Source organism: Pelophylax lessonae (genome assembly GCF_965119305.1).
Source record: "Pelophylax lessonae genome assembly, chromosome: 3".
NCBI lineage: Eukaryota > Metazoa > Chordata > Amphibia > Anura > Ranidae > Pelophylax > Pelophylax lessonae.
In genome coordinates this window covers 70,746,831-70,818,919 of record NC_138770.1, presented here as the reverse complement: position 1 = coordinate 70,818,919, position 72,089 = coordinate 70,746,831, and the positions used below count along the sequence as shown (strand labels likewise).

Sequence of the window (72,089 nt, the reverse complement as noted above, 5' to 3'; positions counted from 1 at the left end):
TCAGGAACAACACACAGAAGTTGTAGACCAAACATTAATGAGTCCTTACAGAAGCCTGCTTAAATAGCACACTTGTCGCCAGCATTAGTGATGGGTGCGTGCATTGATGTGTGAGTGCACATGGGCATGCGCCTGTGCGCTCTCTCTACCCCACAACTATGAACATCTGCCCGGCCAGTTGCTGGTCTGTGAAAATCCATCTACACTATGGGCATGCCATCCCTGACATAGTTACATAGTTAGTAAGGTTGAAAAAAGAGTCCAACCAAAAAAAAAAAAAAACAGTATTAAAAAACCCAACCATACCATCCCATATACACAATCCTATAACCGGAGTTGATCCAGAGGAAGGCAAAAAAACCCCAGCAAAGCATGATCCAATTTGCTACAGCAGGGGAAAAAAATCCTTTCTGATACCCCGAGAGGCAGTTGGATATTCCCGGGATTAACTTTGCCTAACAAAATGTTAGTACCCACTTATATTAAGTACACCCAGGAAAGAATCCAGGCCTTTTTTAAAGAAATCTAGTGAGCTAGCCAGAACCACCTCTGAAGGGAGTCTATTTCACATTTTCATAGCTCTTACGGTGAAGAAACCTTTCTGTATTTGGAGACAAAATCTGTTTTCCTCTAGATGTAAAGAGTGCTCCCTTGTCCTCTGTGTTGACCTTAAAGTGACCAACTCAACACCAAGTTCACTTTATGGACCCCTTATGTATTTATACATGTTGATCATATCACCCTTTAATCTCCTTTTCTCAGGAGAGAATAAATTCAGTTCCTCTAATCTTTTCTCATAGCTGAGCTCCTCCATGCCTGTTTGGTTGCCCTTCTCTGCACTTTCTCCAATTCCCCAATATCTTTTTTAAGAACTGGTGCCCAAAACTTAACTGCATATTCCAGATGAGGTCTTACTAATGATTTGTACAGGGGCAAAATTATAACTCTCTCTCTGGAGTCCATGCCTCTCTTAATACAAGAAAGGACTTTGCTTGCTTTGGAAACCGCAGCTTGGCATTCAATGCTATTATTAAGCTTATGATCTACCAGAACACCCAGATCCATCTCCGCTATGGATTCCCCCAGTTCTACTCCACCTAGTATGTATGATGCATGCATATTCTTAGCCCCCAAGTGCATAACTTTACATTTATCAACATTAAACCTCATTTGCCACATAGTTGCCCAATTAGAACAGTGCATTGAGGTCAGCTTGTAAGTTGGAAACATCCTGTAAAGAAGTTTTTCCACTGCAAAGCTTGGTGTCATCTGCAAAGACTGAAATGGTACTTTTAATCCCATACCCTATATCATTTATAAAGATATTAAAAAGTAAGAGTCCCAACACTGAACCTTGGGGTACCCCACTGATAACCTTAGACCATTCAGAGTAAGAATCATTAACCACTACTCTCTGAGGTAGTGCCCAACAGCCTCCAGATGCCCAACTGGTTCCTCTTCTGTGGGTGGCTGTAAAAGAAAGCACAAATCAAGTCCATGGCATGCAGTCTATGTACAGGTTCCCAGGAATTGATCAAATACTTTGTCTGATCCCTTCTCCTCTGCAATCTAAGATAGCCTCAATCTCAAATTCCCCATCCACATTAATAATTACAGGCGCAGGAGTTTCTGATCTAAGATCAGGGAATGGATCTGGCACTGCAGGCTTCAGTAAGGATACATGGAACACTAAGTGGACTCTAAGGGACTCTGGTAAGGTTAACTCATGAGAAACATCATTCATTTTTCTTCTTACCGGAAATTATCCTAAAAAACGTTGGTGCCAGCTTCTTCGAAGGACACGTCATCTTCAAGTTTATTGTGGCAAACCATACTTGGTCCCCTGGCTGTAAGACCCGCTCCTCCATTCTTTTCTTGACAAACACCCTCTTGTTGTCTTCTTGTGCCTTTGTGACAGTTCCTGTAACAACATGTTATTGCAAGAGAAAAAATCCAGAGTACTCTGGACGACTGGAAAATGATTTTGAGACAAGATCCGGTAAGATGGTAGGGTGAAATCCACTATTAGCAAAGAATTTGGTCTGCTCAGTGGCAGAATGACTGTTTGCCTACATTGTAGCCAAGTATGGTCTTGGCCACTGTGCTGCAGCTCAGTTTCAGGGTCTTGGCAAACTTCCTATAGCATCTTTATGTAAAGCAACAATTCTTTTTTTTCGGTTCCTCAGAGAGTTCTTTGCCATGAGGCAGGGCCACTGTTAGAAATCACAGGGCCCCATACAACCTACCTGAATAGGCCACACCAGAAATATCAATTCGCTAAAATGCCATGGTCCAAATGGTATGCTTTGCAGCAATGGCAGAAATTATAGCCTCACTACTGTTGCCTCATGACACCTGCTTGTTTTTAACTTTTTTTTTAAAATGCTGAATGGCAATTTTACATTGCGAGACCCCATTGCAACTGTGAGCCAATTATTTGACTTCAAGGTGTAGAGCGACCCCATTGATCTCAATGGGGAGTTTGGCAGGTGCTACTGCCTGTCAAACTCTGCAGCCTGAACTAAAAATGCCACAGCTATGAAGTAAAGCATCACAGCCATGGCAAGTATATAGTCCTGTCTGACTATATGATAGCTGGCTTCTTTCGAAGGGGCATGACCAAAAAAGGTCTGCCGATCAGTCCTCTCAGCCAATGGCCCGAGAACACTGACCAGAGTGTTTTGATGGGTGGATGGTCCCCATGTCACAACACAATTGAACAGGAGGGGAAATTGCTGTACTAACATTGGGTTGTTAGTACAGCGGCTCTGACCTGAGGTGTCAGGTTTTTTTTGTTCAGCCCGTGGGGTTGAACGAAAAAAAAAAAAAAAAACAGCAGTATATACTAGGCATTAGGCAGCAATTACACTTGTGTGAGGTTTCCTGAATGTGTGAAAATGTGTACGGGTAACGGACATTTTGCAGTGCATTTTGGAAATGCGCAAAGTGCTTGTAGTGCCATTAAATGTTAATGGCACCCCAAATGCAATTAGCAGACCTTCATTTTGTCATGTGGCAAAGCTGCATGCGTTAATAGGTTCTAGAGCTTCTATGATGTGTTTGTCACACATATGGCAGCCCATTCACGTGAATGGGCTACCTATGTACGAAAAGCAAGAAAAACAAAAAAATTAAAAAAAACGCAAGCAGGAAGGCGTGTTCCTGCTATGTGAAATATAAAGTGGGCCTTAGGAGTGGTATATAGAAAAGGCTGGGCAGAGATGTCAGCTGGAGAGAGAGATGTGTCTACTGGCTTCCAGCTCCAGCACTGTGGTAGCAGCTACCTGCAGTTCTAGGCTGGGTCCTTATTCACCCCTCTCAAAATTCCTGACGTTTCTGTCCCTTCTTTCCAGCAGGAGCCCCCCCCCAAGACCCCCACACACATTCACCCCCCCCCCCCCCCCAGCAGAAGCATTGATGCATCCAAACCCTGGAGGTCACAGTGAAACAGAGCAGTGAGAGCACGATCTGGAGGGAGGGGGAGCAAGCTTCCTGCTCATTCATTACCAATGACAGGAGATAACACTGTCGACTACAGGCCAGGGTGAGATGGGGGGGGGGTTCAGAGAACCCACAGAGACACAGACAGAGACTCTGCACTGTCTCCTACTTCAAATTGGGACACTTTGCCAGTATGTAGAACCAATCCCCCTGCCGAGCTGCTGGAGGAAGAAAGCTGGCAGCGTTGCAAAGGGATCCACAGGAGTCACAAGGCAGTACAGCTGGCTCTCCTCTCCTACAGGTGCCCGGGCACCTATTCTGAAGTGACAGAGCTTGGGCCCGGTACAGGAGGGCTGGTTGTACTGCCCCATCAGCGGCTCTGCCATGAGGTGCTATGTGAAACTTCCAGTGACCAGTATAGGAGAGTGAGAGCGATAACACCAAATTTAACACACCTGCTCCCCATTCATACCTGAGACATTGTAACATTAACGAGTCACAGTACATCGGAGAGGGAAAATGGCTAATTGGGCCCAATTTGGACATTTTCACTTAGGGGTGTACTCACTTTTGTTGCCAGTGGTTTAGACATTAATGACTGTGTGTTGAGTTATTTTGAGGGGACATCAAATCTGCCCTGTTATCCAAGCTGTACACTCACTAATTTACATTGTAGCAAAGTGTAATTTCTCCAGTGTTGTCACAAGAAAAGCTATAATAAAATATTTACAAAAAAGGTGAGGGGTGTACTCACTTTTGTGAGATACTGTATATGTTATACTCATATTTAACATCCTGGGTGGCATTGTTGGGATGATGCCAGTTTTTCATATTACTTTAATTCCATCTTCAACATGCAGTATTAGGTGTGTCATCAATAAAAAAATAATACTGACTAGGACCCAGGAAACATCAGAAAGGTTTAATATTAGGGAGACGGAGGGGGGGGGGGGGCTAGAATTAGAGGATTTAAGAAGGGGTAAAAGATGGGAAACAAAGGCTTCAAAATCCCCTAAATGTACCTCCAAACTGATGGTAGTGATGTGTGGGTGTATTAAATTCATAGAATCCACATACAGTTATTAATTTGTTGTGAGTGTCAGTGAGTATGCTATAGAGTTTTAATTGATATGGAACAGGTCAATACACTATTTAACCTCCCTGGCGGTCTGATTATGTCAGAATTTTTGTGCTAAAAGTGGTACATTTTTTGCATGGAAATATGTTGTTTTATATTTTAGGCCTGTAATTCTTAGGAATAACCCACTTAAATCTGTCCAAACAACAGTCTAGTAGACATCCCGGGTATGATAAAGTTTAAAATACGAAATCATAAATTATAATATAATAATAATACATTTTATTCAATAATATAATCAAACCAAAAACACTGAAATATGTACAAACAAGGGGTGTGATATTACTAGTCACTGTAATAAAGGTTCATTAAACATCTCGGGTATGAAATATTTTGAAGCATGGGACCGCACAAAGTCTGACGTCACAATCGGGACAATAGTATCTGGTTTATTTTCTTATTTTTCTTCCACTGTCATCTCTTTTCGAGCAGCAAACCCCACACTGCCGACTTTTTCTCAGTTGGGGGGATGTAGTCCATAAAGTGACGACCAGTCAAGCGTTTCGGGTTGACAACGCCAACAGCACGACGTCCAGATCTGTTCATAGCCATTCTTGGTGTTTGGTGACTCTGAAAGATTTGTTCGGCAACTTTCCAAATAAAGTCCGCATGAATCACAGGCTTGTCACTCTTTTTTTTTTAGCAGAACGTATGCATTTCACAAGCATTGTTTAAGAAGATGTCTGAAGATCTTCTTATAGTATTTTTTTTTCGCTGCTTCCTCATAGCTGGGTAGAATGTCATTACATGGTCGGCTCTGTCAACACCTCCCATGGTGTTGTTGTAGTCTATCACTACTTGTGGTTTAATGACTTCTTTCCCACCTTTCATGTGTTCCATAACAGTTGAGGTGTTATGCACTGTACTCATTAGGCACGCATCTTTCTTGTCCTTCCATCGCAGTGCCATAATTTTGCCTTTCTGCCAGGCAACCATTTCTTCTGTCTTGAGCTTCTTTTTGCCAACCATTGGCGGCATGTCACACCGGTTAGCCCTTACGGTTCCGTAGGCATCAGTTTTGTTGTGCAGTAGAACCTCATAAAGTTCAGGAGACGTAAAAAAGTTGTCCTTTGTTACACAATAGCCCTGATTTAACAATGGCTCAATCAGTGAAAGAACAGAAGAGGTTGCCATTCCATAATTGCTGTATTTTTCATCAAATTTTGTTCCTTTTCCAGTGTATATCACTGAATTCCAAATGTAGCCAGTTGATGATTCCCACAGCATATAGGATTTTACGCCAAATCGCGCCCTCTTTGATGCAATGTATTGCACCCAGCTGAGCCTTCCCTTGTAGGCCATTAGACTTTCATCTATGCTGATGTCTCTTTCTGGCACATAGCTCCATTGGAAATTATGAAGAATCATTTGATATACTTCCCAATTTTTTTTTAGTTTTGGTGCAGGATGGGTAGTTTCATCAAATTCTTCATTATTTTCAAAGTGCAGATATTTCATTATGAGGGAAAATCGGTATTCTGACATGACTCATGACCAAAGAATGGAGTGGCGAATAATGAATTGACTGTCCAATACCACTTCTGCAGGGGTTTCCCCACCACTCCCTGAAGAATAATTTGGCCCAGAAATTTCCAAAGGTCATCTTTGGTCATTGGTTCCCACTTTCTGCATCTTGCAGACCTCCGATGCGTAGCGCATTGTTGGTCTTTGTACCGGTTGGTCTCGATAACAATCTTTTCAATAACCTCATCGGTCAAAAATAATTACAGGTATGCCAAGGAGTTGTCATGGTCGACATCAACTTTTATACCAGGTGCTCCTGTAAATGGGAATCTTGGGGGCGCTGCCTGATCTGTACCGCAGTCAGTAGAGCACCAAGCCCACACATCGATGAGCTCAGTCGAATAATCGTCGCTGTCGTCATCACTTTCCGTACCTGATGCCAAATTTTCCTACAAATCGCTATCGCTTAGCTCTTCAAGTAACTCCGTTTTGCTGTCGCTGTTTTCCAGTTCGCCTAAAAGCGCTTTTGCGCAAAAAGAACGCTTCTTGGACGCCATGGTCTTTCTAAATTTTCCAGGCACAAAGAACTGGAAAAGCACAGGCAGGGCACTGGAAAAGTCAGTAGTTGAATTTCTGAGGTAAATGGCTTGACACAATGTAATCCGTTAGGAAAACAACTTTGTATCAAGTCATTTATTTTATTTAATTTTTGAATTCGCCGCTGGTTCCACCCCCCTGCGTCGCAATGCTCGCAGGAAAGGGAACTGGAAGATAGGTGTCGGCATCGGCCGAGCATAGAGCGGGAAGAGAGTGTGAGGATGGCTGCAGGATGGCTAGGGAGGACGGTGGGGGATCACAGGGGAATGTGAGTATGATTCTGGGGTATTCCCAAGTGTGGCTCGGGGTTACCGCTTTTGGTACACTACATTAACCCCGAGCCACACTCTGGAATACTGCTAGGGAGGTTAAAAAAGAACTTCAATCACTCCTCCTATTTTTTATTTTTTACCTTTGCAGTGTTGTCCTGGATTTGGATACTCATCTGCTTAGTGGATCCAGCATTGTACAGTTGCTGTATCATGTGCTGCACTCCAGGTCCTCCCTAATTAATGGAAGCCAATTGCCTCTTCCACGTTTAGGTAGCTAGCCTCTAATGATGTCCAAAGCTCCAACCACCAGCTGCTGTGAATAGCTACTCCTGTGACATGGAATCCCAGGAGGATGAGGAAGCAAGTACATGTCATTCTCACCTAAGTTAAAAAAAAATTAAAATTGCAGAGGGTAGAGGCAGTGCACAAAACCTTAGATGATCTGGGGGTTGAAGGTCTACTTTAATTCCTGTAAATTGTGCAGGAGCACAACCCAAAAGTCTCTCAGGAGAATTTTTTCAAAGGAATTAGCCTTTTTCCTAATTCCTTTGAAAATGTTATGTGTAATGAAACGCGTTAGGATTTGTCAAGAGTGCCGAATTGTATTGAATGCTTCTTACCATCTGACCCATTGTAAGTGCATTACTTTCTTTGCTTTAATAAACCATTTAAACGGTATCACGCTATGGTGTCTTTTCGATTTATCCCAAGTACACCTTTCTGAGTGGGGATTTCCAGATATCCATACGTGTACCATCCTTGAGTGACCTTCCTATATCCACCATTTGGAGGAGAATTCGTGAAAGCCTCTGCCATCTGTTCCAAGGAGATCATCACTTTTAGCCTGCATGACCCAATTACTGTAAGGTACTTTGGGTCCACGCCATCTGGTGAGCGAATTATATTCTCTTTTTGGTGAGGGATTTATCACAAGTATTCACTCTTCTATGTGGGACTGGTCACCTTCTTTTTTTGTCTAATTTTGAATATTGGACTTTATTTTTGCATTTCAGTGTGTATCTCATTGTACTCACTTTATCATTTAAGCGCTGCACAATTTATGTTATATCCCTTAAAGGAGGTAGTGAGATAAAGTATAAAAAAGGGGGTAGCTGCAGCTCCGGGTTCAGCCTTACCCAAAACTGAATAGATTGTACAGAGAGAGAAAAAATAGACAATGAAGCTACGCTTATCCAGTAAGTAAACAAACAACCGTTGGTAAATAGATATAAAGTGCTTGCAGTACAAAGTAATATCAATGCCAAATAAATATATATAAAGTAACTTCAGTGAGAAAATTCCCAATAATGTGATAGTGAATTAGTGACCTCAATCAAAAACAAATCCAATATATCATGTGCCAGATCAAATAAATATATAAAATAAATAAAGTGTCATAAGAAATATTCTAAAGAAATGGATCACAGCATAAAAGGGGGGGGGGGGCGATTGTGGTGTCCTAAAAATGCTCCAAATGGAATGTAGACAAGAGAGTGGTGTAGTATTTTAAAAAACATTTATTTAAAATAATAGTGGCAACTTAGAGTTGGGTAGAAGACAATCGGTGTAGGGACGCTGTGGCTCTGTGTCCCAAGCCGCCTGTATCACTGCACTTCCGGGTTTGCTTAACGTCTCAACGCGTATCGTCACGGTCACGTGACTTCTTCAGGAGATCTCACTGAAGTTACTTTATATATATTTATTTGGCACTGATAGCACTGTATGATTAGGTGAAGCTGCTATAAGTAGGGTTCTAAGGCTGACAAATAGGTTTTTTGGGGGGTCTGTACGCCCTGACATTTTAGCACTTCAAGAAATGAGATAGGCAGTCAGAAAGTAAAAGCTGTGTAAATTCCAGTATATACACCATCGTTTGTAGACGCTATAACTTTTGCGCAAACCAGGTAATTTACACTTATTGACATTTTGTTTTTTTTCAAAGACATGTAGCTAAATACATTTTGCCCTAAATGTATGACAAAAATTGAGTTTATTGGATATTTTTTTATAAGAAAAAGTGGAAAATTAGATTTTTTTCTCAAATTTTTTGGTCTTTTTTCGTTTATATCACAAAAAATACAAATACCAACAAAGGAAAGTTCTATTTGTGGGAAAAAAAGGAAATACATTTTGTTTGGGTAAATCATTGCATGACCGCGCATTTACCAGTAAGGCCCCTTTCACACACTCCGTCCGTCGGATGGAGTCTGTTTTTCTCAGCGGGGGATCGATCCACTGATCCCCCGCTGAGCAGGAGGATGACAGCTGTGTCTCTGTGTGTCAGTTCCCCATGCATCTCTATGGGGGAAATCAGATTTGACGGATCGGATTGGATGTCAGCGGACATGTCTCCGCTGACATCCGATGCCCCACAGGGATGCTAGGGGGACGGTTCAGATCCGCCAAAAAAAACGGACAGGCGGATCTGAACGGTCCATCTGTGTGAAAGAGCCCTTAAAGTCATGCAGTGCCAAATTGCAAAAAATGGCCTGGTCATTAACCTTCTTAGCGGTATTCCCAAGCGTGGCTCGGGGTTAAATTTCATAGCCAAAAGCGGTAACCCCGAGCCACACTCGGGGTACCGCCAGAAGCATCGCTGGATCCTGAAAGCAGGGTTACTTACCTTGTCACCGGGATCCAGCAATGTATCCCGGCGGTGTCTGGCGGCGGTTCTTCCTCCTGATCCTTTCCGTGCCCCGGCTTCCGTCTCCTGCGACGTAATGTTCGCAGGGGGGTGGAACCGGTGGCAAATTCAAATGTAAAACACACCGAACACAAACACACTGATACAATTCAAAATAAAATAAATTCACATTAGATTGCCCCCCCCCCCCCCGTGCCCTTTCCTGCAGTTTTACGGTACTTTTATATATATATATATATATATATATATATACGTATATATATATATATATATATATATATATATATATTGTGAGGGGATTAGCTCGGTGGCGGGTGTGGATGACCCCTTGGGGGGGTTAGTTACACAGGGAGATAGCCGAGAAGTGGTTGCAAACAACATTGTATGGTTTTATTCTTGCAATTTTCTTCACACAAGTGCAAGCATCAAAAACATCAAAAATAAAATAAACATAAAATAAATACTTGCCACTGTGGGCGGCTACCTTCTCACACACAGGAACCTACCTAAGGAGTCTGTCCCCAACCTACTGTTGGGCAGACTTTGCTGATCCTACAGCAGACCATCAATAGTCCATTTATTTTCTCTTCACACAGAAAACATCCATTTGTTTTCACATAGAAAACAATCCAATTTCTCACCTTGAGAAGTCTTCACTCTTTTTACCCTCCTCAGCGCACATCGCTTCAGGAGGTATTCCTCTCCCATGCTCACACAGCTTCAGGAGGCACTCATCTGACTGTCCTCCTCTATTCACACAGCGTCAGGAGGCAGCAATCAATAGACTTCCTCTGGACAAATTATAGAGGCCTTAATTTCCTCATTCTGAATAGCTGAAGGTTTTTCAACTTCCTTAAACCCTCCTGGCTACCTTTGCAGCCGACACCCAATAGTAATTGGTGAATTGTCTAAACCAAGCAGACATGTATCTCCTGTCTTGCAAACATAAAATATAAAACTGTAATTTTTTTTTTTTTGAAGAAGAAGAATCACAACAAGTGGGACACAATCATGAAGTGGAACGAAATTTATTGGGTATTTCAAACTTTTTTAACAAATAAAAAACTGAAAAATTGGACGTGCAAAATTATTCAGCCCCCTTAAGTTGATACTTTGTAGTGCCACCTTTTGCTGCGATTACAGCTGTAAGTTGCTTGGGATATATCTCTATCAGTTTTGCACATCGAGAGACTGAAATTTTTGCCCATTCCTCCTTGCAAAACAGCTCGAGCTCAGTGAGGTTGGATGGAGAACGTTTGTGAACAGCAGTTTTCAGTTCTTTCCACAGATTCTCGATTGGATTCAGGTCTGGACTTTGACTTGGCCATTCTAACACCTGGATATGTTTATTTGTGAACCATTCCATTGTAGATTTTGCTTTATGTTTTGGATCATTGTCTTGTTGAAAGACAAATCTCCGTCCCAGTCTCAGGTCTTTTGCAGACTCCATCAGGTTTTCTTCCAGAATGGTCCTGTATTTGGCTCCATCCATCTTCCCATCAATTTTAACTATCTTCCCTGTCCCTGTTGAAGAAAAGCAGGCCCAAACCATGATGCTGCCACCACCATGTTTGACAGTGGGGATGGTGTGTTCAGGGTGATGAGCTGTGTTGCTTTTACGCCAAACATAACATTTTGCATTGTTGCCAAAAAGTTTGATTTTGGTTTCATCTGACCAGAGCACCTTCTTCCACATGTTTGGTGTGTCTCCCAGGTGGCTTGTGGCAAACTTTAAACAACACTTTTTATGGATATCTTTAAGAAATGGCTTTCTTCTTGCCACTCTTCCATAAAGTCCAGATTAGTGCAGTATACGACTGATTGTTGTCCTATGGACAGAGTCTCCCACCTCAGCTGTAGATCTCTGCAGTTCATCCAGAGGGATCATGGGCCTCTTGGCTGCATCTCTGATCAGTCTTCTCCTTGTATGAGCTGAAAGTTTAGAGGGATGGCCAGGTCTTCCTAGATTTGTAGTGGTCTGATACTCCTTCCATTTCAATATTATCGCTTTCACAGTGCTCCTTGGGATGTTTAAAGCTTGGGAAATCTTTTTCTATCCAAATCCAGCTTTAAACTTATCCACAAGAGTATCTCAGACCTGCCTGGTGTGTTCCTTGTTCTTCATGATGCTCTCTGCGCTTTAAACGGACCTCTGAGACTATCACAGTGCAGGTGCATTTATATGGAGACTTGATTACACACAGGTGGATTCTATTTATCATCATTAGTCATTTAGGTCAACATTGGATCATTCAGAGATCCTCACTAAACTTCTGGAGAGAGTTTGCTGCACTGAAAGTAAAGGGGCTGAATAATTTTGAACGCCCAATTTTTCAGTTTTTTTATTTGTTAACAAAGTTTGAAATATCCCAAAAATTTTGTTCCACTTCATGATTGTGTCCCACTTGTTGTTGATTCTTCAAAAAAAATTAAATTTTTACATCTTTATGTTTGAAGCCTGAAATGTGGCAAAAGGTCGAAAAAAGTTCAAGGGGGTTGAATACTTTCGCAAGGCACTATATATATATATATATATATATATATATATACATACATACTTTAACTTATTTATAGTTTTTTATTATATTATAATTTATGATTTTGTGTTTCAAACTTTATCGTACCCAAGATGTTATAAAGAAGAACGCACAGTAAAAAAAAAATCATATGTAAATAGTTGGTTTGGGCTGCTCATTCTTAAGAATTACATGCAAAATAATGGTACCGCTTTCAGCACCTAAAATCCGAAAGAATCATACCGCCAGGGAGGTTAAAGGGATTAAACCTTCCAGTCCAGAAGTGTTTAAACCTTATTTGCCATGAGGTTGCCCACCCAAATATATTATTGAGGTCTTCTTGTAAGGTTACTATATCTTATTGGTGGGGCTGGTGAGTTGCTTCTGTAGAGATTTACTAACCGCTGCTAAAGGGCCTAAGCCCTTAAGGAACTGACCATACTGCAATCTAATAGCCTTATTGCTGCCTGCAGGTTTGACTGGGATTATCCTCATGTGCACCAACAGCACAACTGGGCCCCAATGCTAGCTGACTAATGAGCAGTGTTAATTTTGTTGACTAAAATATTTTTGTCTACTAAATTAACACTATTTTTGCTGACTAAAATTAGACTAAAACAATTTAGATGGTTAAAATATGATTAGAACTAAAATTGCATTTTAGTCAAATGACTGTGACTAAAACAAAATCGAATATTGACATCAAAATTAACAATGCACTACCACATAAGAATAAGTAGTGGGCATCTACTAAGCTGCTGAAAGAAAAATAGATTAATAAAAAGGCTTTTCTTATTTTTTTTTCTAATATTTATTGTTGGTAATATATTATGGTAATATATGCAATAGCATTACAACCAACAGAGTTCACAGTTTTATTTATTTTATTTTTTTTTTCCAAATTACAAAATTGCGCTTCTGTTTGTAAAAAATAATATTTGTTTGTTTATGAAACTTGGTTTTATTTATAAAGACGTTATATATCACAATGGCTAGATCCGTGTCTGTAGTGCATGTTCAAACCTTAATACCATAAATAATAACATGTTGTTAGTAGTGTTGAGCTAACCTGGACTGTATTGTTCATGTTCGTTCGGGTACTGTCTGTTGTTCGGTAACGTTATTTGACGTTTTGGTGCGGTTTTAATGGCACGCTTTCAACAGGTGCAAGGCAGCCAATCAGCAAGCGTTTAACCACTTTGCCACTGAGTACCGTAGTACTACTGCGGCAAAGTGGCTCGTTATCGTCTGACGACGTAGACCTACGTCGTCAGACACTCCCCCTTGTAGGGCTGCTCTGCCCCGACCGTCGGGGATCTAGTGTGGAGATCCACCTGTCTGTGTAAACACAAGCGGGCGGATCTCCCAAGTGACAGGGAGTGACAGATCGGAGTGTTCAGCATAGCTGAACACTCCGATCTGTCTCTGGCTCACACAGTCACCTCCCCCCCCCCCACACGTTAGTAAGCACCAGGCATACATTAACCCCTCCCTCTCCAAAAAAATTAACCCCTTCCCTGCCAGTGTCATTTTTACAGTAGCAGTGCATATATATAGCACTGACTACTGCAGTAATGTCACTGGTACCCCCAAAAGTGTCAAAAATGTCAGTCAAGGGTCCGATCTGTCCGCCGCAATGTCGCAGTCCCGCAAAAAAAATCGCAGATCGCCACCATTACACGTTAAAAAAAAAAACACCAAAAATGACAGAAATCTTTCCCTTTGTTAGTAAACACAATAACTTTTGCGCAAACCAATCAAAATACGCTTATTGTGAATTTTTTTACCAAACATAGGTAGCAGAAAACAAATTGGCCAAAAATTAAAAGAAAATTTGATTTTTACATTTTTTTGGGGGGAATTTCATATAAAAAAATGTGAAAAATATTGTTGTTTTTTCAAAATTTACGCTCTTTTTTTGTTTATAGCGCAAAAAGTAAAAATCGCACAGGTGATCAAATACCACCAAAAGAAAGCTCTGTTTGTGGGAAAAAAAGAATGTAAATTTCGTTTGGGTATGGCGTTGCATGACCGCGCAATTGTTAGTTAAAGTTGCACAGCGCCGAATCTCAAAAAGTGGCCCAGACGTAAGACAGCAAAATGCTCTAGTGGTAAAGTGGTTAACTAGTGTGCCCTAGAAGTCATCACAGCCATGTCTACTAATGGCATGGCTGTGATAGGCCAGTGCAGCATGTGACCCAGACTCTATATAAGCTGGAGTCACACAGTGCCGCGCGTCACTCTGCTACAACTACTGTAGGGAGAGGTTCCTGACTGCTGCTGCTGAGGGAGAGATAGGAGTTTACTATAGGGCGAGACTGGAGAGATTGCTTGTAGGGAAAGCATAGGAGGAACAATCTTCTTTATCATACAGCGATCTACATTGATTTGATTTTGTGGGGTGCAGGGAACGATGTTTTTGCCCGGAGGAAGAGATAGGAGTTTACTGTAGGGCCAGGCTGGAGAGATTGCTTGTAGGGAAAGCATAGGATAGGAACAATCTGCTTTAATCAGACAGCGATCTACATTGATTGTATTGTGTGGGGGTGCAGTGAACGATCTTTATGCCCTGACCTGAGCCAAGGGAGGAGGAGAAAGGAGAAACAAAAAAATGTTATCAGTCTGTTAGGCATGCGGTGCTGCACATTTCATGCAACCTCAGTGCATATGTGTGTGCTTAATCTGCATTTAAAAAAGAAAAAACATTTTTTCCTTCATTGTTAACTTTAAAGACTGTATGTCAGACAGACATTGTTTTTCTAACCTGCTCTTCAAAAAGCACCAATGTGAGGGGAAAATAATTATTTTACAGTATATAGGGTAAAAAAAATATTTTTCAGTTTTTCATTCATACATTACAGTGCGATATACCCATTGCATACTGTTGTATTGCACATTGCAATAAAAAAATGATTTAGGGGACAAAAAAAGTTGATTGCGGCCCTGTCTGCATATGTTACAGTGACATACACCCATTGCATACTGTTGTATTGCACCTTGCAATAAAAAAAAAACTATTTAGGGACAAAAAAAGTTGATTGCCGCCCTGTCTGCATATGTTACAGTGAGATACACCCATTGCATACTGTTGTATTTTGCCTTGCAATAAAAAAACTATTTAGGGAACCAAAAAAGTTGATTGTGGCCCTGTCTGCATATGTTACAGTGACACACACCCATTGCATACTGTTGTATTGCGCCTTGCAAAAAAAAAACTATTTAGGGGACAAAAAAAGTTGATTGCGGCCCTGTCTGCATATGTTACAGTGAGATACACCCATTGCATACTGTTGTTTCGCGCCTTTCAATAAAAAAAACTATTTAGGGGACAAAAGTTTATTGCGGCCCTGTCTGCATATGTTACAGTAAGATACACACATTGCATACTGTTGTATTGCGCCTTTCAATAAAAAAACTATTTAGGGAACCAAAAAAGTTGATTGCGGCCCTGTCTGCATATGTTACATTGACATACACCCATTGCATACTGTTGTATTGTGCGTTGCAATATAAAAACTATTTAGGAAACCAAAAAAGTTGATTGCGGCCCTGTTTGCATATGTTACAGTGACATACACCCATTGCATACTGTTGTATTGCGCCTTGCAATAAAAAAACTATTTAGGGGACAAAAGAGTTTATTGTGGCCCTGTCTGCATATGTTACAGTGAGATACACCCATTGCATACTGTTGTATTGTGCCTTGCAATAAAAAAAACTATTTAGGGGACAAAAAAAGTTGATTGCGGCCCTGTCTGCATATGTTACAGTGAGATACACCCATTGTATACTGTTGTATTGCGCCTTGCAATAAAAAAAAAAAAACATTTAGGGGCAAAAAGAGTTTATTGCATCCCTGTCCGCATGTTACAGTGAGATACACCAATTGCATACTGTTGTATTGTGCCTTGCAATAAAAACCCATTTCGGGGAAGATCCAAAATTCGACAAATATGAGGAAAAGGTCAAATAAGGGATGTGGCCTGGGTCGTGGTGTTGCTGGTGGAGCTCCTGTTGCAAGGAGAGGACGTGGTCGATCTGTGCCAGCTACACGCACAGGTGAAACACCTTCCTCAGCTGCGAGTAGGCGACAGAACCTGCAGCAGTATTTGGCAGGGCCTAATGTGCCTCTACAAATGTTGAGGCCAGAAAAAGTACAGGCAAGAGTAGATTGGGTTGCTGATGGTGCCTCCAGTTCCTTCACATTGTCTCCCACCCAGTCTTCTGCTGAAAGGTCAGAGTTGGCACCTGCAGCCAATGTCCATCAATCTGTCACTGCACCCCCTTGCAAATCAGCCAAGCAGTCTGAGCCCCAATTCATGCAGCAATCTCTTCTTCTTTTTGATGACTCTGTTAGCATGGTTTCCCAGGGCCATCCACCTAGCCCTGCCCCAGAAGTGGAAGAGATTGAGGGCACCGATGCCCAACCACTTATGTTTCCAGATGAGTACATGGGAGGACCATCGCAGCACTTCTCAGATGATGACGAAACACAGGTGCCAACTGCTGCGGAATTCCGAATTGTGGAGACCGACAAGAGTTGCAGGGGTGAAGACTGGGTGGAAGACGATGTGGAGGAGGATGAGGTCCTCGACCCCACATGGAATGAACATCATGCAGGTGACCTGAGTAGTTTGGAGGAAGAGATGGTGGTCGCACAGAGCCACCAGCACAGCAGAAGAGGGAGCAGGGTGCAAAAGCGGAGCGGCCGTGCCCTAGACACTACGCCTGCTACTGCCCAATGCAGCAAGGGATTGAGCACACCAAAGCCAGTTCACAGGAGTTCCCTAGCGTGGCAGTTTGTCAGGGATACCACATGCAGGCATCCAGCAAGAGTGATCAGATCAGTTGGCTGCACCAAGGAATCAGGACCCAGATGGATAAAGATGTAAATAAGTTTATTAAGCAAAATGACACACTCCAATACCAACACCAGTGACCATAAACAAGTAAACAAAATATAAATGATAACAGTACAAAACCCCAATAGAACCTAACAAACTATATACAAAGGGATGGAGCAAACAATTGCAGGACAGGACAGGAACAGGAGACAAGGAAAGCAGGGAGCCAGGTAAAGGAAGCAGGATGCAGGGAACAGGACTCAGGATCAGGATACAGGTTTCAGGATACAGGTTTCAGGATACAGGTTTCAGGATACAGGTTCAGACAGGGACACGGCTAGCAGAGAAAATACTGAAGCACTGAGCCTCAGTGAAGGGCGGGCTTATATTCCCTCAGCAGTCCTCCTCAGGTGCAGCTTAATTAAAAGAACAGTCCAGCTGCTGGGAGACACCCGCTGGTGGGCCCTGGAACTGCGCCCCTCAGTTCCAGGAACAACAGTGCCACCAGCAGGTGACCCACGTAATGACACAGATCCTGACAGTTCCCCCCCTTTAAGGAGCGGCCTCCGGACGCTCCATTGTGCTTCTACCCCGAAAGTCCAAAAAGGTCTCCCCTCCATGTCTGCGGGTCTTCTAGCACTCTCTAGGCCAAAGTCCTTTAACTTGCCGGAAGGCGTGCCACCAGAGTCCAGCAATTGATCATGCGCCCCACCACCAGGGTCTGGAAGCCATCTTGGCACCCCACAGGTCAAGTTCCTGAAGAGGCGTAACATTAGGGATACACCTGCCCTCATTGCAACACATGTCCCAACACTGGGACTGAAGGCAAGCTGGACATCAAGCAGGGGAGCGCCAGCGGCATGCAGGATATCCGGCAGTGGCAAACCAGGCTGGGCAACAGACAGTGGCACATCAAACAGGGCGGCAGACCGTGGCTCAGCAGGCACTGGATCAGCAAACACTGGGTCAGCAGGCACCGGAACAGCAAGCACTGGGTCAGCGGGCACTGGAACAGCAAGCACTGGGTCAGCAGGCAAAGGATCAGCAGGCACAAGATCAGCAGGCACAGGATCAGCAGGCACAGGATCAGCAGGCACAGGATCAGCAGGCACAGTAGTGGTCACCAGAACAGCGGGCACGGGATCAGCTGGCACCGGATCAGCGGGCTGAGTAAGAGACATCGGATCAGCAGGCACCGGAACAGCAGGCACTGGGTCAGCGGGCACTGGAACAGCAAGCACTGGGTCAGCAGACTGGGTAGTGGTCACCAGAACAGCGGGCACCAGAACAGCGGGCACTGGATCAGCAGGCTCAGTAGGAGGCACCGGATCAGCGGGCACTGGACCAGCAGGCATCAGAACAGCAGGCACTGGATCAGCAGGCTCAGTAGGAGGCACCGGATCAGTGGGCACTGGATCAGCAGGCTCAGTAGAAGGCACCAGATCAGCGGGCAATGTAACAGCAGGCACTGGATCAGCAGGCTCAGTAGGAGGCACCGGATCAGTGGGCACTGGAACAACAGGCATCAGAACAGTGGGCACTGGATCAGCAGGCTCAGTAGAAGGCACCGGATCAAAGGGCACTGGATCAGCAGGCTCAGTAGGAGGCACTGGATCAGCGGGCACCGGAATAGAAGGCACTGGATCAGCGGGCTCAGTAGGAGGCACCAGATCAGCGGGCACTGGAACAGCAGGCATCAGAACAGTGGGCACTGGATCAGCAGGCTCAGTAGGAGGCACCGGATCAGTGGGCACTGGATCAGCGGGCACTGGAACAACAGGCATCAGAACAGCGAGCACTGGATCAGCAGGCTCAGTAGGAGGCACCGGATCAGTGGGCACTGGATCAACAGGCTCATTAAGAGGCACCAGATCAGCGGGCACTGGATCAGCAGGCTCAGTCGGAGGCACCAGACAAGCGGGCACTGTAACAGCAGGCATCAGAACAGTGGGCACTGGATCAGCAGGCTCAGTAGGAGGCACCGGATCAGTGGGCACTGGAACAACAGGCATCAGAACAGCGGGCACTGGATCAGCAGGCTCAGTAGAAGGTACCGGATCAGTGGGCACTGGGTCAGCAGGCTCAGTAGGAGGCACTGGATCAGCGGGCACCGGAACAGCAGGCACTGGATCAGCGGGCTCAGTAGAAGGCACCAGATCAGCGGGCACTGGAACAGCAGGCATCAGAACAGTGGGCACTGGATCAGCAGGCTCAGTAGGAGGCACCAGATCAGTGGGCACTGGATCAGCAGGCACTGGAACAACAGGCATCAGAACAGCGGGCACTGGATCAGCAGGCTCAGTAGGAGGCACCGGATCAGTGGGCACTGGATCAACAGGCTCAGTTAGAGGCACCAGATCAGCGGGCACTGGATCAGCAGGCATCAGAACAGCAGGCACTTGACCAGCAGGCTCAGTAGGAGGCACCAGATCAGCGGGCACTGTAACAGCAGGCATCAGAACAGTGGGCACTGGATCAGCAGGCTCAGTAGGAGGCACCGGATCAGTGGGCACTGGATCAGCGGGCACTGGAACAACAGGCATCAGAACAGCGGGCACTGGATCAACAGGCTCAGTAGAAGGCAACAGATCAGTGGGCACTGGATCAGCAGGCTCAGTAGGAGGCACCGGATCAGCGGGCACCGGAACAGCAGGTACTGGATCAGCGGGCTCAGTAGGAGGCACCAGATCAGCGGGCACTGGAACAGCAGGCATCAGAACAGTGGGCATTGGATCAGCAGGCTCAGTAGGAGGCACCGGATCAGTGGGCACTGGATCAGCAGGCACTGGAACAACAGGCATCAGAACAGCGGGCACTAAATCAGCAGGCTCAGTAGGAGGCACCGGATCAGTGGGCACTGGATCAACAGGCTCAGTAGGAGGCACCAGATCAGCGGGCACTGGATCAGCAGGCTGGGTAACAGGTATAATTGTATGTGTTGGGAAAAATCTCCTTTTCTTTTTAGGTTTAGATACAGAAATCTTGCTAGTGGTTGCAGGGCTATGAATAGATTGTGAAGTAAATGGAAGTGAAATGGCAGTATTGGGAGATGGTGGAAAAGGAGAGACAGTTACAGAGGAGAATTTCTGAGAGGTTGCTAGGGGCAACAGAGTAGTAGAGGAAGTTTTCACAGAGTTAAATGCAGGAAAAGTGCAACTCGTTAAGCCAGGATATGAACAAGCAGTGGAAAGCAAACCATACCTAACTGCAGCTGTGGTTGCTACGGGTAACGGAGAGGAGAAACTTTGAGAAAACTGGTGTCCAGAGGCAGAAGTGGATTGGTGTGAGTTAGCTGATGCTAAATTGGAAAGATCTGACCAGGTTTGCAGTAAGGCCTGAACAAAACTCAATTTACAACCCCCTTGTCTGATTAGAGAATATACAGCATTCATGCAATCCAACAGGGCCTCTGGAGAATACACTGAATAATGTTCAATAAAATAGGGTTTATCATCTTCCAAGAGCCACACAAGAGATACCACCTGAGAGACACTAAAAGGAGGAGAATAATCATCACCACCCTTAGGGGTATTAGATAAAGCCAACTCTGCACAGAGCTGAATAAGTGGCTGAATCTCTTTGAACAAAACTCTGCCTTTGTCAACAAACGAGTGGGCCAGACGGATGCATTCCAACAACTGCTCGCTAGTGTAAGTTTTCAAAATTTGGCGACAATATTCCCTGTCTTCTATTACAAGCAAAGAAAAATAAAAGACCTCCTCTGACTGCATCTTGCAACAACCAGAAAATTCCTAATTCCCAGGTGCAACCGATCTGATCGTTAGTGGCTTCAGTATTCTGTCAGGGATACCACATGCAGGCATCCAGCAAGAGTGATCAGATCAGTTGGCTGCACCAAGGAATCAGGACCCAGATGGATAAAGATGTAAATAAGTTTATTAAGCAAAATGACACACTCCAATACCAACACCAGTGACCATAAACAAGTAAACAAAATATAAATGATAACAGTACAAAACCCCAATAGAACCTAACAAACTATATACAAAGGGATGGAGCAAACAATTGCAGGACAGGACAGGAACAGGAGACAAGGAAAGCAGGGAGCCAGGTAAAGGAAGCAGGATGCAGGGAACAGGACTCAGGATCAGGATACAGGTTTCAGGATACAGGTTTCAGGATACAGGTTCAGACAGGGACACGGCTAGCAGAGAAAATACTGAAGCACTGAGCCTCAGTGAAGGGCGGGCTTATATTCCCTCAGCAGTCCTCCTCAGGTGCAGCTTAATTAAAAGAACAGTCCAGCTGCTGGGAGACACCCGCTGGTGGGCCCTGGAACTGCGCCCCTCAGTTCCAGGAACAACAGTGCCACCAGCAGGTGACCCACGTAATGACACAGATCCTGACACAGTTCTTCAGACAATGTGATGATGACAGGACACGAGTGGTTTGCATGCTGTGCAATCAGAGCCTGAAGCGAGGCATAAACCTTCTCAACCTGAGCACAACCTGCATGACCAGGCTTCTAAGTGCAAAGCACGAGCTGCACTGGAGTGCACACCTCAAAAACCAAGAAAGGTCTCTGGCTCCTCCTGCTTCCTCTTCTGCTGCTGCAGTCTCTGCCTGTTCATCCACCTCTGTAGTGACAGTGGCACCTGCCACCCCGCAAACAGAGGATCCACCAGCAACACCACCACCTGGGTCACCAACAACCATCTCCACAATGTCCCATGGAAGCGTTCAGCTTTCTATCTCCCAAACACTGGAGTGGAAGAGGAAGTACCCCCTACCCACCCACGATCGCTGGCCCTGAATGCCAGCATTTCAAAATTCCTGGCCTTTAAATGCTGTCATTCTGGCTGGTGGAGAGGCAGAGTTTTAAGAGCCTTATGGCGGTGGCTGTCCCACAGTATGTCGTGCCCAGCCGCCACTACTTATCCAGGCAAGCCATCCTTTCCCTGCACAACCAAGTGGCTGACAAAATCAGGTGTGCACTGCGCAACGCCATCTGTGGCAAGGTCCACCTATCTACGGATACGTGGACCTGTAAGCACGGTCAGGGACGTTATATCTCCCTAACAGCACACTGGGTAAATGCAGTGGCGGCTGGGCCTAAGGCGGATAGCAGTTTGGCGCATGTCCTTCCACCACCGAGGATTGCAGGGCACTTCAGTTTGCCTCCTGTTCTTAACTCCTCCTACTCCCCTTCCTCATCCTCTACCGCCTCCTCTTCTGGTCAGCGTAACACCTTCACCACCAACTTCAGCACAGCCAGGGGTAAACGGCAGCAGGCAGTTTTAAAACTTGCCTGTTTGGGTGAAAAACCACACACCGTGCAGGAGTTGTGGAGGGGCATTGAACAGCAGACCGATGAGTGGTTGCTGCCAGTGAGCCTCAAGCCCGGCCTGGTGGTGTGCGATAACGGGCAAAATCTCATAGCAGCTCTGGACCTAGCCGGTTTGACACACATCCCTTGCTTGGCGCTTGTGCTAAATTTGGTGGTGCAGAGATTCCTTAGAAATTACCCCGATATGTCAGAGCTGCTGCAGGCCGTCTGTGCGCACTTTCGACATTCTCACCCTGCTGCTGCTCGCCTGTCAGCGCTGCAGCATAAAATTTGGCCTTCCCGCTCACTGCCTCATATGTGACATGCCCACAAGGTGGAACTCCACCTTGCACATGCTGGCCAGACTGTGCGAGCAGCAGCAGGCCATAGTGGAGTTTCAGCTGCAGCACGCACGCGTGAGTCGCTCTGTGGAACAGCACCACTTCACCACCAATAACTGGGCCACTATGCGAGACCTGTGTGCCTTGTTGCACTGTTTCGAGTACTCCACCAACATGGCCAGTGCCGATGACGCTGTTCTCAGCTTAACTATCCCACTTCTATACCTTCTTGAAAAAACACTTTGGGCAATGATGGAAGAGGATGTGGCACAGGATGAGGAGGAGGAGGAGGATGAAGAGGTAACATTTCCAAGGCTTTCAGGGCAGTCATTCGCAAGTGCCTCTGAGGGTGGGTTCCTGCACACACAAACGCCAGGGACACAATTGTCCAGCAGGGGCACAGTTCTGGAGGATGACGAGGATGAGGAGGAGGAGATGGAGGAGGATATGGAACCATGTTCACAGCAGGATGGTACCCAGGCCAGCTCATGGCCATCACTGGTGCGTGGCTGGGGGGATACGGAGGACACAGAGGATACACCTCCCACAGAGGACAGCTTTTCGTTGCCTCTGGGCAGCCTGGCACACATGAGCGATTACATGCTGCAGTGTCTCCGCAACGACCGCTGAGTTTCCCACTTAGTAACTTGTGCTGACTCCTGGGTGGCCACCCTGCTGGATCCCTGTTACAAGGACAACGTACCATCCTAATTTCCCTCACTGGAGCGTGAACGGAAGATGCGCAAGTACAAGCGCACGCTGGTAGACACGCTGCTGGTGGCATTCCACTTGTGCTTCCACTGTGCTTCCACTGGGGCACAGTGGAAGCACAAGACCAAGGCAGGGGAGCATGAGGAAGAGGTCGTCAACGCTGCCAGGGCACCGCCAGCACCTCAGAAGGCAGGGTTAGCATGGCCGAAATGTGGAAAAGCTTTGTCAGCACGCCACAACAAGCAGCAGCACCAGCAGCTGATATGGAATGTCTTAGCAGGAGGCAGCATTTCACTACCATGGTGGAGCAGTATGTGTGCACATGCCTAGATGTACTGAATGACTGGTCTGCCCCCTTCAACTTCTGGGTCTCCAAGTTGGGCACATCGCCTTGGAGGTGCTGGCCTGCCCTGCAACCAGTGTATTGTCTGAGCGGGTATTTAGCACGGCTGGGGGCGTTATCACAGACAAGCGCAGCCGCCTCTCCAGAGCCAATGTGGACAAGCTCACGTTCATTAAAATGAACCAGGCATGGATCCCACAGGACTTGTCTGTACCTTGAGCAGAATAGACATGTATACCGGCCTTACCCAGCCATTGCTGGATTTGATCTTTCTTACTCTTTTGGGATGTACCCGAATTTAAATTTTTTTTTTATTAAAAACCAAAACCAGCATTGGCTACCTCGTCCTCCTCCTCCACTGCCGCCGCCGCTTCCACCTACACCGCCATATCCACCGCCATATCCTACGCCATATCCTACGCTACCTCAACCTCCTACTCCATATGGGCCTCGTCCTCCTCCTACATCATTCAAGATGATTATTTTTCTGTTTTTTACGTTCTTTTAAGTTATTTCCCTATCCACATTTGTTTGCAGAGCACTTGCCATGCTCTTATGATGATTTTACTGCCATTTGCAGCCCTCTAGCCCTTTCCATGTTTGTTTTAGAGGCATTTTAGTGCTCAAAAGTTCGGGTCTCCATTGACTTCAATGGGGTTCGGGATCGGGACAAAGTTCGGGTTAAGTCCGGACTTTTTTTCAAGTTCGGTCGAACCTGCCGAACCCGAACATCCAGGTGTTCGCTCAACTCTAGTTGTTAGATTTTTACTCCAGGTGTATATAATGAGTTTAGCAATTCTAGAGAAATGCTTAAACAATGCATTACAATTAAGCTAAACCTATTAGATTTTATTCGACTAAAATGAAGGAGATTATGTATAGCTAGTCCAAAGCTTTCCATACCGGACTGGGTCATGAATTTGAACTTGTGCATGGGCCTGCCAACACCACCTCACTCAAAACACTTTGACTGAGAGATTTAAAGCGACGGGTGAAGGTTTGGCTGAGCAGTGACTGCCACCAATCAGCAGCAGTCACATGTTAGGGTATTTTGCCATCTGTCAAAATACATACTATAGCTGACAGTGGGAGATTTGTCCATCCATAGTGTTTGGTATGGATGGGGGGAATCTATGCTTGTATGACCATCTTTACTTAGATAGTGTCTTCATTGGAGGATTACAACAGTCTAGCAAATGGCCTAGCCTAGTTATAGATGAAAATGAAAAAATTAGTACTGCAAGAATTCCGATATAATGAACAGATTCAAGAGTTTTAGGTTTACAGGTAATTACATTTGCAAAAAAAACATTTACTATAAATGGCAGCAACTCCTACCTATCAACAAAATCTTATCTAGAAAGGGTTTAGTGAAAAATAACAAGAAGTTTTTTTCCTTGAGAAAATGTACAAAGTTCGTAAATAACTGTACTTACTGCCGGGTTCAATACTATATAAGGGGCACTTGGTAGCTCAATTTTGAACAGGACAGCAAAGAAGACAAAAACTTTAAGGCTCATCAGGTAAGCACATCTTAGTTCATTGTCAGAGGAGGCTTACTAACAAATGAAGAAAAGGACCAACTACAGGTTCATAAATAATTTGTATACTATAAACTCAAAATATGTGCCCTATGACTGTATTTTATTCATTCTAAGGTGTTAGTAGCCAATAAACTATTTTTCTATATCTCATTTGCAGGTACCTAGTCCACCAGATATACAATCCAACAGATATACAATATTGGTGAGTACAAAGAACAGTCAAGAGTGCATTGCATTTATTGGTTTCTGGCTCCGAAAACTCTGATCTTGTTAGTTCTCAATATGTTTCCCTCTATATCACTGATCTCTAACCTAAAATAGATGTATCCCTTACCCTTACAGGATGTCACCTAATTTGATGAAATAGTGTATCATACATAATTGCAATTTTTAAATAATAATATACTAGTTTTATGTTATGTTAATGTTACATGATCCAGCACTGGCTGCATATCATTGCTCTGGCTCAGCTTTGGGCAGGTGACAGGTATACTTTATGGAGACATTAGGGGTCTATCAGACTTCTGATGTCTCCGCTGCCCTTCAGCAGCTGATCAAACACATATTGTGAGGAAAGGATGTTGCTGCATTTCCTCTGTGGGAAGCCATCCGGAATACTTACCATGGGCCTGGGCTCCTGGAGAAACAGGAGAGCCCAGGAACCACTGCATGTGGCAGATGGGGAGGGGGGGGGGTGTTCCTCCGAGTGCTGTAAAAATGATCGGGTTGCCCATATCACTTTTAGCTGACAGCCAATCCTAGTATTAACCATTTGCCATCAGGGCATTTATATACATGGGGAAAAAGGGTAAAACGACTGCGTCCCCCAAATCTCCTAGCTATGCTGTATAGTACTGGTAAAAAATATCTGTGCCAATACAGATGCAGTGATGTGATGCAGATGCCCCAGCTCCCCAGTGTTATGGAGCAGCTGGGAAAGATGGAAGTGACAACAAAAGATGGGCAATAAAAGCTTGAGGGTCAGATCACAGCTCCAAGACTTCAGCCCTGTTGTTGAGCACTCCATGGCAAAGTGGACTGAAATAAGGTATTTACACAGATCTTTTGTACAGTGTTATATAAAGTAGGTAGGAGGAGGAGGATAGGTATATGTAGCCTTTACTTCCGTTCTAAGTCTAATTAGAATCAATTGTCTAATTTTGTCTCTGAGTGCCGGTTCACACTAGGGCGACCTGTGAGGCGACCTGGTCGCCTCACAGGTCGCCGCAGGTCGCCTCCCATAGGGAAGCTGCGGACCCGTTCTAATAGGAGCGACACAAGTCGCTCCGACCTAGAAAAAGGGTCCGGAGCTTCTTTGGGGCGACCCGGAGTCGACCGCCATAGACTTCAATGTTATGAAGTCTGTGGCGGCCTCTCCGAGGTCGCGGCGCGGCAATGTGAACCGGCGAAATTGGGCTCAAAGTGTCAATATTGTTTGTGTTCACCCTTATTTTCCAGCACTGCCTTAGTCCCCTTGGGCATGGAGTTCCCCAGAGCTTCACAAGTTGCCACTGGAGTCCTCTCCCACTCCTCCATGATGACATCAGAGATTTGGTGGATGTTAGAGACCTTGTGCTCCTCCACCTTCTGTTTGAAGATGCCCCACAGGTGCTCAATAGGGCTAAGGTCTAGGGTCATGCTTGGCCAGTCCATCACCTTTACCCTCAGCTTCTTTAACAAGGCAGTGGTCATCTTGGAGCTGTGCTTGGGGTCATTATCAAGTTGGAATACTCCCCTGCAGCCCAGTCTCCGAAAGAAGGGGATCATGCTCTGTTTCAGTATGTCACAGTTCATGTTGGCTTTCATGGTTCCCTCAATGAACTGTAGCTCCCCCTTGCTGGCAGCACTCATGCAGCCCCAGACCATGACACTCCCACCGCCATGCTTGACTGTAGCCAAGACACACTTGTCTTTGTACTCCTCACCTGGTTGCTGCTGCCACACACACTTGACACCATCTGAACCAAATAAGTTTATCTTGGTCTCATCCGACCACAGGACATGGTTCCAGTAATTAGGGATGATCAAACTTTTAAAAAGTTCGGTTCGGCCAGAACATCCAAACTTCCCGAAAGTTCGGCCCGGATTTCAGAACCCAATTGAAATCAATGGGACCCGAACTTCGGTAATCAAAAAACACAATTTTGAAGCCCTAAAACCCAATAAATGCCTCTAAAAAGTGCCTAGGGTTCTGGGTCATACCCCAGGGACTATTAATCACACAAAAAAAGTTCTTAAAAATTGTCATTTTTGATAGAGAGCCAATTATTGAATCTTTGGATTTAGTATCTGGGGGGTCTAAAAGGTGTACCTGTGAAGTTTCAGCTCTGTAGCATGTCCAGAACCATAAAAAAAAGATCGTTTGCATTAGGTCACTTATAGAACAGGTTAGTGGCTTCTCGCTTTTCACACCTTGCCGGTTTAGTAGCAGGTGTTTTTTTGGGCATTTTTTGGGTTCTTTGGAGGCAGGAAAATCATCTGAACTTGTGTATAGTGGTATATATACCACTATACACAAGTTCAGATGTTTTGCCTGCCTCCAAAGAACCCAAAAAAATGCCCAAAAAACCCTAGCGTAAAAAAAAAAAAACGCCCAGGTGTGTTGTTGCAGGCATTTTTTTGGGGTTTTTGGAGGCAGGCAAAACATCTGAACTTGTGTATAGTGGTATATACACACACATACTTATATGTATTTTACACTTAGACATATATAGGTGTTATAGGAGCGTAACCATATTAGTGTAAATGATTTCATTAGCGCAAGCATATATTTCTGCTACTATCACACCTATATATGTCTAGGTGTATATATATACATACATGGGTGTGTATATATACCCCCTATACACATGTTCAGATGTCATGCCTGACTCCAAACATGTGCTCCAAAAATCACTATAGACGCCTGCAGCCAAAAAGCAAGCTGACAGGGGCGAAGCCATATTACTGCAGCGAAAGTGACTTCAGAGAAACTAGCTTTTCTATATAGCGGTCACCCTGATATGGAAGGGTTTGGTCACCCTGCCATAGCAGTCACTGTAAGTTCACCCTACACTACATTACGGTCACCCTGATATGAAAGGGTTTGGTCACCCTGCCATAGGAGTCAGTTAACCCTACACTACATTACGGTCACCCTGACACTTCACACTTTCCCTACAGAAACTAAATTTTTGAAGCTAACTAAAGTGTAAAAGAGCACTCTAACTACACTAGATATCCCTTTCCTCACACTAATAAATGCTAAATGACACTTTTAAAGTAAAATTAACAGAACTGCTTCCACTCTCTCCCATGTCCATGTATAACAATGCTAGGAATTTGGCGGGGGCTATCTTATATACTGGGGGGCGTATTCACTAATGATTGGACTATGGACCCCCTAGTCACTCCAATCACATTCCTAGCATTCTCCTGCCCCCTCAATTGGCGTTTGCTAATGGTTCTGGTCCAATCACGGGCTTTTAAAGCCCATTTCCTGAACCATTGCATTTTTGTCGGTTCTGGTTGCCGAATTCTGAACTTTTTGGGCAAAAAGTTCTAAATTCGGTCGAACCTTGAACACCCAATGTTCGGGTAGAACTGATGGTCGACCCGAACCATTCGATCATCCCTACCAGTAATCCATGTCCTTATTCTGCTTGTCTTCAGCAAACTGTTAGTAGGCTTTCTTGTGCATTATCTATATCAGAGGCTTCCTTCTGGAACGACAGCCATGCATACCAATTTGAAGTACTGTGGGAAGTTTGGTCTGAGCACTGACAGGCTGACCCCCCACCCCTTACACCTCTGCAGCAATGCTGGCACACTCATACGTCTATTACCTAAAGACAACCTCTGGACATGACGCTGAGCATGGGCACTCAACTTCTTTGGTTGAACATGGCGAGGCCTGTTCTGAGTGGAACCTGTCCTGTTAAACCGCTGTATGGTCTTGGCCACCATGCTGCAGCTCAGTTTCTGGGTCTTGGCAATCTTCGTATAGCTTAGGCCAGTGATGGCAAACCTTGGCACCCCAGATGTTTTGGAACTACATTTCCCATGATGCTCAACTACACTGCAGAGTGTACGAAATGCAAAAGAGGATGGCTGCACTTCCCATATAATGCAATGTCATTTATTCAGGAGATATAAAAGCAAGAACAGATGATGTACAGGCATAGAGAAGGGGAACAAAGGTGACATGTTTCCCACAACTAGCATGCTTCCACAAAACAATGCAGAGCGCATGAGCATATGAGCATCATAGGATATGTATTTCTAAAACATCTGGGGTGCAAAGGTTCACCATCACTGGTCTAGGCCATCTTTAAGTATAGCAACAATTCTCTTTTTCAGATCCTCAGAGTTCTTTGCCATGAGGTGCCATGTTGAACTTCCAGTGACCAGTATGATAGAGTGAGAGTGATAACAACATATTTAACACACCTGCTCCCCATTCACACCTGAAACCTTGTAACCCTAATGAGTCACATGAAACTGGGGAGGGAAAGTATCTACTTGGGCCCAATTTGGACATTTTAACTTACATTAATGGCTGTGTGTTGAGTTATTTTGAAGGGACAGCAAATTTACACTGTTACACAATCTGTACACTCACTACTTTACATTGTAGCAAAGTGTCCTTTCTTCGGTGTTGTCACATGAAAATATATAATAAAATATTCACAAAAATGTGAGGTGTGCACTCCCTTTTGTGAGATACTATAACTAAGGACGTGATTTGTGTTCACTACTACCATTTATTAAAGATGAATCCTAGGGTCAGGATTCACAGTCCCAGACAATTTTTGGGCAAGTAATACACTATTCATCGAGGTCACCCTGGATAACAGCCAAAGATTGGTAGCTAAGAATATGGGCAATAGACAACTTAGAGAAAGCCAACTGAGTATCAAATAGGAGGGAAGCTGAGAGCCCCTTTATTGCATGGGGTGGTAAAATCTGTGAAAGCACAGTGGGGTAAAAGCTGAGGGAAAACTCTGACACACTATAACAGCATATTGTGGCAATTTAGGTGCCAGGTTTCCAATAGATTATATAGCAGTAAGCAGAATGTAAAGTATGAAAGATGTAGAAGTAGAACAAAGGGAAAATGAAAATGATAGGAAGGAGGAGAGAGAGAAAGGGAAATGGAGAGGGCAGAAGACAGACACAGAGGACAGAGAGGAAAAAGCCCTTGGGGAAGGGGGGGGGGTGGACTTTAAAGCTGTAAACTAGATTCCAGTGCCACACAAACCTAAGGAAACAATAATATTTCAGCTAAATCAGAAGGCAAAATGTGTTTTACCCATGGACTCCAAAGTCTCTCATACCTAGACATTGTTCAAAAGGATCACTTCAACTTTTGCATGTATCATAGCCTGTGTCACTCTGTTTGGCTGCTGGTATGCTAAGGTGGAGTGATCTCCAGCAATATTTTTTTTTAACTTTATGTTTATATGGCCTTTTTTAAAGGATAACCCTTCCTAGACTGAAATAACTGCCTGCCCATACGAGGCCTACATCAAACTGACCTTATGAGGCTCTTCTGGAATTAATACCTTCCACCCCACTAATATTCGTCAGTGCTCATCCGTGCTACATCTATGCCACGGCAGTGCTCATCTGTGCCACATCCATGCCACATTAGTGCTCATCCGGGCCACATCAATACTGATCCATGCCACATCAGTGCTCATCCCTGCCACATCAGTGTCACTACAGTACTTATCAGTACCCTACAGTGCCTCAAAAAATTGTAATGGGAAGTCAGGTAATGAAGGTGCTCCCTGCATGTCGGGCCTCCGTATGTGGCCAGGCTGCGTAAAAGTCTCACACATGTGGTATTGCCATACTCAGGAGGAGTAACAGAATGTATTTTGGTGTGGTATTTTTGCTATGTACATGCTATGTGTTAGAAATATTTTATAAATTTCCAACTTTGTGTAGTAAAAAAATGCATTTTCATTTTCTTTCCACATTTTCCAAAAACATGTGGAAAAAAATGACATGTTCAAAAGACGCATTATGCCTCCTAGATTATGTGTTGGGGTGTTAGCTTTACAAAATGGGGCCATTTTGTGGGCGTTTCCATTCATTGTCCTGGTGCTCCAGGGGCCTTCAAAAGTGTAATAGGTTGTCAGGAAATTATATGTGTAATTTTTGCTCCTAGAACACCTGGAGGTGCTACTTGGATGTTGGGCATCTGTATGTGGGCAGGCTGTGGAAAAGTCCCACACGTACTATCGCCATATTCAGGAGGAGCAGCAGAATGTATTTTGGGGTGTAGTTGCAAGTATGCCAATAAAGTGTGTGAGAAATAACTTTGTAATCTGACCATTTTGTGAAGAAAAAAAAAAAAAAAAAAAACAATCTTAATTTTGCAAAGAATTGTGGAAAAAAATTACAACTTCAAAAAACTCACCATGCCTCTTACTAAATACCTTGGAATGTCTACTTTCCAAAAAAGGGGTAATTTAGTCCCCTTTCACCTTTTTTCAGCGGGGGATCGAGCCGCCCATCCCCCGCTGAGCAGAAGGATGACAGCTGTGTCTCCGCGCTGTGGGGGGCGAGGATGATGGTAAGATCATTGACCCAATATGGCCATATAGCTCTGTCAGCTCTTCCTATCTACTCTCACAAAGGGACAGCGTTGTTCAGCTGTCCTGCCAGTCAGCAGATGTTCTAGATGGTCACGCGGGTCTTATGGTTGGACAGGAGAGCCTGAGAGAGCCGTTGAAGGTGGCAGGAGGGAGGAACGTCCCCTCCCACTGCTTGTAAAAGCAATCCAGCAGCTAGTTAGCCAGCTGCAGGCATCATTCCGGTATAACTGCTTGAAGTCCTACAGATACATCACTGTTTGGCAAGTGAATATTGATTATGTTTTAATGGTTAGGTCTACACACACCTGAGAATTCTAAAATCAAACAGCAAATACAGTCAACATCGGTTTTATGCTATACCTAATATTTTATTGTGGTAGGATTGTGATTTGTTTTTTTCCTTACATTTTTCTTTAGGTGACATTCTGTGTAACCTTTCGAATCATGGGAATGACATTTCTACACACTGTCGCCGCCTTGTGGATCCTCTGTGGGGTTTCTGCCCAACGCAATAACTGTTAGTCCTGTTTGTTTATAACTTTATATACTTTATATTAGACTGACAATAATATTGTAACCATGTATTAACCCTGTGTAAGCCACATGTAAATGATGAGATATAGACACATAAGACGAGATGACAGATAAATAGATCAACCTTAGATCTGTCTGTCTGTCTGTCTGTGTCAGTCTGTCTGTGTGTCAAATAATGTCATTAATTGAATCACATTAGATACCATACATACCCATTCAGCGTGCACCTTACCTGTTTTTAAAAAAAAACATTTGAACATATTTTCTTACATAAATGTCCCCTTCTTTTGTAATGCATGTATAGAGGAAGGGGGTTTGTGACTCTCTTAATAAAATAAAATAAAATAAAATAGTTATGAAAACGTACACACTAGTCTGAAAAAAAGGGGGGAAAAAGGGAAATAGGGAAGGTAATTACAGATAATATTAACAGCTGGCATATGTTAAATATAGGTATAACCATATGGATCAAAAGGTTTACATCATAATATAATATATAAGCCAGCTGTTGTATATGGGGAAATTAGGGTAAAGGAGGGGGAACATTTGGGACCTTGAATGAGGTGTGCAAAAAATATTACATAGACAGACAAATTGAGAAATTAGTTTAGGCGGGTCTGGTATAATCCTACAGAAGCAATTTAATAGTGTAAATCAACATATATAAATTGATAGACATCGGGGCATAGTTAAAATGGTACAATAAATGAGTCGTACTATGACAGACCAGATAAGTTAATACATGGAGGCTGACTGGTTGTAAACTGTGATGGAGCATTGTAGTCCATAGGTATGAAGGATCCAGAGATGTAAAGCTAAAAAGTCTTACTTTTTAGCTTTACATCTCTGGATCCTTCATGTGGAGTGTGCGTTTTATATATTAATAGATCAGCCAGTGTATTAGATATATATGTTTGCTATTACAGGATATATATCAGATAGTGCACTATATATATTTATCAGGTATTGCAGGATAGATATCCACCAGTAGCAGTATATATATATATATATATATATATATATATATATATAATATATATGTATATATTCAGCCATTTCAGTGTACAAATATATCAGCCATTGCAGCGTAGTGTAGGGCTGATTCTTATGTTACACAGTGTATTGCAGTCAGTTTAGTGCTGTGATTGTAGTGGGGCCACTGAAGTGTATTGTATGCAACACGTCTGTCACCCCACTGATACCCTTTTTTATTTCATTGATACAGTATATATACATTTTTTTCTTTTCAATTTTTTTTTTTTTTTTTAGCAGCATCAAGTTCTATTGCTGCAATATTAGTACTTCTCCTTCTTTGTCGCAGGTGCTAGTGCGCCCTTTTTGCTCAGCAGCACTAATAATGTTAAGGGCATAATTGCTGTACCCCCTTGTGCATCTCAGGCGCTCTTCCTTCTGCTCCAGATGTGGGTGGTGTTGTTGTTGGTGCACCAGCACTAATAATATTAAGTAGGGATCGACCGATTATCGGCAAGGCCGATATATCAAGGGCTGATATTGACTTTTGCCGATATATCCGTATCGGCCCCGGAACTGGCCGATATTGCCGATATTCCAAATATTGCTCATATAAGGGTAAAATTATGTCACATAGCATAATTCCGTTTACAAATGTTATTGAATATGCCACTCACATATGTGCAAAGATATAAGCAATAAAGTGATGTCATTACATCACTTCCGGGTACTGGCGCCAGATTAAAAAAATGATAGCATTCAAAACAGCCAAACTTGGCGTTTTGAATGCTTTCAAGTGCAGAGGAGGGGTTGGGGTCTTTTAGATCCCCAGATCCCTCCACAAGAGTACCTGTCAAGTAATAAAAAAAAACAATTTTAAATGTACGAAAATATCTGCCAATATCGGCCGATACCGATATGCATTGGCCAAAATATCAGTATCGGTATCGGCAATGAAAAACCAATATCGGTCAATCACTAATATTAAGGGCATAATTGCTGTACCCCCTTGTGCATCTCAGGCGCTCTTCCTTCTGCTTCAGATGTGGGTGTTTTTATTTTTTTTTTGATGGTGAACCAGCACCAATATTATTAGGGGCAGAATTGCTGTACCCCTTGTGCATCTCAGACGCTCTTTCTCCTGCTCCAGATGTGGGTGATTTTTGTTGTTGGCGCACCAGCACTAATAATATTAAGGGCATAATTTCTGTACCCCCTTGTACATCTCAGACGCTCTTCCTTCTGTTCCAGACGTGGGTGTTTTTGTTCTTGGTGCACCAACAATAATAATATTGAGGGCATAATTGCTGTACCCCCTTGTGCATCTCAGACGCTCTTCCTTCTGCTCTAGACATGGGTGTTTTTGTTGTTGGCGCACCAGAACTAATAATATTAACCTCCCTGGCGGTATGATTCTGTCAGGAATTCTGTACCAAAAGCGGTACAATTCTTTTCATGGAAATTTGGCGTTATGTATTATAGGCCTACAATTCTTAGTAATTACTGACTTAAACCTGACCAAAACAAGAGTCTAGTAGACATCCCAGATATGATAAATATCTATAAAACGCATGAATTATAATCGAATCAATAATATAATTTTATTATAGAATATATATAATATATATAATAAAATTATTATTGATTAGATTATAATTAATGCGTTATATATTATATATATATATATATATATATATAAAATTATATTATTGATTAGATTATAATTCATGCGTTTTATATATATATATATATATATATATATATATATATATATAAACGCATGAATTATAATCAAATCAATAATATAATTTTATATATATAATATATATATATATATATATATATATATATATATATATATATATATATATATATATATATATGTATATACATGTATACATATATATATATACACATATATACATATATACACATATATATATATATACATATATATATATATATATATATATATATATATATATATGCATATATATATATGCATATATATATATGCATATATATATATATATATATATATATATATGCATATATATGCATATATATAATATAAAATGTGTTTTGTGCAACGTTGTTTTTTTTTTTTGAATTTCCCTCCCTAGTTCCGCTCCCATGCAGCATTGCTGCTGCAGGGAACGGAACTAGGAAGTCCTCCTACCGACAGACGAGTGGCGGAGATCTCGGCTGGCGGTCACAGCAATGAGAGCTCATCGCTGGATCGCCAGGATAAGGTAAGACACTCCGCTGCGCTGTCTGCATAGCTCTGCCCATTCACCCCGAGCGTGACTCGGGGATACCGATAATAGCAGGAAATTCCTACCCCGAGTCACGCTCGGGGATACCGCTAGCGTGGTTAAGGACATAATTGCTTTACCCCCTTGTGCATCTCAGAGGCTCTCCCTCTAGTTTGCCTTCCACTGCAGCTGCCAAAGCGGGCCGTTCCACAGGCTCCTTGTCTACAGCCATGCCTTCCGTAGCCTCACCATCATTAATGGAGGAGTCGCCTGAATTATTTGATCATAGTGTCAGTTTCATGATGCTAGAGGATGCGCAGCAATTTGAATGCTCCGATGTTGGTTCCCAGATTGAGGAAGGGAATAACGTGTGCCTAGAGAGAGGGGTTGACAATGACGGACAAGAAACTAGCAGTCATGTTCCCACAGCTGCAGCATACTGCCAAGTTTGCTCTAGTGACGAGGAGGGAGGGGATGATGAGGTCACTGACTGTACTTGGGTTCCTGAGAGAATAGAGGAGGAAAGTGAGGAGGAGGTGGAACAACTCTAACGAGGCATGATGTGCTCCAGGGCCCGCCTTAAGGGCAGCAACCCTATTACATCGCACCACAGAGCTCCACTGGTGCAGGGCACTTCTAACTCCCTGCTGACTTCCAAAAGTTCATTGGTGTGGGCTTTTTTCAACACATGTGCAGTAGACCACAGCGTCACTGTTTTCAAACTCTGTCTGAAGCAGATCAGGCATGGCCAGAACACCAGCCGCTTGGGCACCACATGCTTGACAAGACATATGACGACCTACCATGCAGTCCATTGGCAACAGCATCTGAAAGACCAACATTATAAAAAAAACATAATTCACCTTGCTCCTCATCTGAGATCTCTACCCCTACAATATCTCATTGCTATACCATCATCCCTCTCAGTGCAGGAAGACATGAGTGCCACAGATACTTGCACCCAATCTGCTAGCAGTACACCACACCTGTTGATTTGACCAACAGGCAAATTTCCTTACCCCAGTTGCTGGACCATAAAAATAAATACTGTCCCAGTATTCCACATGCTCAGCATCTAAATACTAGCTTAGCCAAATTGCTAGCACTACAACTGCTGCCTTTTCATCTGGTAGACTCTGTCCCCTTTCGAGAATTTGCGTAATGTGCTCTACCACAGTGGCAGTTTCCAAAAAGACATTTATTTTTGCGTATGGCCATTCCATCTCTCTACCATCATGTTGAAGGTTGTGTTTTGACCTTGTTGGATAGAGCAGTCAGCATGAAGGTTCAAATTACTATTGACTCTTGGTCCAGCAGGCATGGGCAGGGAGGTTATATTTCTTTCACGACACACTGGGTAACTCTGCTAGAAGCTGGGAAGGATGCAGGACAGGGTTCAGTGCTGGAGCTTGTTCTGCCACCACTCCTCCAAAAATCTGATGCTGATTCTGCCACATCTGTCTACTCCGACCCCTCCTCCTCTTCTTCGTCTATGTCCTCTTCTGCTGAATTGTCCTGTGAACCAACAGTGCTCCCGAAGTGTTCAAGGGGCTACGCAAGCAGTCAGGCTAAAAGATGCCAAGCAGTTATTCAGTTGGTCTGTCTAGAGGATAGGAGCCACTTGGGGCCATAGATTCTGTCAGCTCTGCAGAGACAGGATCAAAGGTGGTTGATGCCATGGCAGCTTAGGCCAAGAATAGTTGTATGCGACAATGGCACCAACCTTCTCTCCACCCTGCAACAGGGACACTTGACACATGTTCCATGCTTGGCAGATGTCCTGAATCTTTTGGTGGAGTGTTTTTTTAACAGGTACATGGGCTTATTAGATCATCTGAGGCAGGCCAGAAAAGTCTGTGGTCATTTCCAGTGGTTGTACAATGCCAGTGCTCTGCTATCTGACATTCAACAGGAATTCAACCTGCCCACCAACCGCTTCATTTGTGACATGCCCACCAGGTTGAACTTAACATTGGCAATGCTGCAGCAGCTGCACAAGCAGCAGAGGGAAATCAATGAGTACCTAAGTGAGTATGGCACAAGGACAGGGTCAGGGGAGCTTGGCTTTTTTTCGCCACGCCAGTGGCTTTTGATAAAGGATGCATGCATCTTCCTGTCACCATTTGAGGAGGCCACAAGGAGGGTGAGCCACGACAATGCATGCATCAGTGACACTATCCATCTAGTCTTTCTGCTGGAGCACACACTTAGTGGAATCATTGACAGGGCACTGGAGGCAAAACAGCGGGAGAAAGAGGAGGACTTCCTTTCCTCACAAGGCCACTTTTATGCAGATATCCTTCCTGCAGGGCCACAAAACACAAAGGAGCAAGAGGAGGAAGAGGAGGAGGATTGTGGCAGCATGGATGTAGAGGATAACATACAGCAGTCTTCAAGGGATGGTTGTCATTCCCCGGAAACCCCAGGAGTTGTATGTGGCTGGGGAGAGGTTTCTCCTGACAATGTCATCCTTAGTGACCCAGAGGACTCAAAATCTCATGCCTCCTCAAACTTGCGCTGCATGGGCTCCCTGATTCTGCAAAGCCGGCGAAAGGACCAGAGGATTTGTGGTATCAAGGAGAGGGATTATTACAGGTTGGCAACCTTTCTTGATCCACACTACAAGGGTAAAGTTGCAGAGCTCACTCTGCCTTCACAGAGGGAGCAGAGGATGAAACATCTTGGGGACGCCTTGAAGAAAAATGTGTGTAACACCTTTTCAGACACTGGGAGGTTAACATTCTCTGGATGTGTTTCTAAGGCATCGTTCAGCCAAAGAAGGAGATGTGGAGAAGGCAGCCGGCTGACGATGCCTTTATCCAATTCTTTGGTCCTCAGCGCCCAGGGCTCTTAGGTTTAAGCAACCAACGGCAACATCTCCATCATATGGTGCAGGATTATCTAGGGGCAAGAGCAGACTTGGAGACCATTCCAACTGAGCATCCACTGAATTACTGGGTCTTGAGGATGGACCACTGGCCAAAACTTGCTCAAAATGCAATTGAGCTATTGGCCTGTCTTGCTTCCAACGTGTTTTCTGAATGGACGTTCAGTGCTGCTGGAGGTTTTGTGACAGACAAAAGAGTGTGTCTGTTCACAAACTCCATTGACCAGCTGACTTTTATCAAAATGAAATAGTCCTGGATCAACAGCAGCTATCAAGCCCCTGATGCTGATTTAACTGATTGAATTTGCTAGGGTTCTGCCGTCTCTTAAATACTGCATATGCTGCCTATTCCTATACCTCATTCTTGATTATAATAGCTTCCAACAATGTTTTTGGTTTAGGGCACCACCAACACCAAAGGCCTAATTTTTCTGCACTTGTATGACAGGTGCATGCAATTTCAATTTCGTATCAATTTTTTTACAGCAAGGCTCGTTCCTGTGCCAAGCAAGAGTAACTGCGAAGGGTTGTGGTGTTCAGGCACCAGCAACACCCAAAGCCCAATTTTTCTGCACCTGTATGACAAGTACATGCAATTTCAAATCAAATTATTAAAAGCAGGGCCCGTTCCTGAACCAAGCATGAGTAAATGTGAGGTAAATAAAAGAGAGAGAACAGAGCAGCGCCACCTGAGTGTAGTATTAAAACAACACTTCATTGGCATAAAAGGTAATGCACTCACATGAGTGATAAGAGAGCAGGCTTTACTGCAAGTCATCCGATCCACTGCAGGGGAGGCAGGAAAGGTGTAGACAGCCCTGGGTTCTGGCTGTGTCAGTGGCTTCTGGCACTTCCTGGTGTCCTGTCGGCGTCACAGCTTCTCCCTCATCACATCCGGTGGAAGCGGGTTGGTGCTAGCGTTCGAGGCATGCGTGCCCCTTTGTCAGTCATGCCTTGAATGCTAGCACCAACCCGCTTCCCTCGGATGTGATGAGGGAGAAGCTGTGACGCCGACAGGACACCAGGAAGTGCCAGAAGCCACTGACACAGCCAGGACCCAGGGCTGTCTACACCTCTCCTGCCTCCCCTGCAGTGGATTGGATGACTTGCAGTAAAGCCTGCTTTCCTATCACTCATGTGAGTGCATTACCTTTTATGCCAATAAAGTGTTGTTTTAATACTACACTCAGGTGGCGCTGCTCTGTTCTCTCTCTTTTATTTATCTACCATGCACAGAGTTTCCTCCTAACTCTGATAGAGCCGGCGGCCACCCAGCCATCCATCTCTACATAGACTCTACTCCGTGGACTTTGTATCTATATACACCAGAAACATTTATCATTATTGGAAACATTTATCATTATTGTGTTTTTTATCAATATTTTTTGATTCTCTGTATCTGCTTTTATATCTATTGTTTACATTCATTTTTATAATTTTCCCCTCACACTGTGGATTTAATAGCGCTGGTCCAGCATCTGTCATATATTTCTGTATTCTACATGAGTAAATGTGAGGGGTTGCGGTGTTCAGGCACCACCAACAGCCAAGGCCCAATTTTTCTGCACCTGTATGATAAGTACATGCGGTTTCAATTTTGTATCAAATTTTTAACAGCAGGGCTCATTCCTGTGCCCTGTGCATTTTTTATTTTTTTTTATTTTGGTGTACCAGATCCAAATCCCTACCAGACCCGAAGGGATTGAGGGGGAACCGATGACGTTTTTTCTTTTTTTAATCCGTATTGCGGGGAGCCGACAATAACATTATAGCCGTGAGCAAGTTTAACCACTTCAGCCCCGGAAGGTTTTACCCCCTTCCTGACCAGGCCCTATTTTGCAATTCGGCACTGTGTTACTCTAACGGAAAATTGAACGGTCGTGAAACGCTGTACCCAAACAAAATTTACGTCCTTTTTTTCCCAAAAATAGAGCTTTCTTTTGGTGGTATTTGATCACCTGTGCAATTTTTATTTTTTGCGCTATAAACAAAAAAAAAAAGCGACAATTGTGAAAAAAAAAAAACATTTTTCACACTCTGCTTTAGGACAGTCTCAAAAAAAATAATAATTTAAAAATCAATTTTTTTTTAACATTTTAGGCCAATTTGTTTTCTGCTACATATTTTTGGTAAAAAAAAAAAAAATTGCAATAAGCATATTTTGATTGGTTTGCGCAAAAGTTATTGCATCTACTAACTAGGAGAAAGATTTGTCATTTTTATTGTTTTTTTACTAGTAATGTCAGGACTGCGACATTGCGGTGGACAGATTGGACTCCTAACTGACATTTTTGACACTTTTGGGGGTACCAGTGACATTACTACAGTAATCAGTGCTAAAAATATGCACTGTTACTGTAATAATGACATTGGCAGGGAAGGGGTTAACCCTGTGGGTGATTAAAGGGGTTAGTGTATGCCTATATGCTTACTGACTGTGGGGGGAGGGATTCTGTGACAGGCACAGACAGACAGCTTAGCTGAAACTCATGACCTGTCTCAAACTGTCTCACAGAAGATGTAAACAAAGCAGGCGGGTCTTCTCTCCGTTTCCCGGACGATTGGGGAGGAAGGCGATAATCGCCGCTTCTCCTCCCGTGGCCCACCTCCCGCCGCCGGAATCACATGCACTCCAGTCACGTAGTACTACGTGACTGGACGCAGGGGAGCCACACTGCCACAGTAATATTACTGTGGGCGGTCGGCAAGCGGTTAAATTATATTTTTTCCTTTAGAAATGTCAGTATTGCTGTAGCAAGAGCTATATATTGTACAAATGTGCCACTTTGCAGGCACATTATAGGAACCCCCTAGGCATGATATTTAAAGGAATTTTTCATTTTTATTGTTTCACTTTAAGCATCATTAAATTCACTGCTCCTGTAAAAACGATTGTTTTAAAAGATTTTATTGCATTGGTACATGTCCCCCAGGGCAGTACCCAGACCCCCATACACTTTTTTTGGGCAATAACTTGCATTTAAGCCTTTAAAATGAGGACTTTTGAATTTTCAGGTTAGAGACCCATAGACTTTAATGGCGTTTGAATGTTCTAGCAAACTTTTCCCCCATTTGCGGTGTTCTGATACGAACCGAACATGGGGGTGTTCGGCCCATCTATATTAACTAGGAGGAGCTAGAAGCAGTCTGTAGGGGTGAATACTCATAATGGGATTGTAAGGTGGAGACCCGGTGATTGTTGTAAATGTCTAATATTAAAGGAAAGTTCAACACAATCTCTATCCTAATTCAGTTTATTAGGAATCCCCGTGTGTTCCTGCGCTGTGTCTCATGTAAACAAGAAACACAAAGAAAGGCGCATCGACCTAGCGCATTATCCTCAATATAGGCTTTATTGTTAAAACATAAAAATGGCTACTCACAAACAAAGGTGAAAATCAATCACATCGGACTCAGAATCTTGAGTGTCGAGAGTAGTCCATACGAATGTCCCTTGTCCTATTAGGATGACGGCTGACGCGTTTCAAGGCATACACCTCTTCCTCAGAGCCACTACATCATGGTCTACTCTCAGGTTTAAATAATGGTGCTGTGTCTCATGTACCTCATATTTCTTACTGTTTGTACATTGACTAATATGGTGCTCTACTCTCACATTGTCTAACAGATCGGAATGTTGCCCTTCAAGGTCGAGCAACTCAGTCCTCAATTATAAATGATCCACGCTGGGGCTTCCAGTCAGCAGCAATAAATGCAGTAGATGGGAACCAGGATACGAACGTTGTCCATGGTTCCTGCTCACATACACACAATGACCTGTCTCCATGGTGGAAGGTGGACCTGCTGAAATCGTACAAAATTGCCTTCATTTCCATCACTAACAGAGGCGATTATGGTTATAGAATAAATGGTGCGGAAATTCTCGTTGGAAATTCTCAGAGTGATAACGGAAACAACAATCCTAGGTAAGGAGGATTTTTGCATATTTTTCGCTTTAACACTTCAGCTATCGCTCATATATACACCCCTCATCGACCAGAATCGTTTTTACCTTTCTGCTATGGGGCTGTGATAACTTTCTCATTACTTAAGATATGAAAGTATTACATAGTTTTTATGGCAAACGAGGCTTTCTTTGGTGACTCTGTTTTGTATAATTTGATTTATCATAATGAAACTAAACTGGCAGAGTGGCGGCACAAGTGTCTCTTGTAAAGTAATTCCAGTGGCCAGTGAGCAGTAAGGCATTTATATATATATATATATATATATACTGTATATTATAGTTCTAAGGGCAGCCTCTGCACTCTGTGTGAAGTAAAAATCCTGGTGCTCACCCACAAAGAATTATCCATACAAATCAAAAACAGGAATAACTATTTTGGATACATATGTGTGTTAGAGATGTGCAGAACAAAAACATTTGGATTTGTTTCCATTCGGTATTTAAATAATTTTGTTTAGTTAAATTTGTTTAATTTGTTTTCAAAATTAATTTCGTTTTGTTTATTCATTTTCAAATTCGATACAAATTCAATTTGAATTGGCATTCCAATTCAAATGTATTCTATTCACAATTCGAATTTCAGAACATGGTTCTAATCTTTCTATTTTGTTCTATTATATTATATTGTTTTTTTTTTTTAATTCTATTCTTTTCTATTCTATTCTCTTATTTTCCATTCTAGTTGAATCTATTCTATTGTTTTTTTCTAATCTGTTCTATTCTAATCTATTTTATTCAAATTTATTTTTATATGTGTACCCAGCGCTGCCTGTCCATAAAGTGCTTAATATGGATCACTATTCATTATTTGTACAGAAACCTAATATTTAAATCACAATACTGTACATAATACTTTTTTTTAAAAATGTAAGTGCAATCAGTACAAAAAATGTGCACGAGTCCTTATTGGACTTATTGTTCATGCACATTTTTTGCACTGATTGCACTTTCATTTTTTAAAAAGTATTTGGAAATTGAGTTTAAATATAATGTTTCTGCACAAATAATGAATAGAGATACATATTAAGCACTTTATGGTTAGACAGCGCTGGGTACACACATAAAAATACCTGAGAGGAATTTACACCTTACATACCAGCAGCATTCTTGTAAACGCATTCTACACACTACATAGCACGGGGATTATAATATTTTAATATTCAACTTTATTGTATTTATATTTCAGAAGATGGGTATTCTTTTTTTCTATTTTCTTCCATTCTATTGAATTCTATTCTTTTGAGTTATATTCTATAGTTTCTTCAATTCTATTCTATTCCAATCTTATCTATTCTAATCAAATTCAAATTTATTCTATTCGAATTTCGGAAGATGGTTATATTCTTTCTATTTTAGTATATTCCATTGTTTTTTTTTTCTATTCTTTTCTAATCTATTCTATTCTAATCTCTTCTATTTGAATTTTAACTTTCTCCATTTGAAATTCAAATTTCGGTAGATTTTTTATTTTTTTTTTGTAATTTATTCTACTCTATTGAATTCTGAATGATTGAATTATAGTCTATGCGTTTATATACTATTATATTCTTTCTATTCTATTCTATTCCAATTTATTATATTCAAAATCGAATTTCAGAAGATGGATATTATCTTTCTTTTTTATTCTATTCTATTGCTTTTTTCTCTATTCAATTATCTTATTTTCTGGTCTATTCTTTTATATTCTTTTCTATTCTAATAAATTCTATTCAAATGTATTATTTTCAAAGTTTTCTCTATTCTAGTCTATTCTATTCCACTTTCTTATTTTCTGGTCTATTCTTTTCTTTTATATTCTAATGTATTCTATTCTAATGCAAATTTATTCTTTTTAAAATTTGAATTTTGGAAGACAGTTACATTCTTTCTATTCTATTGTTTTTTTTTTTTTCTATTCTGTTATTTTCTATTCTGTAATTTCCTATTCTAATCTATTTTATTCTATTCAATTCTATTCTATTATCTTATTTTCTATTCTATTCTCTTCTGTTTTACTTTATTTTATATTATATTATATTATTTTGTATTCTGATTGGTTTTTACTCTATTATTTTCTATTCTATTTTTTATTTTCTATTATATTATTTTCTAGTCTATTCTTTTATTTTCTATTCTATTCTTTTCTATTTCTTTATTTTCTATAGTACTTTTTTATATTATATTCTCTTATATTCTGTTCTGTTTTACTCTATTCTATTATTTTCTTTGTTCTTTCCTGTTCTACTCTTTTCTATGCTATTCCTTTATTTTCTATTCTGTTTTTTATATCCTTGTTTTCAAATTCAATTTAAAATTTGTTTTTCAAATCCGATTTGAATTTGATTCAAATGTGATTACAATTCAAATTTCATCCAAATTTTGTTTCATTATTTAGGGTCCATTTAAATTTGCTACTATTGCAATTCAGAAAATCAGATACATCCGAATTTTTAAATAACTAAAAATGTGTCCGAATTTGGATTCGGAATGAAATGAACTGCACATGTATGTGCAACTGCACATGTTTCCAGTGGGCTTCTGACCCAGCCAATAAAGTCCAGGGCCCTTTCTTCTTTAGTGGCAGCAGGGAGTGATCCTTAATGCTGTAATGTAGTCCAGGCTCCATGATGCTGCAGCCCTGGGAGGCGTGTCCATGACAGACTGGGCAAAGTGCAATGGGATGATGATGTCGACTATTACTTTATAAAGCGCCAGACTTGGAGATCTTTGCAGATTGAAAATCTTTGAAGCTTTGATGGAAAAGGCCATTTTAACCACTTCAATACAGGGCACTTTCACCCCCTCCTGCCCAGGCCAATTTTCAGCTTTTAGCCCTGTTGCATTTTGAATGACAATTGCGTGGTCATGTAACGCTGTACCTAAACCAAATTTATGTCATTTTCCCCCCACAAATAGAGCTTTCTTTTGGTGGTATTTGATCACCGCAAGTTTTTTCTTTTTTGCTACACAAATAAAAAAAGACCGAAAAGTTTGAAAAAAAAAATGTCTTTGTTTGTTATAAAATTTTGTAAATAAGATATGTTTTTTCCTGCACTGATGAACACTGATTATGCCACACTGACAGGCACTAATGGGGTGGCACTAATAATAAGGCACTAATATGCAACACTGATGGCCACTGATATGCGGCACTGATATGCGGCACTAATGGGTGGCACTGATGGGGGGCACTGATGGACAGCACTGATGGGTACTGATGGGCGGCACTGATAGGTGGCACTGATGGACACTGATAGGCACTGATAGGCATCACTGATGGGCGCTAATAGGCAGCACTGATGGGCAATAATGGGCACTGGTGGGCGGCACTGATAGATGGCAATGATGGGCAGCACTGATGAGGAGAGAATTTAAAGGGTCCCTGAGCCCTGATTGGTATCCCTGGTGGCCATGGGTGGGCATCCCTGGTGGCCATGGGTGGGCATCCCTGGTGGCCATGGGTGGGCAATCGCTGGTGGCTCTAGTGGCATCCCCCAAGGGTCTGCACTGGTAATCAATGCTCTGATTACTAGCACAGACCCCCCCCCCCCCCTGTCAGGAGAGCTGCCGATCAACGGCACTTCCTATTTACTATGTGACCAGCTGTGATTGGACACAGCTGGTCACATGGTAAAGAGCCTACATCATTAGGCTCTTTACCGGGATCAGAGATGCGGTGTGTCAGAGTGACACACCGCACCACCGATTGCCACTCATATGACGGCCAGTCAGGATAGAGCAACCACTTTCCGGCCGTTGTTTTGCTATATGACGGGCAGGAAGTGGTTAAAATATTTTAAAATATCTATATTCTGCTTTACATATTATTTTAATGCTTTTTAAAATAAGTACATTCATATATAATTATTGGTATTACTGTGACTTTTATTACTGGTAATAAGAATCTCACTTTGCAGGTGTGCGGTGATTACCTCTATCCCAGATGGAGCAACACAGAAATTCTACTGTCATGGCATGGAGGGCAGATACGTCAATATAATTATACGCGGAAAGACAGAATTTCTTCAATTATGTGAAGTTCAAGTCTGGACCTCTGACAGCGATTGAATGGCCCACTTAAAAAGAACAGAAGATGAATACATTAATACAATTTAAAATGTATTGCCTTATGTGTCAGTAATCTGAAAGGAAAAAGCAAATAATCAAATACTAATTAATAAATAATATTCAGCATTATATGTGTGTTGTCAAATGTGTTATTTAACTTTGCTGTGTTCCGGTATACAGAGGAAACATGTTATGTGCGTTAGATTTAAATGCAGGGGATGAATTAAAAAGGATAAAATGCATCAAAATGTATAAGGATCAGATCTGAATAAGTAATGTTTAACATAATTGGTGTTTTGTTATTAACAGAGAGGCAGGGGAACTTTTATTCCAGATCAAACATAAGTGAGACCAGTTGTGTATGTCAACACCACATCCCAAAAGTACACAGAAAAATAGATTCAAGAAATCAGGGATTTTAAAGGTGTTGAGTCCTTCTGTCAGAAAAATTCAACTATACTTTTACGTTCTTAAAAATATATATATATTTTATTACAAATTCATTTAAAAGTGTCTGTGGGGTGTCAATCCCCTAAAAGCAACCAATAGATTCAGAAAGCCATATTCAGTATTGCAACCCCCAGATATGAGGCAACTCCCCTGAATACAAATAAATAGTGATGGACGAACATCGTCCGGAGCGGTTCGCGAATGTTAGCCGCAAACTTTCTCAAATGTCCGAGAACTGCAAGTTCGCGGCAGGCCCCATTGACTTTAATGGGAGGCGAACTTTAAAAACCTTTAGGTCATATTTGCAGCCACAAAAGACTTACTAACTGTGCACAAATAGTCCCACCACATGTACAATGTCACAACAGAAGTAGAGATGTCGCTAACCTAAAATTTGCCGTTCGGCGAACGCTAACCTCCGCAAATGTTCGCGCACGGGCGAACCAGGCGAACCGCCATAGACTTCAATAGGCAGGCGAATTTTAAAACCCATAGGGACTCTTTCTGGCCACAATAGTGATGGAAAAGTTGTTTCAAGGGGATTAACACCTGGACTGTGGCATGCCGGAGGGGGATCCATGGCAAAACTCCCATGGAAAATTACGTAGTTGACGCAGAGTCGAGTTTTAATCCATAAAGGGCATAAATAACCTAACATTCCTAAATTGTTTGGAATAACGTGCTTTAAAACATCCAGTGTGTGTATACGATCAGGTATGATGTTGTATCGATCAGGTAGTATAAGGGTTACGCCCGCTTCACAGTGACAGACCAAACTCTGACAGACCAAACTCCCCATTTAACAGTCAGTCAGTCAGTCCATTTGCACAAACGCAAACTCCCCATTTGCACAAGGTTGGATACCAAGCTAGCCATGTCCCATTCCTTGTCCTCACTGACGTCATTGAAGGTCTCTTCCTCCACCCAGCCACGTACAACACCAAAGGTCCCCGAAAGGTGACAACAAGCCCCCTGGGACGCCTGCTGTGGTTCGTCTTCCACCTCCTCAAATCCACCTTCCTCCTCTGACTTCTCTTCTTCAGACTCCTCTCTCTGCGTTGCCACAGGTCCAGCAATTGACAACGACAAGGTTGCTTCTGGTGGCGATGGGGACCACAACTCCTCCTCTTCATGCTCATCTACGGCCTGATCCAGCACTCTTCGCAGGGCACACTCCAGAAAAAACGCATATGGGAAGAGGTCGATGATGTTGCCTTGGGTTTGACTGACCAGGTTTGTCACCTCTGCAAAAGGACGCAATTTGTATGTAATTCTTACCAGCAGGTCCCATTCCTGCACCCAACAACAAGAGTTTCTGTGAGGGCTTGGTTACGGTGTTCAGGCACCACCAACAGCAAAGGCCCAATTTTTGGCACTCGTATAGCACATGCAATTTCAATATGGAAATCTTACCAGCAGGTCCTGTTCCTGCACCCAGCAAGAGTAACTGCGAGGCCTTGGTTATGGTGTTCAGGCACCACCAATAGGGATGATCGAACTTTTGAAAAGTTCGGTTCGGCCAGAACATCCGAACTTCCCGAAAGTTCGGCCCGGATTTCAGAACCCCATTGAAATCAATGGGACCCAAACTTCGGTAATCAAAAAACACCATTTTGAAGCCCTAAAACCCAATAAATGCCCCTAAAAAGTGCCTAGGGTTCTGGGTCATGCCCCAGGGACTATTAATCGCACAAAAAAAAGTTCTTAAAAATTGTCATTTTTGATAGAGAGCCAATTATTGAAAAAATTAAAAAAAAAAAAAAAATCTTTGGATTTAGTGTCTGGGGGGTCTAAAAAGTGTACCTGTAAAGTTTCAGCTCTGTAGCATGTCCAGAACTAGAAAAAAAAAAGATTGTTTGTATTAGGTCACTTATAGAACAGGGATATGGCTCCGCTATTTTCACACCTTGCCGTTTTAGAAGCAAGCGGTTTTTTTTGGGCATTTTTTGGGGTCTTTTGAGGCAGGCAAAACATCTGAACTTGTGTATAGGGGTATATATACACCTAGACATATATAGGTGTGATAGTAGCAGAAATATATGCTTGCGCTTATTAAATAATTAACACTTATATGGCTCCGCTCCTATCACACCTATATATGTGTAAGTGTAAAAATACATATAAGTATGTGTGTATATATACCCCTATACACAAGTTCAGATGTTTTGCCTGTCTCCAAAGACCCCAAAAAAATGCCTGCAACAACATACCTGGGCGTTTTTTTTTTTTGGCGCTAGCGTTTTTTTGGGCATTTTTTGGGGGTCTTTGGAGGCAGGCAAAACATCTGAACTTGTGTATAGGGGTATATATACACACATACTTATATGTATTTTTACACTTACACATATATAGGTGTGATAGGAGCGGAGCCATATTAGTGTTAATTATTTAATTAGCGCAAGCATATATTTCTGCTACTATCACACCTATATATGTCTAGGTGTATATATACATATAAGTATGCGTGTATATATACCCCTATACACAAGTTCAGATGTCATGCCTGACTCCAAACATGTCCTCAAAAAAGCCCTGTAAACGCCTGCAGCCAAAAAACAGGCTGACAGGCAAGAAGCCATATCGCTGTACTAAAAGTCACCTAATAGAAACGAACTTTGTTTCAATTGCGGTCACCCTGCCATAGCAGTCAGAGTCAGTTCACCCTACACTACACAATGGAACCCTGGCACTTAACACTTTCCCTACAGAAACTAAATTTTTGCATCTAACTAAAGTATAAAAAAGCACTCTAACTACACTAGATATCCCTTTCCTGACACTAATAATTGCTAAATGACACTTTTGAAGCAGAAGTAACAGAACTGCTTCCACTCTCTTCCATGTCCCTGTATTACAATGCTAGGAATTTGGCGGGGCTATCTTATATACTGGGGGGATATTCACTAATGATTGGCCTGCAGACCCCCTAGTCACTCCAATCACATTCCTAGCATTCTCCTGCCCCCTCAAATAAATTTTACTAATGGTTCTGGTCCAATCATGTGCTTTTAAAGCCCAGTTCCTGTCGCATTGCATTTTTGTCGGTTCTGGTTGCCGAATTCCGAACTTTTTCAGCAAAAAGTTCGGAATTTGGCCGAACCTCGAACAGCTAATGTTCGGGTTGAACCGATGGTCGACCCGAACCGTTCGATCATCCCTAACCACCAACAGCAAAGGCCTACTTTTTGGCACCTGTATGACAGGTACATGTGATTTCAAATTTGTATGGACTTTTTAGCAGCAGGGCCCATTCCTGCACCCAGCTAGAGTAACTGCAATGGGGTTGCATTGTTCAGGCACCACCAACAACCAAGGCCCAATTTCAGTTTCAGTTCCTGCCAATACTAACCTTCCAGGTCCCCATCACTCCAGCCAGTTTGCATAGCCGCCACCCAACCTTGGCCAGGTCAGATGACAGCACAGTGCCCCCATTAGATCACTGATAAGAACATATACAACACTTGTCTTTGCCAATTTCAAATTAGTATAGAATTTTTACCAGCAGGGCCCGTTCCTGTGCCCAGCAAGAATAACTGCGAGGAGATGCGGTGTTCAGGCTCCATTAACACCCATAGCACTATTTCTCTGCACCTCTATGACAAGTGACAAGTACATGCGATTTCAAATTGGTATGGAATTCTTACCAGCAGGTCCCATTCCTGCGCCCAGCAAGAGTAACTGTGAGGGCTTGGTTACGGTGTTCAGACACCACCAACAGCAAAGGCCCAATTTTTGGCATCTGTATAGCACATGCAATTTCAAATTTGTATGTAATTCCTACCAGCAGGTCCCGTTCCTGCACCCAGCAAGAGTATCTGCGAGGGCTTGGTTATGGTGTTCAGGCACCACCAACAGCAAAGGCCCAATTTTTGGCACCTGTATAGCACATGCAATTTCAAATTTGTATGGAAATCTTACTAGCAGGTCCCGTTGCTGCACCCAGCAAGAGTATCTGTGAGTAGAGTTGAGCGAACACCTGGATGTTCGGGTTTGGCGGGTTCGACCGAACTTGAAAAAAAAGTCCAGGTTCGTGACCCGGACTTAACCCGAACTTTGTCCCGATCCCAAACCCCATTGAAGTCAATGGAGACCCGAACGTTTGAGCATTAAAATGCCTCCAAAACAAACATGGAAATGGCTAGAGGGCTGCAGATGGCAGCAAAATCATCTTAAGAGCATGGCAAGTGCTCTGCAAACAAATGTGGATAGGAAAATAACTTAAAATAACATAAAAAACTGAAAAACAAAAAATAATCATCTTGAATGATGTAGGAGGAGGACGAGGCCCATATGGAGTATGATGTTGAGGTGGCGGTGGATATGGTGGTGTAGGTGGAAGCGGCGGCGGCAGTGGAGGAGAAGGACGAGGTAGCCAACACTGGTTTTGGTTTTTAATAAAAAAAAATGTTTAAATTCGGGTACACCCCAAAAGAGTAAGAAAGATCAAATCCAACAATGGCTGGTTAAGGCCGGTATACATGTCTATTCTGCAAAAGGTACAGACAAGTCCTGTGGGATCCATGCCTGGTTCATTTTAATGAACGTGAGCTTGTCCACATTGGCTCTGGACAGGCGGCTGCTCTTGTCTGTGATAACGCCCCCAGCCGTGCTAAATACATGTTCAGATAATACACTGGCTGCAGGGCAGGCCAGCCCCTCCAAGCACACATACTGCTCCACCATGTTAGTGCGGGGTGGTGGTGCTGCTGGTGGAGCTTCTATTGCAAGGTGAGGACATGGTCGATCTGTGGCAGCTACACGCACAAGTGAAACACCTTTCTCAGCTGGGAGTAGGCGACAGAACCTTACTGCAGTATTTGGCAGGGCCTAATGCGCCTCTACAAATGTTGAGGCCAGAACAAGTACAGGCGATAGTAGATTGGGTTGCTGACAGTGCCTCCAGTTCCTTCACATTGTCTCCCACCCAGTCTTCTGCTGAAAGGTCAGAGTTGGCACCTGCAGCCGATGTCCATCAATCTTTTACCTCACCCCCTTGCAAATCAGCCAAGCAGTCTGAGCCCCCAGTCATGCAGCAGTCTCTTCTTCTTTTTGATGACTCTGTTAGCATGGTTCCCCAGGGCCACCAACCTAGCCCTTCCCCAGAAGTGAAAGAGATTGAGTGCACCGATGCCCAACCACTTATGTCTCAAGATGAGTACATGGGAGGACCATCGCAGCACGTCTCAGATAATGACGAAACACAGGTGCCAACTGCTACGGAATTCCGAATTGTGGAGACCCACAAGGGTTGCAGGGGTGAAGACTGCGTGGAAAATGATGTGGCGGATGATGAGGTCCTCGACCCCACATGGAATGAACGTCATGCAGGTGACCTGAGTAGTTTGGAGGAAGAGGCGGTGGTCGCACACAGCCTCCAGCACAGCAGAAGAGGGAGCAGGGTGCAAAAGCAGAGCGGCCGTGCCCTAGACACTACGCCTGCTACTGCCCAACGCAGCAAGGGACCGAGCACACCAAAGCCAGCTCAAAGGAGTTCCCTAGCGTGGCAGTTCTTCAGACAATGTGCTGATGACAGGACACGAGTGGTTTGCAAGCTGTGCAATCAGAGCCTGAAGCGAGGCATAAACCTTCTCAACATGAGCACAACCTGCATGACCAGGCATCTAAGTGCAAAGCATGAGCTTCAGTGGAGTAGACACCTCAAAAACCAAGAAAGGTCTCTGTCTCCTCCTGCTTCTTCTTCTGCTGCTGCAGTCTCGGCCTCTTCATCCACCTCTGTAGTGACAGTGGCACTTGCCAGCCCGCAAACAGAGGATCTGCCAGCAACCCATGCAAATGTCCCATGGAAGCGTTCAGCTTTCTATCTCCCAAGCACTGGAGCGGAAGAGGAAGTACCCCCCTACCCACCCGCGATCCCTGGCCCTGAATGCCAGCATTTCAAAATTCCTGGCCTTTGAAATGCTGTCATTCTGTCCAGTGGAGACGCAGAGTTTTAAAAGCCTTATGGCGGTGGCTGTCCTACAGTACGTCGTGCCCAGCCGCCACTACTTTTCCAGGCAAGCCATACCTTCCCTGCACAACCAAGTGGGTGACAAAATCAGGTGTTCACTGCACAACGCCATCTGTGGCAAGGTCCACCTAACTACGGATACGTGGACCAGTAAGCGCGGTCAGGGACGTTATATCTCCCTAACAGCACACTGGGTAAATGTAGTTGCGGCTGGGCCTGAGGCGGATAGCAGTTTGGCACATGTCCTTCCACCACCGAGGATTGCAGGGCGCTTCAGTTTGCCTCCTGTTCCTAACTCCTTCTACTCCGCTTCCTCATCCTCTACCGCCTCCTCATCTGGTCAGCGTAAAACCTTCACCACCAACTTCAGCACAGCCAGGGGTAAACGACAGCAGGCAGTTTTAAAACTTGCCTGTTTTGGGGAAAAACCACACACTGCGCAGGAGTTGTGGAGGGGCATTCAACAGCAGATCGATGAGTGGTTGCTGCCAGTGAGCCTCAAGCCTGGCCTGGTGGTGTTCGATAATGGGCGAAATCTCGTAGCAGCTCTGGGCCTAGCCGGTTTGACACACATCCCTTGCCTGGCGCATGTGCTGAATTTGGTGTTGCAGAGGTTCCTTAGAAATTACCCCGATATGTCAGAGCTGCTGCAGAAAGTGCGGGCTGTCTGTGCGCACTTTTGGCGTTCTCACCCTGCTGCTGCTCACCTGTCAGCGCTGCAGCGTAACTTCCCGCACACCGCCTCATATGTGACGTGCCCACAAGGTGGCACTACACCTTGCATATGCTGGCCAGACTGTGCGAGCAGCAGTTGGCCATAGTGAAGTATCAGCTGCAGCACGCACGCGTGAGTCACTCTGCGGAACAACACAACTTCACTACCAATAACTGGGCCTCCATGCGAGACCTGTGTGCCTTGTTGCACTGTAACATATGCAGACTAGGCCGCAATTTATTTTTTTTCCCCTAAATGGGTTTTTATTGATAAGCGGAATACAACAACAGTATCCAATGGGTGTATCTCACTGTAACATATTTAGACTAGGCCGCAATTTATTTTTTCCCCCTAAATGGGTTTTTATTGATAAGCGGAATACAACAACAGCATCCAATGGGTGTAGCTCATTGTAACATATGCAGACTAGGCCGCAATTAAATATTTTCCCCTAAATGGGTTTTTATTGATAAGCGGAATACAACAACCGTATCCAATGGGTGTAGCTCACTGTAACATATGCAGACTTAGCCACATTTAATTTTTTTTTCCCCTAAATGGGTTTTTATTGATAAGCGAAATACAACAACAGTATCCAATGGGTGTAGCTCATTGTAACATATGCAGACTAGGCCGCAATTAATTTTTTTTCCCCTAAATGGGTTTTTATTGAAAAGCAGAATACAACAACAGTATCCAATGAGTGTAGCTCACTGTAACATATGCAGACTAGGCCACAATTAATTTTTTTTCCCTTAATGGGTGTTTATTGATAAGCGGAAGACAACAACAGTATCCAATGGGTGTATTTCACTGTAACGTATGAATGAAAAATGTATGTTTTTCCCTTTAATTGGTGATTTTTGAAGAGCAGATTTGAACAGCAGTGTCTAAACGCTGTATGACAGTGTCACAGTAAAGTATGAATGAAAAACTGAAAAATAATTATTATTTTTCCCTTACATTGGTGCTTTTTGAAGCGCAGATTCCAAAATCACTGTCTGTCTAAACAATGTATGTCAAAGAAAAATATGAAGGAAAAAAGTTTTTTTCTTTTTAAAATGCAGATTAAGCAGACACATATGCACTGAGCTTGCATTACATGGCCGCTACACGCCCCACGCCTAACAGGTTGGATATTGTTGTTGTTCTATTCCACTATTGAATAAAAAAAAAAAACATTTGAATGAAAAACTGAAAAATATTTTTTTCCCCCTAAATACTGAAAAATAATAATTTTTCCCGTACATTGGTGCTTACTGAAGAGCAGATTAGTAAAAGCAGTGTCTGTCTAAACAATGTATGTCAAAGTAAAATATGAAGGAAAAAAGTTTTTTTCTTTTTTAAATGCAGATTAAGCAGACACATATGCACTGAACTTGCATTACATGGCCGCTACACACCGCACGCCTAACAGGTTGGATACTGTTGTTGTTCTATTTCGCTATTGAATAAAAAAAAAACATTTGAATGAAAAACTGAAAAATATATTTTTTTCCCTAAATACTGAAAATGTATTATTTTTCCCTTACATTGGTGCTTTTTGAAGAGCAGATTTGAAAAAGCAGTGTCTAAACACTGTATGTCAAATTAAAATATGAAGGAAAAAGTTTTTTCTTTTTTAAATGCAGATTAAGCAGACACATATGCACTGAGCTTCCATTACATGGCCGCTACACACCGCACGCCGCCCACCTAACAGACTGATAAAAGTTTTTTTTTCTCCCTCTTCCTCCTCACTGGGCTCAGGTCAGGGCATAAAGATTGTGCACTGCACCCCCACACTATACAATCAATGTAGATCGCTGTCTGATTAAAGAAGATTCTTCCTATTCTTTCCCTCAAAGCAATCTCCAGCCTGCCCCTACAATAATCTCCTATCTCTCCCTCCGGGCAAAAAGATTGTGCACTGCAACCCCACACAATAAGATCAATGTAGATCGCTGTCTGATTAAAGAAGATTCTTCCTATTCTTTCCCTCAAAGCAATCTCTAGCCTGCCCCTACAATAATCTCCTATCTCTCCCTCACCAGCAGCATCAGGAACCTCTCCCTAGTATAGTTTGAGCAGAGTGACTCCAGCTTATATAGAGTCTGGGTCACATGCTGCACTGGCCAATCACAGCCATGCCATTAGTAGGCATGGCTGTGATGGCTTCTAAGGGCACACTAGTTAAACGCTTGCTGATTGGCTGCCTTGCACCTGTTGAAACCGCACCATTAAAACCGTGCAAAAACATTAAAACCGCGCCAAAACATCAAATAACATTACCGAACAACGGACAGTATCTCGAACATACAGTGAAATGTTTGGGTCCGTGTCCGGGTACCGAATACCCAAAAATCCGGTACGATACCGAAAAATACAGTCCGGGTTCGCTCAACCCTAATCATGACCCTAATTCATTTGTACTACTGCTATTGCCAAACTACCTTCCTGCCTTTATTGTTACTAATTATTCTGTTGTCTCACCTGACCTCCTGTACTGCCCAGGGTCTCTGCATAGCTGACTACATCTGCATGCTGGTGGGGTATCTGGCTCCCATACCCCAATTATAGTACATACCTCCCAACCGTCCCGGATTCGCCAGGATCGTCCTGGAAAATGGTCCGTGTCCCGCGATCCCGGCGTATCAGTGCAGAGTCCCGGAATGCTCACGGCGGCGCGGGTGGCTTGGTTCCCGCACGCCGCGAGCAACACGTCAGCCGGTCTCAGTCCCCGGCTGCCTCTGACACAGTGCAGAGTGGAGTGCACTGAACCCGCCCCTCCTCCTTCCTGTATTTTCATGTACCCAGAGGAGGAGGCGGGGAGCAGCACACCACTCTGCAAGACGCGGCTGATCTGAGGTCTGATTTTAACTACTATACTTACTTTCTGGGGGGTATATGGAGCTGAGGGGGGGCATGGGGGGTAGATGGAGCTGGAGAGGTAGATGGAGCTGAGAGGGGGCATGGGGGGTTAGATGGAGCTGAGGGGGGGCATGGGGTGTAGATGGAGCTGGAGAGGTAGATGGAGCTGAGAGGGGGCATGGGGGTTAGATGGAGCTGAGGGGGGGCATGGGGGGTAGATGGAGCTGAGGGGGGGCATAGGGGGTAGATGGAGCTGAGGGGGGCATGGGGGGTAGATGGAGCTGGAGAGGTAGATGGAGCTGAGAGGGGGCATGGGGGTTAGATGGAGCTGAGAGGGGGCATGGGGGGTTAGATGGAGCTGAGGGGGGCATGGGAGGGTAGATGGAGCTGAGGGGGGGCATAGGAGGGTAGATGGAGCTGAGGGGGGCATGGGGGGTAGATGGAGCTGAGGGGAGGCATAGGAGGGTAGATGGAGATGAAGGGGGCATGGAGGGGTGGATAGATTTGCGGGGGGCATTTGGGGTAGATGGAGGTGGAAGAAGCTGGGGTGGGCATTTGGGGTGGACGGAGCTGGGGTGGGCATATTTAGGTGGATGAAGCTGGGGGGGCATTTGGGTTGGATGGAGCTGGGGGGGCATTTGGGGTGGATGGAGCTGGGGTGGGCATATGGGGTGAATGGAGCTGGATGGGGGGGGTGGATGGAGCTGGGGTTGGATGGGTGTTTGGGATAGATAGTGCTAGGATGGGCATTTGGGGTGGATGGAGCTAGGGTGGGCATTTGAGGTGGATAGAGCTGCTGGGGGCATTTGGGGTGGATGGGGGGGAGTGGATGGAGCTGGGTGGGCATTTGGGGTGTATAGAGCTGGGGAGGTGGATGGTGCAGAGTCCGACCCCTGCATTCTGTACATTACATACTCCTGTTTCCTGCATTCAGTACATTACATACTCCTGTCTCCTGCATTCTGTACATTACATACTCCTGTCTCCTGCATTTTGTACATTACACTCTCCAGCACTATATACACAATACTGTACATTATATACTTCTCACCAAAGTCTTCATTGTCTCAACAGTTGCTGGTTGCTATGCAGTCTCTGACTATTTTAATGAAGTTCTCCTTTAAGGTAGGCTGAGCAATCAAAGCATATTTTATGAGTACTAGGAAGTCTGGGTTTTGTTTACCCTATCCCTTAAGCCCCTCCCACTGATAAGTGATTGGCCACACCCACAGTTTGCCGCAGGTTTTGTTCCTCTTACAGTGTCCATCATTCCGAAGTTCAAATGTTGGGAGGTATGCCAATTACCGTAGAACTCCTCCCAACCTGGCTTACCTATATATGGGAACTGACATCACTGACATCACTATTGGAGGCTCTAGCTAAAAGAAATCTAGGACCCAGTTATGCTATTCTCTGGTACCACACACTATTCTGGGACAGATCCACCTTGCGGCAGACTAGCTAACTGCACCTGCTTACATACTGATTTCCATCTGGCTAAGTGGCTGTGAAGCCATGAAGTGTAGATAGATATTAGGGAGTGCAAGTGCTCCAGAACCTTTAGGAAATGGTTCTAATTTTATTTAGGGTTGTGCTCTTTCCAGATCGAATCTATAAAAACAGTATAAATTTTCCTGAAAATATTTACTGGCAACCACAGGGAGGCATTTTTTTATATATAACAATTGTGGGTCCCATATGATTTTAACCACTTGCCTACAGTGCACTTTCACCCCCTTCCTGCCCAGACCGATTTTCAGCTTTCAGCGCTCTCACACTTTGACTGAGAATTACTCAGTCATGCAACACTGTACCCATACAAAAATTGTGTCCTTTTTTTCACACAAATAGAGCTTTCTTTTGATGGTATTTGATCAATACTGGGTTTTTTATTTTTTGTGCTATAAATAAAAAAAGACTGAAAATATCGTGAAAAAACGCATTTTTCTTTGTTTCTGTCATAAAATTTTGCAAATTAGTCATTTTTCTTCACAAATTTTGGCCAAAATTTATACTGCTACTTATCTTTGGTAAAAAAAACCCAAATAAGTGTATATTATTTGGTCTTTGTGAAAGTTATAGAGTCCACAAGTTATGGTGCTATTCATTGAAAATTGATCACACTTGATCACACCTGATGTACTGAAGGCCTATCTCATTTCTTGAGACACTAAAAGGTCAGGAAAGTACAAATACCCCCCAAATGACCCCTTTTTGGAAAGTAGACATTCCAAGGTATTTAATAAGGGGCATGATGAGTTTTTTTAAGTTGTAATTGTTTCCCACAATGCTTTGCAAAATGAAGATTTATTTTTTTTTTTTTACAAATTGCCGTATTAACAGGTTATTTCTCTCACACAGCACATGTATACTTTCAACTACACCCCAAAACACATTCTACTACTCCGCCTGAGTATGGCGATACCACATGTGTGAGACTTTTTCACAGCCTGGCCACATACAGAGGCCTAACATCCGAGTAGCAGCGTCCGGCATTCTAGGAGCACAAATTACACATATCATTTCCTGACAACCTATCGCACTTTTGAAGGCCCTGGAGCACCAGGACAATGGAAACCCCCATAAAATGACCCCATTTTGGAAAGCAAACAGCCCAACGTATAATTTTTGAGGCATAATGAGTCTTTTGAATATGTCATTTTTTTCCACAAGTTTTTGGAAAATGTGGAAAGAAAATGAAAACACATTTTTTTTACACAAAGCTGTCCATTTATGCAATATTTCTAACACATCGCATGTACATAGCAAAACTTGCACCCCAAAATACATTCTGCTACTCCTCCTGAGTATGGCGATACCACATGTGTAACACTTTTTCACAGCCTGGCCACATACATAGGCCTCACATCCAAGTAGCGCTTTACACAAAGTTGTCCATTTATCCACTTTAAGACTGGGCCTATTTTTGACACTTGGTGTTTACAAGCTAAAATCATTTTTTTTGCTAGAAAACTACTTTGAACCCCCAAACATTATATATTTTTTTTTAGCAGAGACCCTAGAGAATAAAATGGAGATCGTTGCAATATTTTTTATCACACCATATTTGCGCAGCAGTCTTCCAAATGCGATTTTTTTGAAAAAAATTCACTTTTTTTAACTAAAAAATAAGAAAACAGTAAATTTAGCCCAATTTTTTTCCATAATGTGAAAGATAATGTTACGCCGAGTAATTAGATACCCAACATGTCATGCTTCAAAATTGCGCATGCTCACAGAATGGCGCCAAACATTGGTACTTAAAAATCCCCATAGGCAACATTTTAAAAATTTCTGCAGGTTACTAGCTTAGAGTTACAGAGGAGGTCTAGGGCTCAAATTATTGCACTCGCTCTAACGATCGCGGCGATACCTCACATGTATGGTTTGAACACCGTTTACATATGTGGGCGGGACTTGCATATGCGTTTGCTTCTGCGCGTGAGCTAACGGGGACAGGGCGCTTTAATTTTTTTTTTTTTCCTATTTATTTTATTTATTATTTTTTTATTTTTACACAGTTAAAAAAAAAAAAATGTTTTGATCATTTTTATTCCTATTACAAGGAATGTAAACATCCCTTGTAATAGAAATAGGCATGACAGGTCCTCTTTATTGTGAGATCTGGGGTCAAAAAGACCTCACACCTCACAACTACACTAAAAAAGAAAAAAAAAAAAAAATTGTTGAAAGAGGAAAAAAAAAAAGCAAAAAAAAAAAAGCGGCCCTTTAAACCGGTTGCTAGGCAACGTCTTTTGACGTAGCTCCGGTCCTCCAAGACCATAGAGTTGAGTGAGGGCCATCTTGCCCTCACTCGACTTCCTGTCTCTGAGGATCCGGGACCGGATAGTTTTCCCCGCTGCCGACGGGTCCGGTAAGCTGGGAAAACGTCTGGGACGCGGCAGGAGGGGGGGGGCACCTATTCCCCTGCACCGTAAGGGTAATTCCGCGGCGAATCCGCCACTGGGACCACCCTTATCTGAAAGCCGACCGCCCGCCGTTTCAAAAAATACCGGGGTTATGGGGGCTATCTGCTGCCATAACCCCAGTATTTAGCTTTTAATGGCCGACGCATATAGTCGTTAGGCGGTCAGTAAGTGATTGCATGTATATGGCAAACCGGTGACGATGACTGACGGGGTGACAGGTGACGATGACTGATGGGGTGACAGGTGACGATGATTGATGAGGTGACAGGTGATGATGATTGATGAGGTGACAGGTGACGATGATTGATGGGGTGACAGGTGACGATGATTGATGAGGTGACAGGTGATGATGATTGATGAGGTGACAGGTGATGATGATTGATGGGGTGACAGATGACGATGATTGATGGGGTGACAGATGACAGTCACTGACGGGGTGACATGTGACGATGATTGATGGGGTGACAAGTGACGATCACTGATGGGGTGTCAAGTGACGATGACTGATGGGGTGACAGGTGACGATGACTGATGGGGTGACAGGTGACGGTGATTGATGGGGTGACAGGTGACGGTGATTGATGGGGTGACAGGTGACGGGCGATGGTCACTGATGGGTGACAGGTGACGGGCGATGGTCACTGATGGGTGGCAGGTGACGGGCGATGGTGCACGGCGGTACTGATGGCAGTCTCTGGTGACCGGTGAACTTTAGGCTATGTTCACATGTGAGCGTAGCGATCACGGGCAGAATCACTGCGATTCTGCCCGTGATCCAGAAATCATTGCAAATTGCGGGGCGCCTGTGCATTGCCCGTGATTTGCAATAGCACCCCAAACGCTGTGCGATGTTGCTGCGATTTCCGCCTGCCGAATCGCGGTAACATCGCACAAACAACGCATGACGCTCCAAAGAAACTCTTGTACCTTTTTTTGGGCGTCATGCGATGTTTGCGCGATGTTACCGCGATTCGGCAGGCGGAAATGGCGGCAACATCGCACAGCGTTTGGGGTGCTATTGCAAATCACGGGCAAATCCCGCGATTTGCAATGATTTCCGGATCGCGGGCAGAATCGCAGTGATTCTGCCTGCGATCGCTGCGCTCAAATGTGAACGTTATGGGTGTCAATTTCTGGGCACTGATGAGGTGACTGTTGGGTGACAGGTGATATTGGGGGGGGGGGGCTGAGGACTGTGTGGGGACCTTTATTAGTGTGATTTTTACTTTTTACAGGTGTACAGAGCAGTAACTCACTATTTCTAGCTCTGCTCCCCTCACACTGGAAACTGTATGAGGAGAGAAGAGCTAGTAACACTGAGTTACTGCTCTTTGTTTACATTTTGTGATCGGCTGTGAATGGATTCACAGCCGATCACATAGTAAACAGTCACTGTCAGTGACTGTTTACTACCGCCGGTGACAGCTGTGTTCCTACGGAACACAGTGCCACCGACACGACCGCGCTGCGCGCTCCCGATCGCGCATGCGCGGTCATCTGGTGGGCGCCTTCATTGTGATCGGCTGTGTCATTGGAACACAGCCGATCACGTGGGAAACAGCCACGCCCATTGGCTGTTTCCCCCCTGCCGGTGACGGGGGGTGTCCCGACACCGACAGTGCAGGGCGGCGTGCACGCGATCGCGCGCCTGCCCTGCTTAAAGTGCCGCCGTCATATGACGCCGGCCCAGGATAATGGTCGCTCCGCTCCGCCGTCATATGACGGCGGGCGGGCGGCAAGCGGTTAATTAACCCCTTTGCATCTAAAGGTAAAACTGATCCGACGTGTGGCATGCTACCTGTGCTCTGAGGATCTTGAGGGGGAACCCCAGACCAAAATTGAAAGATTTTAGGGGTTCCCCCCAAAATCCATACCAGACCCTTATCTGATCATGCAGCCTGGCAGGTCAGGAAAGGGGGGGACATACCAGGCCACATGCCCTCAACATGGGGGGGTGCGTGATGTTACAAGGGGTGGAGTCTCATGGCTACATAAGAAATAGCAGACAGCAGAAGCCGACACAACAGAGGCAGCCAGTGTCGCAGGAGGACCAGGTCGGCAGCGGAGAAGATAACAGTGGAGGACAAGATAGCAGCAGCGGAGAAGACAGCACTGGAGGGAGAAGACCGGAGGAAGAACACAGCACCGGTGGAAGAAGACTGCACGGGAGAGAGAAGACATGTTGGAGCTACGGCGGGGGATATTCTTCGCTTTTAATAAAGGTCTCGTCAAAAGTGCCCCTGGACGACGTCAACGTATGATGAAATGCATAAGACGGAGCAACTCGCTAACTTCTCCGATTCCCTTGAGTCCTGTTAGGATGGGTTACTGTGTGTGTTGGCCTAAGCACACAATTTTAGGCATTTTATACATTAATAGTGTAAGTGCAATTTATTTTATCTGAACAATAACATTTTACAAGTTACACTATGTGGAGCTTTCTGTATATTGGATAAATATACATGACACTGGTCTGAGGTGTGGTGAGTCATGTTGGAAGACCCTTGTTGATGTTTCATAAGTCCCTGGTAGGGTAAGGAGCTACAAGTGTTTGTGACCTTTTTAATGAGATATTTATGTGATCCGCTAAGGGAGATTTTCAATCACTTGGTGGTGGTGTTCACATGCAGGATCTCTTCAAGGTGGTGGATGGGGGCGACACCTATCTGGATTATTATATCACACTTGTTGGACTTTTTATGTTAGTGACACTCATTTGGATTATCACATTTATACACTGAACAAAATTATAAATGCAACACTTTTGTTTTTGCACCCATTTTTCATGAGCTTAACTCAAAGATCCAAGACTTTTTCTATGTACACAAAAGGCCTATTTCTCTCCAATATTGTTCACAAATCTGTCTAAATCTGTGTTAGTGAGCACTTCTCCTTTGCCGAGATAATCCATCCACCTCACAGGTGTGGCATATCAAGATGCTGATTAGACAGCATGATTATTTCCCAGGTGTGCCTTAGGCTGGCCACAATAAAAGGCCACTCTAAAATATGCAGTTTTATCACACAGCACAATGCCACAGATGTCACAAGTTTTGAGGGAGCGTGCAATTGGCATGCTGACTGCAGGAATGTCCACCAGAGCTGTTGCCTGTGAATTGAATGTTCATTTCTCTACCATAAGCCGTCTCCAAAGGCGTTTCAGAGAATTTAGCCGTACATTCAACCGGCCTCACAACCGCAGACCACGTGTAACCACACCAGCCCAGGACCTCCACATCCATCATCTTCACCTCTAAGATGGTCTGAGACCAACCACCCGGACAGCTGCTGCAACAATCATTTGCATAACCAAAGAATTTCTGCACAAACTGTCAGAAACCGTCTCAGGGAAGCTCATCTGCATGCCCGTCGTCCTCATCGGGGTCTCCACCTGACTACAGTTCATCGTTGTAACCGACTTGAGTGGGAAAATGCTCACATTCAATGGCGTCTGGCACTTTGGAGAGGTGTTCTCTTCACGGATGAATTCTGGTTTTCTTATATTTGAGTTCAGCTCATGAAAAATGGGGGCAAAAACAAGTGTTGTGTTCATAATTTTGTTCAATATATTTGTGGACTTTTATGTTCAATATTTTAGCGCAACTTAATTAAGTATTTTTGTAATGGAACTGTGTTGATATCCCACAGATTAGTTGCTGCATGCACTTTTTCTTCTATTTACCATATTTAGCGTGGTTTTTCCTTTTTCGATGTAAATATATATTTAAAATGGTATCGTTGTTATTTAAGCATTAACGTGGTGTGGGCGGATTTCTGCCAGTCACAGGTTGTGTCACGCCCCTTCAGCCTGTGTCTTAGAATAAGAGGGAGGTGAAGCCTCCATTATTCTACTTGTAACATCATTGCCCTCATTGTGTTTAGTTGGTTAGTTGGCATGGAGGAGGAAGGGAGTGGGCTGTCAATTACCATTGTTTATACGCCCACATGTGTGACTCTATAGTCACATGGGCTGCTTAGATGTGATAGGGAGAAAATGCTCAGCATAGAAACTCACTGAAAACTGAGCATGTGCAGAGCTGCCTACACTGCTCTGAAAAAATCCCCAGCTGCACAGGGGGACATGGACAGAAGGGGAGATCGAGAACAGCAGGATTAACCCATTTTTTTTTTTTTTTTTTGCAGAATACAGAAAATGAATCTTATAGAGTAAGTATTACCAGCATGTCATACACCATTTATTGATAGTTTTTTATGATGTGGGTTTAGTGACAATTCAAGGTTACTGCCGGACATATGAACCGGTGGGAGGAACCTCACCAGAAGGGTCCAATACTTGCAGTGGAAAGGAAGTAGCAAAGCAGTGATCTTTGAACCCTTTTGTCTGCCATAGTGAGGAGTATAATCACCGGTGCTGAATCTGATACCCGGTGGTCCCTTTACAATGTGTAAAAAAAAAAAAAAGACTCAAAAGCTGTATAGTTTGCCTTTAAAGTGATTTTTAACTTTAAAAAAAACATAATTTATATATATTAAAGCCTGCCAAATCTTCAGTTTGGTGGCTGCAATTGTTTTCTTTTTCTTTTTTCCCTTTATCTTCACCTGGTGATCCGGCCAGTAGCACACTTCCTGTCTCAGAGTGTCTCCACTCTGGATGGAGGAGCAATGGAGACATCTTTGAACAGCAGCAGTGTTAGTCTGGGGAGAGGGTAGTGTTAGACTAGAAGATTAGGATGGACTTGACTAGGAACTTAAAGTAGAACTCCAGCTAACATTTTAGAAAAAGTTACAGCAACAGTTTTTTTGTATCCTTTGGAACAAAAGTTTTACATAAATAAATAAATAAATAAATAAAACCTGACCATTGTGGGCACCCCTTTCACAGTGTTAAATGGTTTGTCCCAACCTGTGCTGGGACAAGGCTTTACAGCGCCCAGAGAGAAGATGCCAAATTGAGCCCATCCCCCATGATGTGGGAGCCTAAAGTGGTACTAAAGTTTTTTTTTTCATGTAAAAATAACAAACATGTCATACTTACCTCCTCTGTGCACAGGGCAGCCCAGATCCTCCTCTTCACGGGTCCCTCTTTGATGATCCTGTCAAGTGCCCCCAGATCAAGCAGCTTGCTATGGGGGCACCCGAGCCGAATCCACAGCTCTATGTCTCCATACAGACAGGGAGCCGCAGCTTGGCCCTGCCCCTCTCTCTCCTCATTGGCCCTAACTTTGATTGACAGCAGTGGGAGCCAATGGCGCTTAACTGCTGTCTCAGCCAATGAGGAGGGAGAGTCTGGGACAGCCGAGGCTCTCGTTCAACATTGCTGGATCGAAATTGGGCTCAGGTAAGTATTGGGGAGGGGGGCTGCTGAATACAGAAGATTTTGTATCTTAATGCATAGAATGAATTAAAAAAAAAAAAAACTTCTGACTTTAGAACCACTTTAAAATGTTGCTAAACCCAGGAGCCTGCAGTCACTATATCTGGTCTCCCACAGTACACAGCACATGGAAATGCAATTATTTTAGTAAATAACTGCTAAATATCTTTTCTCATCAGTGGTATAGAGCAGTCTTGTGACTTCTATCAGCTCCTGATTAAGCTTGAAGGAGGGGTTTTCATTCTCTTCTGACTGTCCTATGAGGCTGGAGGACCCGTGACCCTCAGCTTGGACAGTGCTGATGGGCTCTGTGCTGATCACATGCACCCTCCCAAGAAAAAAAAAAAAAACTCTACAGCAATACACACCAAACTGAGCATGTGCAGAGTGCCCCCAATGCTCTGTTCTATCAGGAGATGGATTGAGGACAGTTAAAGAAGGGGAGGATCAGAGAAGACAGGACCAAACAGCCTTTTTACACAATGCAGATGATTAACCTCCTGTTTTACTGCATATACACACTGATTTTACTGTTGTGGGTTTGGTAACACTTTAATTCTCTTCTGCAGTGAGATTCCACTGCCAGCACCCACCACCTCGTCTCAGTGTCACTGCCCATCTCCAAACCTGCAAATCGGACTCCGTGTGGACCCAGGCGTTTGCAGTGACGTTGTGGGACCTCCTGTCTGTGTTCTTGCCATTTAGCCATACTAGCCAGAGGCAAAAACAAAAGGCAGAGCATGCACACCAGTCATCATTGAGTATGTAGCTGCACAGATTAGGAGAAGGGTTGTACCACCTAGATATGAATTAGGAGTTTATAGATGATGCATTAGGAAAAAAAAGGTTTGAAAATTGCAAATGTGTGAGTTTTAACACTGGACACATGCTTGTGCTGAAGTGCCCTTTACATTTTAGATGTTTCTATTTTTGATGTTATCTAAAATATCTCCAATAATAAAATACAACAAAAATATGGAAACCATTGGAAAGGACATGAAAGATATTTTAGGATTATCATTGTTTTTTTTTTTTTTACATTTAGGAATGGGATTGTGTTTGTAGGCAACACTACATGCCACCCCCACCACAACTAACCACTGTGCCCAGGGTAACTGCCCCCACCTTGTCCCGACCCTAATATCAACCCTCTAACTGCCACTTTTCTGGGCACCTTGGTCTCTTAACCACTTACCGACCAGCCACCGCCTATATACGGCGGCAGGTTCCCGTGAATCGCCGTACCTGTACGGTGGTTCGCATGAGCGATCCTGGGGGCACGCGCGCTCCCACTCGCCAGCTGGGAAGCCGATACACTGGGCCACGATTGCCGCCAGGCATCCGCGATCGCTCCCCATGAAGAGAGAACAGCGGTCTGCAGTTGTAAACACAGCAGACCGTTGTTCTCTCAGGAATCAGCGCAGAGCCCCTGTGATCCTCCTATTTAGGATCACAGGTCTCTGTATTGATTTCACAAGCCCATCCCCCTCATAGTTAGAAAACACCCCCTAGGGACACATTTACCCTTTGATCGCCCCTGGTGTTAACCCCTTCCCTACCAGTGTCATTATTACAGTAACAGTGCATATTTTTAGCACTGATTACTGTAGTAATGTCACCAATACACCCAAAAGTGTCAAAAATGTCAGTCAGGGGTCCGATCTGTCCGCCACAATGTCGCAGTCCTGCTAAAAATTGCTGTTTGCCATCGTTACTTGTAAAAAAATGACATAAATCTTTCCCCTAGTTTGTAGACGCGATCACTTTTGCGTAAACCAATCAAAATACGCAAGAAAGGAGAAGGGGATAATGGGACTTTAAATGAGGTCAATGCTGTTTAAAAACATCCAATTGAATAGAAATAGTCTCAAAATATTAGTTTATTAATTGCTACATTACAAATAACAATCACGCAGCATATGTCAGTAAGTGCCGGGTCACACTGCAGCGGCACGACTTGGGCGGCGACCTGTGAAGTCATGTGCACCGCGACTTCGGCACGACATGCACGGACTTCATAAAATTAATGTCTATGCAGGTCGCCCCGAAGTAGTACAGGACCCTTTTTCTAAGTCAGAGCGACTTTTGTCGCTCCTATTAGAACGGTTCCTGTACCGAACAATGGGAGCGTGACGGACCGCAACTTGTCAGGCTGACAAGTCGCGGTCCAAGTCGGATCAGTGTGAACCAGCACTAAATGGGACACAGTAATCAAAAAATGAATAAATAAACAAACAATAAGGGCACGGACATGTAAAAAGTAGAAAAACACATGTTACATCATGTATATATAAAATTCATACAAAAAGAAATATATATTGACAGATAAAAAATATCATACAATGGCACATATATACATATCAATTACACAATACATGATTAATATTCAGATCAAAAATACATATGAGAATATATAAAATATCTGCATAACCAATAAGTCATCCTTTTTCCATGGATAGTCCACGATCTGTGTCCTGATCAGTATTGACAGTTAATAGCTCTACGCATTTCGTGGAATTTGCATCCACTCTTCAGGAGCTTTGTAAAAAAGGGACTATCCATGGAAAAAGGATGACTTATTGGTTATGCTAATTTTTTTATATCCTTATATGTATTTTTGATCTGAATAGTAATCATTTATTTTTGTAATAGATATGTATATATGTGCTGTTGAAATTAATATATATTGGCAGATAAAAAATATCATACAACGGCACATATATACATATCAATTACACAATAAATGATTAATATTCAGATCAAAAATACATATAAGGATATAAAAAAATCTGCATAACCAATAAGTCATCCTTTTTCCATGGATAAATCTGCATAACCAATAAGCGATCCTTTTTCCATGGATAGTCCCTTTTTTATAAAGCTCCTGAAGAGTGGATGCAAATTCCACGAAACGCGTAGAGCTATTAACTGTCAATACTGATCAGGACACAGATCGTGGACTATCCATGGAAAAAGGATGACTTATTAGTTATGCAGATATTTTATATATTCTCATATGTATTTTTGATCTGAATATGAATCATGTACTTTGTAATGGATACGTATATTTGTGATGTGGTATGATATTTCTTATCTGCCAATATATATTTATTTTTATATGAATTGTATATTTACATGATGTGATATGTGTTTTTCTACTTTTTACATGTCCGTGCCCTTATTGTTTGTTTATGTATTCATTTTTTGATTACTGTGCCCCATTTACTGACATATGTTGCGTGATTGTTATTCATCATGTAGCAATTAATAAACAAATATTTTGCTACTATCTCTACTCAATTGGATTTTTTGAGACAGCATTGACCTCATTTATAGTCCTTTTATCCCCTTCTCCTTTTTTGCATATAGTTTCAGGGACGGAGGTTTCTGCTGTGATGCCTCAAATCAATTTTACAAGTCACATACAATTCTTGGGTGGAAGACACCCGGCCCCCCCCCCCCTTCTTGATCTGCTCGCATCATCTTTGATTAACCACTTTACCACTAGAGCATTTTGCTGTCTTACGTCTGGGCCACTTTTTGGGATTCGGCGCTGTGCGACTTTAACTGACAATTCCGTGGTCGTGCGACGCCGTACCCAAACGAAATTGACGTCCTTTTTTTCCCACAAACAGAGCTTTCTTTTGGTGGTCATTGATCACCTGTGCGATTTTTACTTTTTGCGCTATAAACAAAAAAAGAGCGTTTATTTTGAAAAAATAACAATATTTTTAACATTTTTTTATATGAAATTCCCCCCAAAAAAGATGTAAAAACCAATTTTTTTTAACATTTTTGGCCAATTTGTTTTCTGCTACCCATGTTTGGTAAAAAAAAAATCGCAATAAGCGTATTTTGATTGGTTTGCGCAAAAGTTATTACGTTTACTAACAAAGGGAAATATTTATGTCATTTTTGGTGTTTTTTTTTTTAACGAGTAATGGCGGCGATCTGCGATTTTTTTTTTGCGGGACTGCGACATTGCGGCGGACAGATCGGAACCTTGACTGACATTTTTGACACTTTTGGGGGTACCAGTGACATTACTACAGTAATCAGTGCTATACATATGCACTGTTACTGTAAAAATGACACTGGCAGTGAAGGGGTTCATTTTATTGGAGAGGGAGGGGTTAATGTATGCCTGGTGCTTACTGACGTGTGTGGGGGGAGGTGACTGTGTGAGACAGGGACAGACCAGATGTCCAGCTATGCTGAACAGTCCGATCTGTCACTCCCTGTCACCGAGGAGATCCGCCCGCTTGTGTTTACACAGGCGGGCGGATCTCCACACTAGATCCCCGACGATCGGGGCAGAGCAGCGGCGATCGCCGCTGCTCCTCCCCTGGCCTGACTCCCGCTGTGAATGAAAACAGCGGGAGCGCGCCTCCGGCGGCGCGCGAGCGCCGCCTACAGGGGAGGAGTCTGGCGACGTAGGTCTACGTCGTCAGACGGGAACGAGCCACTTTGCCGCAGTACTATTCAAGTACTTAGCGGTAAAGTGGTTAATACACCGATTTTACTTTCTGAGTAGTTATCTATAACATTCAAATTCCTTTTTTTTTTTCACATAATATGTCTGTACCGTTGCCCCTGTGTGGGATGGATGTGCCCAGTGTGGGTTTCTTGTTCCGGGGCTGCGATGCTCAGTCTGCTGCCCCATCCTCTGCCCTGTTAATGCAGGCTGAGGGTGGAGTTTATCATGCTGAGCATCAGCGTCATGCCATATGCCCATACTTGCCAACTGTCCCGGCAAATGGTAGCCTGTCCCGGGTGAATCACATTGTCCCGGCAATGTACTTTTTTACACTTTGCACTTACTTAATGTACTTATTTACACCTTGCACTTTATTTAGATTTACACATTACATTTTTTGTATGGTCACACCTGAGCACATTTCACACTTTAGAATTGTGGGGAATTGTGATGAGAATTTTAAACTTTAGGCAGAAGTAGTGCAGCTGAATGGGGGAATTATTCCAACTCTGCTACTCTGACCTCAAGTTTTCAATTCACTTTTCAATTTTGTGTAATCTGATGATAAGTAGGCGGAGATTAATTATGTGGAGTGGGCGGAGCTTCGTGTAAGTGGGTGTGGTAAGTAATTGATAACTGTGCTGCAAAGTGTCCCTGGAAATTTTTTTCAAATGTTGGAAACTATGTACGCCCAATCCGTGGTCCGTTTTGCGATTTCATGCACAGATGTCTATGCAAGTCGCACTTGAAATCTGCAAAAAAAAGTGCAGGAAATTTTTAAAATCTGTTTAAACAGTTCCATTGCCAACAATAGGGTGCGACTTGTCATGTGATTTGGATCTGTCGCATCGATGTGACTGGAGCACACAGAATTTGGAGCAGCTCTGCATAGAAACCAATCAGCTTTCAGGTTTTATTGTCAAAGCTTAAGGCCCCTTTCACACATGCGGACTATTCAGATCCGCCTGTCAGTTTTCAGGCGGATCTGAACGAATGCTCCATGCATCTCTATGGAGCATCAGATGAGACATGTCTGCTGCCACCCGATCCGTCAAATCCGGACGGATGGAAACCCTATTTTCCATCCGTCTGGCGGATTGGATCAGATGAGAATGGACAGACGGTCCGTTCTCATCCGATTCCCCTATAGAGGACAGCGGAGACCTGACAGCTCCGTCTCTGCACACAAAGTGGAGACAGAGCTGCCATGCTCCTGCTTAGCGGTGATCGGCGGATCGATCCCCCTCTAAGCAGAACGGAGTCCGCCGACGGAGCGGACAGTGTGAAAAGGACCTATTGGAACAAACTGAAGTTAGAAGCTGATTGGTTACTGTGCACAGCTCCACCAGGAAAGTTTTAGGTTCACATCTATACAGGCTGTGGTTGATGTGTTTTTCCGGTGCATTTTGCATTCTTGAACACTTTTGCATTTTTTTTTTGTTGCTAATATGAAAGTAGTTCTGTTCATGTAGTGCGACTTTGATGGCACATTGATGCGACTTTACAATCTCTAGCACTCAGATCACATCAAAGTAGCACTACATTGGCAGAACTCCTATTAGAAAAAAAAAAAATACAAAACACATCAAAAATGCAACATTTGCATTTTTTGGTGCGTGTCCATTGAAGTCTATTACGGGCAAATCACAATCTGCTGCTGGAAAAAAATGCACGGGCTCAAAACACACAGATGTGAATAAGAAAATCAATAGAAAACCATGTTAAATGGACACACTAAAAACCTAAAAAAACGCATAGGTGTGAACCAAGGGTCAGTAAATCTCCCCCCTTACTGGGCAACACTAACAGGTGAAAATAGGTTATAAAAAAAAAAAAGCAAATGCAACCACCACCTAAGAATCGGTTTGGTGAAATATAATCGTTTTTTTGGGGGTTATTTGAGGGGGTTAACCTCTTGCTGACCACCCGCCGCAAATATACTGTGGCAAGGTGGCTTGGCTGCACAAATCGCTGTAT

The 72,089-nt window shown here is 43.4% G+C and overlaps 1 protein-coding gene across 1 annotated transcript; it reads left to right on the top strand.

The window, feature by feature from the left end:
* Positions 1-32,170: 32,170 nt before the first annotated feature.
* Positions 32,171-46,388, top strand: LOC309551268 (fucolectin-like; the record flags this gene model as incomplete). Its single annotated transcript, XM_082251793.1, has 3 exons — positions 32,171-32,243; positions 42,003-42,300; positions 46,238-46,388. The coding sequence occupies 3 exons, from the start codon at positions 32,171-32,173 to the stop codon at positions 46,386-46,388; spliced, it is 522 nt and encodes a 173-aa protein (XP_082107919.1).
* Positions 46,389-72,089: the final 25,701 nt, after the last annotated feature.